The 70828-nt window shown below is 47.9% G+C and overlaps 2 protein-coding genes across 4 annotated transcripts in view; one reads left to right on the top strand and one right to left on the bottom strand.

Annotated features, from left to right (window-relative positions):
• Positions 1 to 16729: 16729 nt before the first annotated feature.
• SLC2A1 (solute carrier family 2 member 1) lies at positions 16730 to 46028 on the top strand. 2 transcript variants are annotated; one of them, XM_054572080.1, is made up of 10 exons: positions 16730 to 16898; positions 29224 to 29319; positions 40974 to 41134; positions 41287 to 41527; positions 42151 to 42313; positions 42404 to 42591; positions 42763 to 42867; positions 43283 to 43384; positions 44388 to 44591; positions 44954 to 46028. In XM_054572080.1, the coding sequence occupies exons 1-10, from the start codon at positions 16881 to 16883 to the stop codon at positions 45152 to 45154; spliced, it is 1479 nt and encodes a 492-aa protein (XP_054428055.1). In that variant the 5' UTR covers positions 16730 to 16880; the 3' UTR covers positions 45155 to 46028. The 2 variants fall into 2 exon arrangements, with proteins under 2 accessions (XP_054428055.1, XP_054428054.1); XM_054572079.1 differs by lacking the exon at positions 16730 to 16898 and adding an exon at positions 27268 to 27379.
• Positions 46029 to 69406: 23378 nt separating this feature from the next.
• ZNF691 (zinc finger protein 691) overlaps positions 69407 to 70828 on the bottom strand; it is a 6017-nt gene continuing 4595 nt past the window's right edge. For both annotated transcript variants that reach the window (XM_054571599.1, XM_054571600.1), the window contains exon 2: positions 69407 to 70828. This exon is cut by the window's right edge and continues 223 nt beyond it. In XM_054571599.1, coding sequence (XP_054427574.1) covers positions 70188 to 70828 — 641 coding nt within the window. In that variant the 3' untranslated portion in view covers positions 69407 to 70187.

Below are 70828 nucleotides of genomic sequence, written 5' to 3'. Positions count from 1 at the left end.
CTTGTGGGAACTCTTCCCCAGGGCTGGACCTTGCCCTGACTCTTATGTTGGGCTAGAGTCCTTCTGTGGACCTCCTGTCTCTAGACGCAACCCAGCTGCATCTGCTGACTTCGAGTCTGATCAAGCCCAAAACCCAAGAGTTCTTGAGTTGAAGTTTCTGCTTGCCACAGCCTCTGTTTGACATGGAAGTGCCCAGCTGCCCCGAGTGGGGCCAGCTCTGTAGCCCATCTGCCCCATACCCACCTTTGTTCTTATGCCCAGAGAGCTCATACCTGCTTGGTGACCTGACCCTGCCCTAGATTAGGCTTGGTTTCCCTACTGGACAATGTCTTGTCCTCTTACTGATCTCTGCTCAACTTCTCCAGTCCCTTCCCCCAAAGCAACTCCTATATATCATTCTAAGATGCACATCTGACTGTGACCCTTCCCTGTTCACAATCCTCTAATAGCTCCCCATTGCCTACAGCAGAAAGTTCTAGTTCCTTAGCCAGCATTCAAAGCCCTTCATGGACTGCTGTTCTGGCCTCCACTCCCGCTCTCTTTTGAACATTCCCTGCAGTCCAGCCATTGCAAACTATCTTTTTATTCCTCCTTTAAACTTGTTGTCCTCACTGCTTGGCATGCTCTCCTCAGGATCCTACCACTTAATCAAGAATCAGCTTTCCCTTGGTTCCTCCCTGGGTTTGTAACACCCTATGCACAACACCATGGTGACAATAGTCACATTGTATTAGTGTTGTCTCTTTGGATTTTTTCCCCCGCCCATCTGGGAGTTCCACGTGAAGCCATATTCTGCCCATAGCTTCATCATCAGTGTCTAGCACATCGTACCTAAGTGTTGAATGAATGAGTGAATGAAGAAATGAATGAATAGCTATGAAGGAGTGCAACAATGAAATCCACAGCACCCACGCTGATGTGAGTGGTGTTGGAGCAGGCAACAGGTCACAATAAAACAAGAGACCAGGAGCATGAAGACACAAGGAGATGGCTCCAAGAACAAGGCCAGGAAGTTGCTGCAAAAGGTCCCAACCCCATCTCTGCATGTGGCTCCGTCCTGTACCAGAGCCATGTACTCTGAAATCCCTGGAATTCCTGTAATCCCTGTCATTTCCTCATGTTTGTTATTTCTTCTACCCCTGTGAGGAAATGCTCCTTGACCCTCCCCTTGGGAAGAGCTGCTCAGGCCTTAACCAAGGTTGTTGACTTCTTTGGGCATGGGGGTGGAGAGAGTAGTTGCACAGTTCATGCCTACCCTGGGCACAGGACCCTCCTGGCAGAGGACACCCCAAAGAGTGCCTGGAAGCCACAGGGCCTGGAGGTAGGACCAGTGGGCCCTGCTGCTACCGCTGTCTAAGGCCCCTGGGTGGGTTCACTGTCCTAGCTTCCTTGTACTGCGCCATATTCCTGATGACAAAGCACTCCCCGCTCAGCCAGCTGAGAGAGCCAGGACTGATGGAAAGCTTTGCGAGGGGCGTGGAGTGTCTGCTTTATTCATCACTGTACCTCCAGGATTCAACCTCATGCTGGACACATGATAGGGGAGCTCGGAAACTGTTTGTCAGGTGAATACAAAGATGGAGGGATGAATGGATAGATGGATGGACAGATGGATAGTGGACAGACAGATGGCTGGATGGCTGGATAAGTGGCTGAACAGATCGATGGATGGTAGGAAGGCGGCCCTTCCTTGGGTCAGAGTTATAGAGACGTAGCATTTCTAGGGGTCAGCCCTGGTGGCAAACGTGACCATCAGAGTGTGGGACTCACTTGGAGAGGTGTGAGAGGCTGGGGTTCAGATTCAGGGGGCTCTTCACCCCATCCCCACCTTCTCAGGCTCTTGCCCAAATCTTAGAGATCCAGGGTTTCTATTTCATTGGGGCCTATCCCTGCTAGGAGACACCCTTTCCTCAAGGCAGGGGTTCCCATACCTAGGTGGGCATCAGGATTTCTTGGGAAGCTTTAAACAATATAGATTTCCTGGGTCCCACCTGAGACCTCCTTCACAGAATATTGCTGGGTGGGGCCACAGAATCTGTGTTTTTACAAGCCCCTTGGGTCATTCTGCCATGTAGATGAGCATAGAAACTCCCCACCTACTGGAGCCATGTAACCCCCAGGCAAAGCGCTCTGAGCCCTCTGCCACCTGGGCCCAGAGCCCCAGCGCAGCCTCACGCCTCGCGCAGCCCCTCACCCCAAACATGCAGCCTCATGAAACTGCTCCATCCTCCCCTGACACGCTCACGCTCTCTCACTCAAGTTCATCTCCCTACCTTCCCCTTCCCCTACCAGGGGAACTTCTACACATCCTTCCAGGCCCAGAAAAAGCCACCTCCCTCAGGAAGCCTTCCATACCCTCCCTCCACTCAGCCAGGCAGAACCCGAGTCTCTTTCCTGTGAGCCTCACTGCTCCTCCCACTGCCTGTATCAGGGCACCTGTCACTCTGCCCGGCCATTATCCAATAACACCCGTGCCAGACAGTTGGCGCCAGTGTCCGGTGAAGGCCTCCCCACAATCCTCTGAGGTGGATGAACATGGTGACGGTAGCAAAGACTGACTAGGCGCAACGCCCGCAAGAAACGCCCGCATGCGCGGCTGGGCCCTTAAACCCTCACAACAGCCTGGGTACTGTCCTTACCAGGCCCGCCTGACAGATGAGGAAACTGAGGCCCCGAGAGGCAAGTCCCCTTGCCCCAGTCACACTGAAAGTGGCAGAGCTGGGATTAACCAGACAGGGCTCCAGACACCGTGGGCTTCCCGCCTGCGCTTTGGGCCTTAGACAGAGGAAGACACTGACGTGCAGGGAGCTATCTGCCCACACTCCGCATTCTCCTAAGTAGCTGTGTCATCATTGGTAGGGAGGAGCCTCTGATCCCCCAGCTCCACCCTCCACACGGCCCCTCTTTAAACCTCTATCTAAATAATCCCCAGGCCAAGCTCCTTTCCTGGCCAGTTCTAGGCTCCTTTCCTTTTCCCACAAGCCCCCCACCCCCACCCCCACCCCGTCCCCCGAGACCTGCCTTCCCATCTTCCCGACCTGGCCTGCCCTCTGACCTCACTCCCACCCATTCTGCCCCACCTTCAGTTCTCTGGAAGAACACTCATCCCTTCCTCGGCCAAAACTCAGCCGGGAGTCCAAAGTCCAGCACCAATGGCACGCTTTTCTCCTTCCTGTCCCCATCCGGCATTCCTGACTGAACAAGCTGCCGCGGTGGAAGGAGCAAGGCTCCTCCTCTCCCTGAGCCCTAGCTCTCCCATCTGCAAGGCAGAGAGTGGCTCTACCCTGGCTGCCTTCCAGGGCTGAGAGGAGTCTCTGATGGTCACCGGGTTAGGAGCTTTATAAACACTTGTGGTCTGGCCCTGAGCACCTTACTCCTAGGCCCTGAGTAGGACAGTGGGACCCCAAGTCATCCTGGAACCGAGCTCTGCCATCTGGCAGCTCACCGAACCTGCCAGGGCCCCAACAGCTCATCTAAAGAACAGGACCCCTACAGTGCCTTTCATATAGAATCATTGTGAGAACTGACTGCAACAAAGCGCAGGTGCATATAAAAAGAACCTAGCACCCTCTATCACTGTAAATAAGTGGGAGCATTAGTGGAGGCCCCCTGTGGAGAGAGCAGACTAAAGCAGACTCATAGCTGTGAAATCAGGCACCTTCTTGGAGGACTCCAGTGGCAAATTTGGCTCTCCAAGGTGAGCCCCAGCCAGCCGTCCTCAGCACTAAGAATAGCTCTCATTAGCCATCCAGCTGGGTGATAGCAGGTTTTATACATTGTTCTGTCATTGCAGACATTCTTTAACTCATAAGAAGTTGCAGGGCTTTTTAACATGTCCTTTTCTCATCCAACCCTTTACAAAGTCTGCGAAGGAGTTTGTGTGGGCTTTGGTTCAAGACTGGCCTGAGTTCATTTCCAAGTCTGCTACTCATTTGCTGCATTATCTTGGACAAGTTATTTTCCTTCTTGGGACCTCATTTAGCCTCATCTGTAAAGTGGGCAGGATGCCCACTTGGAGGGGTCCTGTGAGGATCATAAGAGTCAGACATAGAGGAAGTAAACAATAATCCTAAAAGCTCTACCACCCCCATATTCTAGGTGAAGAAACTGAGGCTCAGAAAGGCTTCATTGCTTCCTCCACAGCTAGTAAGAAGCAGAGCTGACTCTGAGTCCAGGACTCCCACTTTCAGACACGAAGGTGTTCCCCATTCAAGAGTTTTTGAGGCTATAAGGAATAGCTCCGGCTGCTCAAAGCCAAGGACTGATCTCAGGGTCTCACTTTGTATACCTTTCCTTACAACTCTCCTGTCAGAGCCGGCGAGGTCCAGACCTCAGCACCAGTGGATCAGAGGGGACAGGACCAGAGTCAAGGTAAGTATAGTGAGTGTGGGAGGCAAGGACCTGTGCTCTGTTCCCACTGGAAAACCCTCCGACACAGGACAGGAACAGAGGGCTTGTCCCAATAAATTGCACTGAGACGACACAGTGACCTCATCTCCACAGCCATATTCAGCATTCAGTGTAATGGGTATGGAATGCAACTCAGAACAGGGTGTAGGTTTCGAAGCCCCCAGTAATACAGAAAAAGAAAAACAAAAACAAACCCAAAGCCTCCACAGCCAGGGCTAGCAGAGGGAGAAGCAGAGAAGAGCCATTGAGAGTTCCTTTGCGTATCAGTAATAGCTGGTCAGCGTTATAGTTAATCTTAAATAGCTGTGTTGCTAGGGAGATGGGTGTGCCTTTGACTTGTGATGTAGCCATGATGTAGCCAGAGGGGCTTTCTATACCTGCTCTAGAGGTTTGAAGGCTCCTCAGACTAACAATGATGGCCAGAGAAAGTCAGAAGGTACCAGAGGACTTGCAGATGTAGCTGATTGTGGGAGGAGTCAGAAATGGGGTTATGGAGAAGACACAAGGATTTAAACTAGGCATGGCAGCCATTCTCATGTTGTGCTTGACCATGCTGGGAGTAGTAGCGAGGGAAGAGACATGCTGTCTGTAGTAAGGGATTTTTGCTATGCAGTTTGTAAGAGAGCAGTGAGAAGGGAGAAGTAAACAAGCAGCTATGTAGTTCATAGTGAGAAAGGAGGCCATGTGGCCTGGACTAATAAGAAAGGAAATGCTGCTGCTGTGATCGCGCCTGATATAGCTGACTCCAGAGCTGCAAAGGACTTTTTTTGCAAGATCTTGTCCTGCTACACTTGGATTTTACCTGGACTATTAAGACCTGTGCCTTTCTTGAGTTTCACCATGGTCCAAAGTAACAAAGCACATGTTTTTCTGGACTATTTTACAGAGACTGATGCCAATGTATTCCAGATCCTGCACAGATAAGGACATGGGAAAATCTGGGGAATGTTTTTGGCTAGTAGCCTGATGGGGAGCATGGGAAATGCTGGGTTTTATGGGAAAATAAGGTTCAGATCATGAGGTGCTCTGAGGCCCCCTAAGGTTGGAATGTTGTAAATAAAGATCTGCTCCTTCCAGCATTAATTGTTGGGTCATTCACCAAGGCACCATGTGGATGGACCCCAGTCTGCTCAGTAACAGTTTTGGCAACCCAGATGGGACTAAAGGAACCTGTACTCAGATTCCAGCCATATGGGGCAGACTGACCCCTGGGACCATGTCTGTGGGGACTTTCCAGCCTCAGGGAACTGCCCTGTACCCCAGCTCAAGGTGCCAGTTACCAGAAATGCCAGAATGGTATAAAGGAACTGGTTTGGGGAGGAAGGAAACCCCAGGCTCTATGAGCCGAGCCCACATGCATGTTGGAGCTCAGACAGTAAACTATGATGAGTCACGTAAGTGCTCCGCCACGGAGGCTCGGTCATGCTGCCATCTTGCGTGTGGTATGTGACTGTTCTGTCATCTTGGAAGTGGCGCAGGGCTGTTTCACCATCTTCGATAACGGGCCATACAAGAGTGCCATCATCTTGGAAATGTGCAAGATGGTGGACTAAGTGCACTCTTCAGGTTATGTGCTGTGTGTTGCAGCTGTGTGGGCACTGAGCCAGTCAGGTTCTCTGTGCAGCTGGTTCTGATAGGGATGGTTCTGGTTCTGAAGGCCATGAACTGGAGTCCAAGAGTGAGCATCTGAGTTATCGGGTGTTTGCAAGGTCTAAGCTTCAGAAAGCTGCAGGATGTCCCTGCAAATCTAGGGACTTTTAGTGGAAGATACATGTGCCTATAAAGCTAAGGACTCTTAGCTGCCAGATACTGAGTTTGAGTATAGCCTTTTCCAGTGTGGAACATCAGGGATGTTCTCTCTTTTTACAGCCTGAAGTCAGTGGGCAGAGAGACATTGTACCACACTGCCCTTGTCCCTGCTGATTTCTTTAGGGCTGCTTCTGAGGAAAAACAAGAACTCTTCTTAAGCATTTGTCTCTGGGCAACTTACTTTTAATATTCTTCCTTTTGAAGACAATGACAAGATACTATTTTTCACTTATGCAATTCACAAAGACTAAAAAAGATAAACATGCCTAGTATTGGCCAGAGGATTGGGAAAAGGGTGGGTTTTTTTTTACAGCTGATAGAACTGCAATATGTACTATGGTTTTGAAGAATGATTTGGCAAAGTCTTAAAAATGCCCCATCCTTTAATCCTTTTGTCCTTCTCCTCCAAGGACGCGTACTGAGTTCTTGGTACAAAGTCAGTCTTCATGGAGTTGTTCGTAACTGCCCCTAAATGAAAGCTACCTAAATATTCATTGATAGCAAATTGGTTAAATCAATAAAGGACTATTGGCCAGCATTAAAATTCAGGCTGGGAAGAATGTTTACTCACAGAGAAAATGCTCATTATAGATTAAGAGACAAAGCAAGTAGTGGCCAGAATGATGTACAGTGATACAAGCAGGCTTGTTCAGTTTTTCCACATCAGGGCTTTTCCTCTGGGGTGCAGCTGCCACGGTGTATAGAAGTCCAGGCCATCCTGCTGAGACAGAGGAAGATGAGACACCATATGGAGAGAATGGCCCCAGCCAAGGATCCCGCTGATGCAACTGCATCAGTACATACCTCAGCAGTGCCGTCGGGAGGAAAACTGCCCGAAATCATAAGAAATAATATGTTGTTGCTGTTTAAAGCCACTGTTTTGGAGTAAGTTATTCTTCAGCAATAGATGGCTGAAACACCCCGCTGTTTTCATTTCCCAGGTTTTCAGAATGTACAGAGAACAGCAGAGCAAGAAGTACCTATTTAAGCAGACAGGCTTGTTTTGTACTTTTGAAAGGTAGAGCCTGGGTGACCCCAATTATTGAGTCTTTGTCAATGGCCAGTCATCGTGCAGCTTTTACAAACTGTCCCATACTAGGTGTTTAATAAGTAGTCACTGAATAAGTGAATAAATGTCCTCGTTAACACACTGCAGCTTTGTGTGGTAAGAGTTATTGTTTTATTATAACTCAATTGATATTCATTAGAGAAAAGTCAGAAAAATGTAGATACTACAAAAGAAGAAAATAAAAGTTATCCCCAATTCCATCACCCATAATTTCAATGATCATTTAGCATATGTATATGTATAAAAATTTAATTATATTACATCTGCATATTTACTTTTAAAAATGTGATAAACATACTATTGGTAACTTTTTTTAAAGGTTTTATTTATTTATTTAGAGAGAGGGGAATGGAGGGAGAAAGAATGGGAGAGAAACATCAATGCACAAGAGATACACCGATCAGTTGCCTCTCACATGCCCCAACCTGGGGGCCTGGCCTGCAATCCAGCCATGTGCCCTGACCAGGAATTGAACCAGTGACCTTTTGGTTCACAGGCTGGCACTCAGTCCACTGAGCCAATCCAGCCAGGGCGAACTTGTTTTTTTTAATTCAAAATAGTCTTGACTTTCTTTTCATGTCAATGTGCATATATTTCTATTCAACATTTTTAATGGATGCACATTTTTTTTTGCCTGTGTGACTCATACCCCTCCCTCCGGTCCACACTCACATAGAGGTGAGCTCTGCCCGCCTCATTGTTGTTCTATGATGACGCCTCAATGGCTCTGACTGTGGACAAAAAGGGGCCACATACTAAATCTGACAAGCTCAGGGAAGGCTTGTCTGGCAGCTTTATAAACCAAGACTTTAAGTACCACATAGGTAACCACATAGGATGGTCTGAAATTAAAACTTTCTAATTAAAAATAGTTTATGGCGGGTAGTCCTGCCTAGGCTATACTCTTCCCTGACAAAAGTCAATCTTTATCTTAACTGAGACTGCCTATTGTCTTTTTGCATCTGTGAAAACATACCTTTGGAATGTCCAGGTCACTTCCCTTTTTCCGGACTCCTCAGGGCACCACAACCACACTGGAGCAGAACTGACAAATCCCTATGTTGTTATTGTTATGTTAATCATTGGCTGTTAACTATCCTGTACTCACCTGTGTAAAAGAAATATGTGTCTGTCATTTTACTTTTTATTGAATCTCAGAGGTGGCCCCCCTAACCCACACCCCACCTTGCTTTCCCCCCCATCCCTAATCTATCACCAATGGATTTCCTGTAACCTTCTTATGCCTCCTATTTTGGTTGTAATGTATAAAAACAAGATGCAAAACAGGGCATTTTCCAGAGCATTTTCTCAACTCATGGAGGTTTTGCTTCCCAGCAACTGTTGTCAGTGTGGCTCAAATACACTCATGAAAATTCTCTACAGTTTTAAACTTTTCTTAGGGTGTCATGACCATAGCCAATCGGACCCACGGCAAACATCTCAGAATCGGGACCAGGAGACAGTTGAGTTGGCCTTGAGGGTTGGTGAGACAGTCCCACAAGAATATGGCATTCTGCAGTTGTCGTATTCTGCCACACGGAGCAGAACACACCTGTCTATGAAGAGAGGAATAAAGCCAGGGTGAGGGATGCGGCCATCTTTCTGGTAGCCTCCTTGCAGAGTCCAGACCTCTGTCAGCCCCTGACTGCATCCCTGCTGTTAGAATGTACTGGGACATGGAGGACCTAAGCCACCGCCTATGCTGGAACAAAGAAAGTATGCCTCCTTGGCTACATACCTCACCAGGGGATTCGCCGTTATCAGAAGCAACTGAGGCATAGCCGAGGGCATCCTGCTGGAAACCGGCTGGAAACCGGCTGAACCCTCACTGCCCCTCCCCGCTCCCTCTAGCCCTTCCCAGAGGCAAGGCCCATGGACTTCCTGGACTTTCTGTGGCTGAATCGGCCATCCCTGATCAGAGGGCATTGTCTTGCAAACAACTTTACCCAGGGCAGCGGGGACAGACCAGCGGGGTGACCCACTCTGCCTGTGGGTTGCTACACACCCTTAAAAACCCTTCTACCCTTTCCCTTGCTGCTGCAGTCTGCTCAGGCTCAGCCCGCCTGATCGCAGTGTCTCACCTGAAATAAAAGCCCTTACGGGGTGTTTTTGGAGCCCAGTCCTTCCTTAGCCACATTGGCTGCCACTGGTTTGGGAGATACCTCTGGATCCTTGAATAAATTCTCCTTTTTTTTTTTTTTGCTGAAGTTGGCTTAAATATATTGATACTTACAACTGAAAAATCCTAACATCCTTACTCCAAGGAAAGAAGGAAGATGGGCCTCTCAGTCACAAGGGCTGGCCTCTGGGAACCAGTAAAAAGAACAATCAAGATAGAACATTGCCCCCAGCACCTTCTATAAGCAGAGGCTGTACCAGCCACTTTACAATTCTGAGTACACAGGCTGGAACACAAGTAGTCAAGGTCTATCTTCTATGCTGTGGCCTCCACCTTCCGACCTCAGTGTCAAACATCTGTTAGGCACCTACCATACTCAAGGCGTCATGCTCAGGGCACATATGAGAACGGACGTATCAAGTTTCATGACTTTGGACAAGTCATCACCACCTCTCTAGGTCTTGGTCTTCTGATCTGGAAATGGGTGGGTTGAAATGTACAATTCTAAATTTTTTCCAGCTCTCACACCTACAAATTCAAGGCAGGGTCCAAGTCCCAGCCCTCCAGGAAGGAGGTATATGTAACAAGCTCTAGAGGGGCACTTTCCCAGCACCTTCATCTGCCTCCTGTCCTGCAATTCTTTCCAGAGCTTCACAGGGCAAAAGGCATATTGGGCCTGGGGGCACACAGCTGCTGAATGGAAGAACTGGAACTCAAATCCAAGTCAGAGCCAACTGCCCCACTAGAAGGATCAAATGACTCTTGACTGTTACTATCACACTTTTTAAAACGAGGAAAGTTTACGTGAGGTAGCTGTAGCAGTCCACTTCACAGGACAGAAAGTAGAATAGTGGCTGCCAAGGGCTGGCGGGAGGACAGAATGGGAAGGGGATTTCTGTTTTTCAGTGGGGTATGGAATTCCTGCTGGGGAAGATGAAAAGGTGCTGGTTGCACAACAGTGTGAGTGTGCTTAATGCCATTGAGCGGGGCGCTTAAAAATGGCTACAGTGGTAAATTCTATGTTATGTGTATCTTACCACAATTGTTTCTGAGGAAAAAGATCGAGCAGGATAAAGGAAGTACAGACGGGTTTACGAGAGTTCCGGGAACAGACTGGGCTCCGTCCTCGCTCACATCTACCACCTTCCCCTTGCTTGACCTGGGACGAATTACTCTGAACCTGTGCCTCGGTTTCCTTCTTTGAGAGATGGGATAAAACAGCATGTCTAGGATTTGTTACAAGAATTGGAGATAATTACATACCACTTGCTTAGCCCTGCATGGGTCATGTATTCTAACTGCCAGTACACATGACATGATAATGCTGCTGAATCCAGAGCAAGAGGGTAACTTTGGAAGTCACCTGTTGCAACACCTTCATTACAAAAATGGAGAGACTGAGGCTTAGAAAGGAACAGTGGCTTGCCTGAAGTCACCCAGGAAACCTGTAACCAAGCGAGAGTGGAACTGAACGACCCCTCTCTGAGTGCAGAGGTCTCTGCCTCTAACCAGCCCACAGTGCTTCCCCTTTCTAAACTGCCACGGATTCGGGGCATTAATTTCAAGCCTCAGGAAGGGAGGACTCCACTGGCTCCCGGCTGGTTCTCTCTCCATGTTTTCTGAAATGCATCAGTTCCGCTATAAAGGGATGAATCAGCCAGCAACTCAGTGATGAAGTGACTGACTGCCAGGTGGGGCATGAATGGCCCAGTGCCAGCTGGGTTGTAACTGCTTGTCTGAGGAAGGGGTTGGGGTGTGGCGGAGAAGAGGGGACTGGGGAAGTGGGGGAGGGGGAGGAGTGGACTGTTGCTTTCTTTTGGACACAAATAGGTGCGTGGTAGTATCTAGAAATTAAGAGGTCTAGGTTTCATACTTTTAATTTGCTATTAGTTTCCTCAGATAAAGCAAGTGGCTTTAACCTTGGTGTACCCCAACCTCAGCTGCCCAGAGTGAGTATGACTAAACTCACTCTTCCCCTCAGCACAAGGTATGAGGAGGAGCCAAGGAATGCTGCATGGGAATGGGAAGGTTTTGCACACTGAGGAAGTTTTGCATAGTCACAAAGTTGCAACTGCGTAAAAGGGTATTGTTATTTCACTTTTCAGGAGAAATAAGGCCCTAAGAACAAAACAGAGCCCAGACAGGCTGTTTGTATGTTTTCCCCATCAGTCCTGGGACTTCCCAGGGTCTCCGAGACCCTCTGTCTTCAGGATCTTCTCCCCACCTCAGAGTGCAGGTCAGTTCCTCAGACCTACTGTGTGCTAGGCCTGGGGACCTGCTATTGAACCCTCCCCCGAGCTCCCCAAGATTAGGCTCATTCTGAGCCTCATCTTACAGAGAGAAAATAGAGGCTCACAGAGAGGAAGTAACTCATCCAAGGTGGCACCCCTGGCAGTGAGGAGCTGGGCCATGAAGCCAGGTGTCCGGGCTATTGCGGCACTTGCCCTCTCTAGGCGCTTGAGGAAGAAAGCTCCTGTGGGCTGCCTCAGGTCCCCTCCTTCCTGCTCCAGGGACCCCCAGAAAACAATACGTGGGAATTGAAAAAGGTAGATCCTTGCCACCCTGACATAAAAAAGCTTTGAGAATGTAAAACACTAGAAATAATAATAGTTACAATTTTTTAGGTATCTATTATGTGCCAGTCACCACCCGACAGTCATTTTCTCCTTCATATTCCCAATAAATCTTTGAGGGAAGTACTGATATTTCCATTTTACAGTTGGGGAAACAGACTCAGGAAGGCTAAGTACTATGTCCAAAGACACACAGCTGGCAGATCTGTCTCCAAAACCTGTGTTCTACCTATCACATTTCACTGTTGGCCTCATTCATCCGTTCTTTGCTTCGTTCACTTATTAAACGTATAGCCTCTTCCTTGTGCTAAGTATTGGGTCAGCCAAAAAGTTTGCTTTATTCAGTAAAATGGCTCTACTAGGGCTTAGTTCTCTTTAACTTCATTTGAAACAATTGTGTTATAGATTGTATTGTGACAGCTGTCATATCAGCACACATTTAAAAAATATATATATATGTTTTTATATATATATATTTCTCCCTCTTCAACTCTCTATAAAAACAAATAAAATCTTTTAAAAAACCCATTAAAATTGGTGTATTTTTCTGTAGCCATTTTAGTATTGAAGATGGAAGAAAATAAGCCATATTTTCGGCATATTATACTTCATTATTTCAAGAAAGGTAAAAACACAACTGAAATGCAAAAAGAGATCTGTGCAGTGTATGAAGAAGGTGGTGCGACTGATCGAACGTGACAAAAGTGGTTTGCAAAGTTTCGTGCTGGAAAGTTCTCACTGAACAATGCTCCATGGTCAGGTAGACCAGTTGAAGTTGATAGCGATCGAATCGAGACGCCATTTGAGAACAATCAATGTTATACCATGCAGGCGATAGCCAACATACTCAAAATATCTAAATCAATAAAGTTACTGGTTAAAATGACAAATGTGTCTTTTATTTTACAGAAAAACTATATGAACTTTCTGGCCAACTCCTAACTAGCTGGAAGAGGGAAGTCAGAAATGCCTGAGTCTAGGCCCCAAGGAAACCACTATCCAGAGAAAGATACAGCTCAAATAACTGTAAAAAAATTTTTGTAAGATTTTTATTTATTTATTTTTTCAGGGAGGGGGAAGGGAGAAAGAGGAGAGAAACATCAATGTGTCCATCTGTTGTCTTGCAGGCCCCCAACCAGGGACCTGGCCTGCAACCCAGATACATCGACCAGTGACCTTTCTGCTTGCAGGATGACACCCAACCCACTGAGCCGCATCAGTCAGGGTTTTGTTTATTTTTTTAATGGAGGTGCTGGAACTCAAACCTAGCACCTGTGTGATCTTGGGAAAATTACTTCACTTCTCTGAATCTCAGCGCTCCCTTACAGAAAAAGGAGAGAAAAATACTCAAAGTTTTTGTGGGGATTAAATTAAATAATATTGTATTCATTCAACACATAAGTACTGAGTACCAAAGTGTGCCAGACGCTGTTTTCTGGAGCTGGGGATGCTAGCTGGCAGAAGCGGACGGCAGACATTCATTCCCTTGGACTTACAGAGAGATTTATTTTTAAGTAAAAAATATTTTTTTTAAATTGAAGCATAATGTGTACACAGAAGGATACAAAAATTGGAAGTGTACAGCTCAATGAATTTTGACAAATTGAACACCTGTGCGACCAGCACCCTGATTACAGAAACGTTACCAGTAGGGTCAGGATTAGGGTGTGGCAAGTGAGGCACTCACCTCCAGTAAGATTGAAAGGTCAGTCATCAAGATAAATAATGGTTTTCATCAATGTTTTCTAAGATTCAAAATTAATGCAAAAAGGAAAACCCATGATGACAAAATACCAAAATGTTAAATAATGGTCAGTAACCCTGTTGAGTCATGTTAACACGGGGGTGGGAGGAGGAAAAAATCAGTAATTTGGTGGATAGAGCAGCCATCGCTGGGGAGGGGACTAGAAGGGATGGTGGAAGGTGATGTGTTAAGATGTACACGTAGGGAGTGCCAGGTCCCTGTGGGACATGCAGAGGGCTGTCCTGGAGACAGCAGGACAGACAAGCCTGGTGCTCAGGACAGAGGAGAGGAGCGGTATGTTCCTTCACTTGCCCCAGTGTCAGCAAGCAAGCGGCATCCCTGATGAGAGAGCTTGCAGAAGGGGACGCAAAAGGATAAAGAAGGAAAGCCAGGAAACTCTCTGGGGGCAGGTGATTTGAATGGGTGTACACATGAGAACGAAAGTATTAAACACGTGCACGCACACAAACTGTTCCGCTTGGCCCATCCAACACCGTGTTTACCTGTAGGCTGGGAAGATTTGAGTTGCAAAACATCCTGTAGATTTGGGACTCCCTAGACCCAACCCCTGCCTGTCTCCCGCCTTCCACCCTCGCCCGCACCCCCCCCACCCCGCCCCCAACACCGCCGCCCCCGCACCACGCCTTTGCATCAGCTGCAGTTGACTCAGCAAGCCTCTCCTGACTGCCAGGGACGCTTGCCTTTAAAGGCTAAAATAAAATTTAAAGGTTTTCCCTGGCGGCTTACTCACTGATGACTTGGGAGCCGCAGGAGGGAGCCGCCAGGACCTTGCTCAGTGCCGCCGCCGGCGGAGCCCACATGCGTGCTCTCAGGCACGCACTAGCCAGCATCGGCCTGGCCACCTGGAACAGCTCTGCCAGTCTCTAAAAGCTCCAAGTGGCTAGAGCTGGAATTGCCTGAAATTAGACCAGAAAAGACACAAATTACTTTCTGGGCTAAGGGGAGTCTTTGGAAACAAAGCTGCCAGTGTGAGCGCTCCCTTAGAAGGGCCACTTGGTCCTTCAAAGCTCAGCGCTAGGGCTCCCCCGCCCTCTTCATACCTCTTTAAATCTGCCCCCTCCTTGAGGGGCGGCTGAGATTTCCTCAGATCCTTCCTCTGCTCAAAAGTCCTCCATGGCCCTCCATTGCCCACTGACTCCCATACCTGGCATCTGGGGTCCTTTGTGACCCCACTTCTTCAGTTCCTTCTCTCACTCAAATTTCCCCTATCTTCATCTCTTCTCTCTCCCAAACCTCAACACTCCAGCCACAAGGCAACTTAGTTTGGCTTTCTCTGGTTTAAGCTGCACCTTCATGACCCACTTCCAGGGTCATGAATTTACTTGCTCATGTTCTCCCCTCCCTCATTCCACCTCAACCTTCCAGGCTCAGATGCTGCTCCCTTAGGTATTCTCTCTGGTTGGAGTTAAATCCTATTTCACAGGTCTCAGCCACCCTCAAAATAGACCAGCCCACCGGAGAATCTAATCTCTGATCCAGGATCAATAGCTTCTGATGAACGTACCTCTATAAACAGTAGCCTCCAGGGATCATAAAACTTTTACAGTGAGAACTCCTAGAAATAGAATTTCAGCTAGGTCATGGGGGTCTGTTTGGGCAGGTGTAGTGTGGCAGGGCAAAGGTAAAGCTGTCTGGGCCCTCTGCTTTGTCTTCAAGGGCCACTGAGACTATAGGAAGGGGATTAGACTGGATTTTCTGACACCACGAATTAGTACCATTTCTTTGGACGAACTTTAATCGTACAGACCCATTTTTCCTCAGGCCGACCCAGGAGGGGATTATTATACACATTTTACAAATGTGAGTCTTTTTTTTTTAAAGACGTTATTTATTTTTAGAGAGGAGGAAAGGGAGGGAGAAAGAGAGGGAGAGAAGGAAAGGGAGAAAGAGAGGGAAAGACACATTGTCTGGTTGCCTCTCACACGCCCCCAGCTGGGGACCTGGCCTGCAACCCAGGCATGTGCCCTGGCCGGGCATGGACCTGGCAAACTTTTGGTTCGCGGGATGACACCTAACCCCTGGAGCCACACCAGTCACAGCACAGATGTGGGTCTTGAGGCTCAGAGAGAGAAGGGATTTGTTCAGGGATGTTTGGCACGTAAATAGCAGAGCTGGGATTCAGTAGTCTGAATCCAGGCCTCCACCATCAGTCTCTAAGTGGTGTCTAGATAGTCTTCCTTCCCTTAGCAATTACTTTTTGCCTGTCTTGTCTGTGCACATGTTACTCCCTCTGCCAAGAATGGCCTTCACTCTGATCCACCTGGTGAACTCAATATTCAGCCTTCTAAACCCTGCTGAAAATACCGCCCCCCTTCCCTGAAGCTCTTTACTCCCTTGTGATACAAATTCTGCTCCTGTGCACATTTTTATTCCTCAACTCGGTGTTTTTGTGCATCTCCCCTTTTGCATCGTCTCCACTAGCATCAGGCTCATATGTCTCTGTCTCTAGGGAAATAGCCAGCACAGGGCCAGCCTGGAGAAGGAAAGGATGCCTGATGGTGAGTGAGACCCATGGGCTGAGAGGGGCATCCCCACAGCTGGGAAGAGACATAGACAGTAGACGAGAGACTGTGAGAAGGAAGGTGGCGAAACCCAAAAGGCAGTCAAGGAAAGGCTAGAAGAGCTGGCTGGGGCCCTGGCCAAGTAGCTCGGTTGGTTAGACCGTCCTCCCCATAAGCCAAGGGGGTTGAATCACTGATGAGGGCACATACAAGAAGCAACCAACAAGTGGAACAACAAATCAATGTTTCTCTTTCTCGTTTCCTCTGTCTAAAATCAATTTTTAAAACAAAAAGTATTTTTTTAAAAAATAAGATCTGGCAGGAAACAGACTAACTGTTCATTCATTGCTGTCTTCCTTCACTCGTACATCCACGTTATCTCAGCTGCAGAGCTGCCCCTCACCCCGGCCCCTTCCCGCGCAGCCCCGCCTCTGACGTGTCAAGCCACGCCCTGGCTCTGCGCCCCCCCACCGACACACACAGTAGTAGCGCCAGCCAATGGCTGGGGTCCTATAAACCGTAGAGGTAGCCTGGTGGAGCTAGAAGACTCTCACTCGCAGTCGGAGTTTGGGGACCTGAGCCGCCCGCCCGCGCACCCGTTGAAGCCAGAGCCTCCGGCGCAGAAAGGACAGTCATGGATCCCAGCAGCAAGGTAAATACCGGAGCTGGGAAACTGCGGCGGCCCAGCCTCGCTGTTCACCGGGGCGGGAGACGCGCGTCTCTGAGCTTTTATGGACGCCGGCCTAGAGCGCAGGAGTGGGGAACAGAGGGGTGGCAGAGGGGTGGCAAGGGTTCGGGATTTGGCGGTACGAAGAAGCTGAGTTGGCGCGAGCGCTCTGCGGCTTCCGGGGCTCCAGCTACTCGGCGCCGAGCGCACGTCTCTCACGAGTACTAGAACGCGGACTCCTCCTGGGTTCATCCATTGGCTGAGGCGGCCGAGCCCCCAGCCCGGCCCGGCCCGGCCCCAGCTGCGCGCGGAGGAGGCGGGACCCTCTGCCAGCCACGCGTCCCCGCTCTTCTTTCCGGGGTGCCGAACCACGCGCGGCCTCGTGTTTGCCTTTAATGCGGCGAGTGCTTTATTAAGGCCGGGAATCCAACTCCAGAGTGCCTGCCTGGAGAGAAGATAGCCTGTGAGGGCCTTCTTTTCCGGTAGCGCAGGCCTCAAAGCTTTTGCCAAGTCCTGGGGAGCTGGGGAAGATGTGCTCGGAGGTGGCACGTGTCCCTCTGGGCGGGGGATTGTGAGAGAGCACCTCAGGGGCCGCTGCCGCGAGCCCCGTGAGACTGGGTACCGGGAAGGGACCTCAGGCTGGAGTGGAGCGGGGGGGAGGGGAACTGGGGACCAGAGACTTCGTACTCAGAATAGATAAGGACTCTTCTCCGGGGGCCAGCAACTGCCCAAGCAGGATCTCTCTCTCTCTCTCTCTTTTTTTTTTCATCTGTAAACGGGTTTGTCCTGCAGTGGATCTGGTCTTTCCCAGAATATATACTGAGCCCCTCCTGTGTGCAAAACATTGTTTCCTTCCTCCCATCTTCCCCCTTGTACAGAATATTTTCAAGTCACTTTTTTTCTTTGAAACCCTCCCTCTTATCCTCTTAAATGTCCCCGTCTCCTTGGCTGGGAAGGCGCAAGGATGCCCATTTGTTTACCTGGAATGCTGGGGTGGGTCTGCACTGCCCCTTCCTGTGGGCTGTGGAGGTGCGCGGGTCTAAGCAGGGTCTTGGCTGAGCGGAGGGGTGCCTAACGTTCACCCTCCGGGGGAAAAGGCGCCTTTCTGCTCGCTGAATCCTGACTACTTGCTTTACGCCGCTCTGGGAACACATTCCCTAGCAGTCATAGGTTAGCCATTATGCTGGGATATAACAAAATAAAAATCAAATGAGAAGTGCTGGGGGTAAGGGCTTGAGACTCCTAAGTCCAAATACTTGCTGTGTTATCTCAGTGCTCTGGCAGTGCTCAGTTATCTTACCCTCTCTGGGCCTCAGTTTCTCCAAGCGTAAGACAGAGATAACTTTCTTACCTCCTCAAGGGTAAGAACTACCTGTTCAGCATGTGATGTAAGATTTGGGTGTTTATTTGTTGAGCGAGTAAGTAAATATTCTGTGTGGAGATAGAATAGGCCCTTGGCTAAAATGCCTTTTGCTATCACTGCTAGTTCATGGGCCCGGAGCTCAGAGAAGGGAAGAAATTTTCCTGAAGTCCCACAGCTAGTATAGTAAGTGGCTGAGATGGATTTGAACCCAAACCAATCAGAAAGGCTTCCAATGACACCTTTTCATCAAACCTTTTCTTTCTTTCTTTCTTCTTTTTAATATTTTATTTATTTGTTTAGAGATGGGGAAGGGAGGGAGAAAGAGGGAGAAAAACATCCAAGGTTGTCCCTCGCATACTCCCAACCTGGGGATCTGGCCAGCAACCCAGGCATGTGCCCCAACCAGTGACCCCCCCTGCCCGCCCCCCCCCCCCCCCCGCCCTGGTTTGCAGGACAATGCCCAGCCCACTGAGCCACACCATTCAAGGCCTTTCTTGAAGTTTGGACTGGTGGAGGAGTTTGCATAAATTCAAGGGCTGCCCTTGTACCAGCTGGTTCTAAATGCTGTTGCTGGTGGCTGTTTTTCATGCAATAACCTTCAAACTTTTGACTGCTCCATCAGTACCTAATTTTGGAGCGCCCCCTTTCAGGTGGCTTATCTGTATTTACAAATTCATGTACATGCTCTGTGACACTCATAGATTTTATGCCTACATAAAAGAAATTTCAAAAAACAAACCGACAGTAGTTATAGTAAAAAGTTTATTTTTCTTTTTTGCTAAACCTTCTGTAGATCATCCTGTATACTCTCTGGGAAAAATCCCCTCCCGTTGGGGCCCACTGTGTTGATCAGCAAGCACAGCTCTTTTATGTAGTATGAGACCTGGAGAGATTGTATTACTTGCCCAAGCTCTTCAGACCAGGTGCCTCTAGCTCAGAAGTTCCTTCTGCAATGTTTCCTCTTCATCTCCTAGGAACTGGGGATTGTTGACTGCTGTGCCTTCCGTGTGTGTTCTGTTGTGCTCCTCCGCAGCTCACTGGGATGAGTTTCACTGAGCAGGAAGCAGGAAAGGGACAGGGCAAGAGTGAGCCCTGCTCCAGGATGTCTCATCTAGCCCTTGGAGAAGAACTCTCAGCTAGTGGAACCCCAGGGCCTCTGCCATTTCTGCCCTCCAGACAAAGAAGAAATCGGAAATCCTCAGGGTCCCTTAGCCCCTCAGCAGTGTAAGGAACATAGGCTTCCGAAGTCTGGCAGATGTGGTTTTGAATTCCAGCTTAGCTCAGTTACCTTAGCTACATAATGATGTTGTTTTCATCATTACAGTATCTAAAAGAATTCAGAAAAAAATGTTTGTCCCCATCAACATTCTGTAAATCTTCCTTGCCTCTTTGCATTCTTATGATGCATTGCTGTTACCTGGACCTCAGGGGACCTGTACCTGGGCTCTGTCCAGAAGTCTGGCATTCTGGTAGTGTGATGGGGCTTTGGGGGAGCCCCAGGGTGTGTGGGCTGAGTAACACTTGATCAAGGAAATCATTAAAGCTCCAGTTCTTCTCCAGGAGGGGCTTGTCAGGTTGTTGGTTTACAGAGGTAGGCCATGGGTGAGAGGTGGTAGCCCGTGAGTGGGAGAGCAATCAACTAATATGGCTGCCCTGCCTCCCCTGTGAGGGAGACACGAATCACAATCCAATGAAGAATGACCTTCCCGACGTCACACACTGAGCCCCCTACCTCAGAACACGCTGCCAGCCTGTCTAGAATGACAGGGATAACGGAGAGTCAGAGGAGGAAGGAGGCCTTTCCAGCCCATGGCCCAGCCCTCATTTGGCAGATGAGAAAACGGAGGCCAGAGAAGCAAAATGTGTTCAAGATAAGGCAGTCACAAAATAGCTGAGATGTTCGACAGTGGGGAAAAAGGTGCTTTCTTCCCTATAGCCCCGTCTTCTGTGCGCCGCCCCACCCCCATTCACCCAAATCAGCAGGGATTCCCAGACTTCTGGGATTTTCCAAGCTCTTTTTGGGTGCAGAAGGCATCTCAAAGTTGGATTAGGCATAACCTGACAACTGAAACCCTTCTGTGAATAGAAACAAAACATGTCCTCACAAAACTATGACCTTGGGGAAGTGGCTTGTCTCAGAGCCTTGGTTTCTTCCCTGTAAAATGGAGGTTTGCTACCCTGTGGTGGATGTGGTGAGATGGGCCAGGGGCCCTAAATAGCCTCCAGGGTGGTGGCTATTTTAAGTGGAAAGACCCTTTGTACGGCCAGGTGGGGTGTGCAAGCAGTGTAAACATCTCCGAGGTGATCCTTGTCGTGCTGAGCCCTTCAGGGAGTTGACCCTACTTGCCCCAGAGCTGGGTCAGCCCCAAATCCCCCATAATCAGCTTGTAACTTCAGGGAGCTCAGCTTTACTGGTGCCTCCTGGTCCCAGGGTGTCGGGGCCTAGAGCTCTGCTCAGGCTCCAAGGGTACAGGCAATCCAGTTCCCCCTCCCCCAGGCTGGCAGAGCTGAGAAGGCCTGGAACAAAGGGGAAAGTGTGTGCAGCATTGGCTTGGGACCTGCAACCTCATCCCTCCCCCATGTCACTCCTGGGCAAAGAGGTGATAAAGTCATTCCCTTCGGTAACCGGCATCCCCAAGATAGTAGAGCCTGAGAAGTCTCCTTGGTTGGACTTAAAGGCTCAGGGAGGCTGTGTCCAGGTCTGCAGGCCCAGCCTGGCCACCAAAACAAACCTCCATTGTTACCTCCCTCCGTGGGAGGGGCGGAGCGGGGCCTGAGACTCTGCCATCCAGCCACCAGGCCAGGAAGCAGTAGCTAATGCAAGAATGCTGGGGTTTTACAGCAAGTGAGCAGGGCTCCCAGATCTTGAACTTGGGCAGAATGAGGGCGGTATTCATCCTCTTCAAGACCACCACCTTGCTAGCTTTTGCCTCCCCAGGGGCTTGGCACCCTGGAAGTGGGGGAGGAGAAAGCTCTTGCTGGATCCCAGCTTATGGAGCCTTTGGCTACTGAGGCCTCTGCTGGACGGGACATCTCCCCACACCCACTAGCCCAAAGCTGTCTCCCCCACACTTGGCATTTGGGAATGGGGAAGAAAGGGCTCCATCAGAAACAACTCTTCCATTCCACCTCAGGCCAGCCATGCCTCCTGTTGGAACTTCCTCATCTGTAGTAGGAATAATAGTATACAACTCTGGGGACAGGTTGTGGGGGTTTTTTTGTTTTTGTTTTTTAATTATAGAAGTAATGGAGCCAACTGTGTGGAGAAGTATACAAAGTAAAAGAGTATATGTCTTCTCCCAGTTGCAGTGGTTTGGTATTTACCCTAACAGACCTCGTTTTGTGCACGTGTATATATGTGCCAATAAATATACTTTTTAGGTAATTAGATCACACTTTCTACCAAGTTCTGTGCAGCCCTGCGTAGCCCATCCTGTTCAACCACCTACCCTTAGAAGTAAATATTTAAGTGTTTCTCTGCCAGTACAAGCTCCTACCGTTGTACAAGTTCATTATCTTCCCCTCCCTCACACAAAATGTACATTTTATGCATTGTTTTATACCTTGCTTTTTTTCTCTGAACAAGCTACCCTGAGGCTCTTTTCAGATCAAGTACATACAGATGTGTTGCATTCTTTCCAACAGCTGCATAGTGTTCCATTACAGGCATGTCCCATGATCACAAAATAGCACCCCCATCGCTTTTTCTTCATACCACTCGCCACCTGATATATTTTAGGTATTTATTTTCTATCTCCACCCTCAACAAAAATATCAAGTTCAGGGAACGCAGGAATTTGCTTTATATTGCTGAATCCCGATTGACTAGAATTAGTGCGTTCAAGCATTATCTTTCCTTAGTAATATAATTTATTTTTCTTAGAAAACCTCTCTTTGAGAACTGGAGGTGTTAGAGGAAGGGGCAGGGAACCTGGGACTTCACAGAGTCCTCGTTTGCCACGAGTGTTTGAGCCTTTGCATATATTCCCATGATTTTATCAAATTCATTTCACCAGAGCTGAACCGGTGCCCACCTTACCCCTGAACGCATACCTCCTCGGGGGTGACATCTCCAGATGTCCGGGTCCTGACGCAGGGCCCACACACACAGCGCAGGGAGCTAACTCTTTGCATTTAACATCCCATTTTAGAAGAGACACCTTTTTATTTACTTTGAATGATTTGGCTCTGTCTGGAAGACTTTGAAACTCCTGTGCAGTTTGCGTATTGGGTTTGTTTGCACATAGTAGTAGTTCAGGGGAGCTGGGGCTTAAAGCAGAGATGGGGAAACTTTTTCTATAAAGAGCCAGATAGTAAGTAAATTATCGTCAGCTTTGTGGGCCACACCATTCTCATCGACCACAAGCACTCAGCTCTGTCACTGTAGCACGAAAGCAGCCCTAAACAATATGTAAACCAACACCTGTGCCTCTGTTCCAACCAAACTATATTAGTGTTCACTGGAATTTTAATGTTATATAATTTTTTAAAGATTTTATTTATTTTCAGAGAGAGGGGAAGGGAAGGAGAAAGAGAGGGAGAGAAACATCAAATTGACTGCCTCTCCCATGCCCCCAACCAGGGACCCAGCCTGCAACCTAGGCATGTGCCCCGATGGTACTAAACCAGCAACCTTTCGGTTCAGAGGCCAAGAGGCTGCCGCTCAATCCTCTGAGTCACACCAGGCAGAGCTGAATTTAATATAATTTTTTAAAGGATTTTATTTATTTAAGAGAGAGAGAGAGAGAAACTTTAATGTATGGTTGCCTCTTGCACGCCCACCACTGGGGTCCTGGCCCACAACCCAGGCTTGTGCCCTGATTGGGAATCGAACCAGCGACCCTTTGGTTTGCAGGCCGGCATTCCGTCCACTGAGCCACACCAGCCAGGGCTGAATTTAATATAATTTTTATTTATTAGAAAATATTAGTCTTCTTTTTTCAGCTAGTTAAAAAAAAAAAAGTAAAACCCATTCTTAGCTGGCAGGCTGGATTTTGTCCATGGGCCATAGTTTGCCTGCCTTGGCTTAGAGCAAAATCCACCCAAGTAGCCAGAAGTTTGGGCCTGGGTTGTCCTGGCTCAGGCTGGGCAAGGCCCAGAAACTTGACCTACATAGAAAGCACCAGGTAGAAACCTTGTTTCTTTCAGGGTCCAGTACCCGGAAGCCAAGGGGGGAGGACCTAAGCAGAAAGGGCACAGAGTTTGGCATCCAGGACCCCCAGCTTGCAATTTCACAGAAGCCGAGGGACTTGCCGGTACCCACTTTTCCCTCTCTGAGCCTCCCGTTTTTCCATCTGTGAAAGTGGGAGCGATCTCTCCCAGAGTGTGTTCGTAGTGCTTAAGTTGGGATGTGTAAGAAGCCCCTGGCATGGTGCCTAACCCCTTGCAGGTGCTGCTGGTGCCGCTGGTGCCGCTGGTGCTGCTGGTGCCGCTAAATTCAGCAGCTCCCTCCTCTCCGCTTTAAAGATTAATGAGTCTCCTCCTCCCACACAGACACACACAAAGATTGATGAGCCCCTTCTGCCTCCAGGGGCACCATGGGGCACAGGGAGGCTCAGCCAGGCCAAAGTCCCGAGTCCTGACATCACTGGAAGGCGTGAGGTCCTCTGAAGGTCAGGCATCAGAGCGATAACCCCATTCCTCTTTCTTTTTGAAAGATGAGGTCAGAGGGGGTGGGGGGTAAAATGCCAACATAGGAATCCAAAGAACTTCAGTCCTAGCCCTGGCCTTTGTTTGCTGAGTGTCCTGGGGCCCCTGCCTCTGACCTTCCAGCTCCCATCTATCACAGGAGGGTATTAAAGCAATTCTGCAATTTCTTGGGCTTCTTTTTCAATACCCAGAATTCTGTTCTGCATGAAATCTTAGAAATGTACACGGAATAAATAAAAAGGGAGCTATCCTGGATCTAATAAGCCCCTGCCCACCTCCCCTTAGAACAGGGGGCCGAGCAGTTACAAAGGCTGTGTCCTCTGCTCTGGTGCACCTGGCGAAGCCATGTGGGGAACGAGGATGGGAGCAATTTCTGGACCCCCCTCCTACAGGGAATGTCCTGCCTCCGAATGGCAGCAGCCACGGGCCCTCCCTCCACCAGTATTGACCTAGGGCCTGCTGGAGACCGAGCCCAGGGCTGACGGGCTGTGCTGAGGAAGGGCACGTGGCGAGTCAAAAGGCAGCGGTGCTAGCAGTGCCACTGGCCATGATCATCCCGGTGTGTGGGAGGAGAGGTCCCAGAAGCTGAAACCTCGTTGCCGGCTTCCTGGGGGAGGGAGAGCTCTCAGTGAGGCTCTGCACCCTCAGCATTAGCATAGAGGTGACGAGGGGTGGGGGGCATGGGGTCATTTTCTGTGCTGGACTCTGAGCCTGGGCATTTGTGGAACTGAGGGGCCAGGATATCAACTAGTTGGGGGTCTTTCCTCTCCAGCCGTGGGGGTTGGGGTGCGGGATTTACTGTTACTCTGTTTCGGCCTGTCAGAGCAGAGGTTCCAGTATTCATCAGAGGGCTGATAAATGGCCAAGTGAAAGTCTGTTAGGATGGGCACCATTCTGGCAGAACAGATACATGCAGGGCCAGTTTTGCCCAAAAGCTAAATTCAGAAGTGGTGAGTCTTCTTTTGCAAAGGTTCTATGGTGTGTCCTACCCCAGGCACTCTAGGTCCCATGCGTAAGGAGTTCCCAGGCTGGCGGGTGAATAGCAGATCTGTATTCCCAACTACGTGTAGCAAAAGCTGTAGACTATAGAGGACACAGCAAGAGCAAAGAGTGTGGATGTTCTATCTTCTAGCCCCAGATAAGCCCCTGCCCCCCGCCCCTTAGAACTGGGGGCCAAGCAGTTACAAAGGCTGTGTCCTCTGCTCTGGTGCACCTGGGGAAGCCATGTGGGGAACAAGGATGGGAGCGATTTCTGGACCCCCCTCCTACAGGGAATGTCCTGCCTCCGATAGGGGGTCTCAGGATCTAGGCTCCACATTGCTGCTCCACTCCTAAAAGCTTCAAGAGAAAGCCACAGGATGTGAGGTTTCTGCCCCTTCTCTAAGGCATTACTACCTTGCCCATCAGCCTGGCACCAAAATAAATACATGTTGAATGAATGGACTTCATCGCTATGTTTTAGTTCCAGGCACAGGGCTGGTGGGAGCACATGGTACCATGGTGGCCCAGTCAGGGGCAGCTTCCCATCCTTCCCCGACTCAAAAAACACTTGTCCAATGAGCCCTGCACGCTCCATGATGGGCACTGATAAAGACCTTGACAGCAACCCCGAAGGGAAGGAACTCTTATCCCCATCTCCTATGTGAGGAAACCGAGGCCCAGAGCCAGGGCCACCACCTATCCCAGCCCCAGGGTGGAGGGGAGCGGCTCACTGTGCTTCAGCCTGGGTCTCCTGACTCCAAGCCCAGCAGTGATCAAGCAGGGTTTGGTGGGTGCAGTGGGGGTGGGAGTTGGAAGTGTGGATGTGTGGCTGGTCACAACGTCACATGCCTACCAAGGAGCAGAGGCCACGGTCTGCCCCCTGCACCAGCACGCAGTCACGCTGAGCACCCCCTGTTAATCTGGCCCTATGGGGCCCGTTCTTCTTCCCCTTGCATGAATGGTTCTGTCTCCCTGGAATGCAGTCTTGCCACCGACTCCCCACTAAGCAGACTCCTTTGCGTGTCCTTCACGGTCCAACTCCAGTGTCACCTCCTGAGGACCCATCTTTGATTGTCCCCAGGCAAAATTACAAGTCTCTCCAGGACTCCCACAGTGCCTTTCCCCACGGGCTGGCTGAAGCTCAGACCACACTGGCCTCTGTGCTGGACCAGAAGCCACTTTCTTGCCATCAGGACTGGGGCCTGAGCATGGGTCACTGAGCATTTGAGGTCCCGATGCAGCAGCCTGCCCGGGTGGTTGTGGCTATTACTGAGGACACGGGTAGACAGGTTTTCTAAAGCAGAGTTGACCTTGACCTGCCAAATGGCGAAGTCCAGCGGAAGGGATTGTCCTTGGCTTCTACCAGCCCCCGCCGCCAGAGGCTGCACTGCTCCGCAGGGTCCCAAGGGTGATGCCAGGGCCAGAGGAACCCCTAGAACATCATAGCCAGAGTGAAAACAGGACCTGTAATAATAAACAGCACTACTTCTCCAAAGCCTGGCTGCAGTGTCCCTCATTCACGCGCTGCCGGTATTTTACCAGAGCACAAATCATCTCTATTATTTGTCACTTACATTTTCAATTAAATTGCTTTGTTCTGAGTAATATATGAAACCACAGGGCTTGTAAACATTTTTCTTTTGCATAGATAATGACATTCGCATGATTCAAAATTCCAAAAGTGCAAAAGGGTGTAAAAGGAGGGGTCTCCCTTCCACCCTGCGCCTGCAACTCTGATCCCTCAAAGTACCTTTGTTGTGCGCTCTTTTAAATAAGTTGCTATTTATACAGTGGTACCTCTGTACGTGTGATTCATTCATTCCAAAGAGTGGCAAGCAAGCCACAATTGATGAAGCATTTTCTCTTGTGGGGGTGGCATCGTGACTCCTACAAGTTACAGCAAGTGCAACAAGTGGCTAGCAAGCACTGAGTGCTGAAATGTTTTTTTCTCATCAAAATGCAGTGAGTAGGAGTACCAGGTTTGACGAGTTCTGAAGCCAAGTACTGAGGACCGCTGTATTTCCACCCCCTACCCCCATAGCCTTTTTTATTTATTTTTTACACAAGATAAATACACAAAAAGAGTGCGTACAATACACAGTCTTCTGAAGCTTGCTTTTTTTTTTTTAACTGAATATATCTTGGTGTATATCCCAAATCAATACCTAAAGAACTTTCTTTTTTATATTGTATCCTATAGTTATGCCATATTTTATTAAGTCGTAGGTTTACATTGCTAGTTTTATCTTTATTCTGTTGTGCACTAGGAAAACGCATCTTGCGCACCATTTTCATCGCACTCTGGACAACCACTGGACAGCCCCAGGCTGACGCCCGTGGAGACCGCTCTCACGTGGCAGGGCCCAGCCGCCGCTGTTTAGCCCTCCCTCTGTCAATGCTCAGTGCCTGTCCACTTTCTCTTACCAATCCCAGTGGTCACCCTGTGAACTGGGCTTGGCCAGGGGTCTGCCAGGTACTCACCGCCCCGCCCCACTAGAACTGACAGCTCTAGCTCTGATGGCTGTCCGGGGAGTTGGGAGAAGGGGGCTCCGTGGGGCACCGCGGCATGCTGTGTACGTGGGCGGTGGGGAGGGGGTGGAGCTGGGCTGTGAAGGGCAGGATTTAAAGGGAGTGCAGCCCACCAGGGAGAAAGCCCCAGCATCTAGGATGCATGTCCGAGCTTGGCCAGGAAGGGGCCAGGTGTGCTGGCGGGAAGAGGACCCAGCGCTCACCTGACAAAGAATAGCCTCGGAGCTGTGCACTCGGGCTAGCCAAAGCCACCTTCCTCTTCCTCAGCCTCTGTTGTGAAAACCTTGGCTTTCTCAATCGTTGGCCTGACGGCTCCAAGAGAATGAAAAGACCATACTAGGAACATGTCTGATTAACCGCTAAACCTAGTGCTATTTGTGAGGATCTGGAAGTCAGGGCTGCTTCTGGGCTCTGTGGGAAAACCGAGGCCCATGGCAGACGTGGCTGAGCTGAGCGTCTCGCCTCCACACACAGGTGTGGCTCAGTGTGTGAGCCCCCCAACCCTCTCTTCCAGCCCCAGCCCAGTGCAGTGCCCACAGTTGTCCTTTGGTGCCCCTCTCCTGGCTCCATTCTCTCATGACCAGTTAAGGGCCTGCCTACTGTCACATTTCTTGGCTTCCTTCTTTTAAGAATGAAGCCAGGCACCTGTCACCCAGGGCCCACCTACCTGCTGCTCTCAGGCCCTCAGCTTCCTGAGGACAGAAACCCGCCGTCCTTTTGCTCCCTTAGCCCATTGCCCATTGTAAACACCCTGGCCCCACACTCTTACTTGCCTCGTGTCACTTTTCCAAAGCACATTCCTGGCTGGTATGTCATCTGTGTCCAGAAAACCCTGAGAGGCTCAAGGTCTGCAGATGGCTGCTATCAGGGACACTAGGTAGGGAATTGGGGAACCCCGAGCTCTAGCCTGGCTCTCTGCAGACCCCTGAGCAAGCTGGGACACTTTTCTTCCTCATCTCTCTCTCTGCCTCATCTCTGCCTCGTGGGGCTCAGTTTCCTACCCTGTGAATGGAGGGGAGGGGAGAGCGGGACCACACCTCCAAGGCTGATCTGCACAAAACAGTTAACATTTTGCAGATCAGCAGAGGGTCTGGGACCAGTGGGAAGACTCACTTAACCTGCTGTAATTTACAGAGCAAGTAGGCAGGTTGGGCAGGAATCAGAAGCCAGAAACTTTGGGTCCAAATGCAGGGCACTCTCCGCCTCTAGGCTGCTTCTCCCATGTAATTTGTGGGCCCTTCCCGCCCCCTGCATAGGGTCACTGGTCCCAGGCCTCCCAATCAGAGTCTGGAGCCACCTGGACCCCAGGCCTGGCTCCCATCAAGGAAATGAGACCCTAGAAAATGCCAAGGCCTGTTCATCTCTAGCCAAGACCTAGCTTCAGAGAGAGGAAAAAAAAAACCCCAGGAATGAGTCTGGCCAGCTCAGTGCCTATGGAGGGTGCGCCCTGTGGGCCACATGCGGCCCAACACAAAATTGTAAATTTACTTAAAACATGAGATTTTTTTCGTGATTGCGTGTCACAGTGTATTTAATGTGTGGCCCAAAACAGCTCTTATTCTAGTGTGGCCCAGAGACTCCAAAAGTTTGGACACCCCTGGCTCTAGAAGTTAGCAGGGCTGGTTGGGGGACCCGAAGTCAAAAAGTGGCCAAGTTTCCTGGAGAAAGACCGGTATAGTTCTGAGAGTCAGGCAAGGTAATGGGAACAGGGAGCCTGCCAGCCCAGGCCCTGCTCTGCAGTAACCTGGGCACAGACCTGCCTGTAACAGTGTGTTTTCTCCTCTGCAGAAGCTGACGGGCCGCCTCATGCTGGCCGTGGGAGGGGCAGTGCTTGGCTCCCTGCAGTTTGGCTACAACACTGGAGTCATCAATGCCCCACAGAAGGTGAGTGCTATGCTTTCCTTGGCTTATCAACATTCTTACTGCCCCTTGCGGGTCAGTCATTTACTTATATAAACTCATCATCTGCTTCATTAGCTGATTTTCTGGTGCTTACCAGGCCAGAGAGTCTTGTCATTGGCCTTAAAATTTTGGGACTGCAGCCCTGGCTGGGTGCACAGTTGGTTGGAGTGTCGTTCCATACACCAAAATGTAGGTTTGATCCCTGGTTGGGGTGCCTACAGGAGGCAGCCAGTTGATGTTTCTCACATCTCTCTACACCTTTCTCTCTCGTGAAAATCAATGAACATATATTCGGGAGAGGATTTAAAATAAAAATCTTGGAGCTGCAGAATTCTACAAGATCAGGGCCCATAGAAACATGGGGTCTTTATTTTTTTAATCTTGTTTTTTTTAATTTTTAAAAAAGATTTTATTTATTTTTAGAGAGAGAAAGGAGAGAGAAAGAGGAGAGAAATATCAATGTGTGGTTGCCTCTTGTGAGCCCCCTATGGGGACCTGGCCTGCAACCCAGGCATGTGCCCTGACTGGGAGTTGAACTGGCAACCCTTTTGTTTGCAGGCCGGCACTCAATCCACTGAGCCATGCCAGCCAGGAAAAAACACAGGGCCTTAATTGAGCGGCCTCCCACACAACACGGACACTTGTAATAATCCTGGTATAATTAATGATGCTGCATTTATGTGGCACCCTGGGGCTATAGAGGGATCTCGTGGTATTTCTCTCGCTTGCTGCTCACCTGCAGCCCTACAAGGCAGGCGGGCAGCCTCCATCATGCCCACCCTGCAGGTGGAGAGAGAAGCCAGAGAAGAAACCTGCCTGGCATCACCCAGCTAGTCAGGGATGGAGCTGGTATCCAACACCAGTCTTCCTTGGAGCCCTCCGGCCAGGTGTTCCCCAAGCCTGCACTCACACCCACCCACTCACAGCACATTCCTTTGAAGGCATCTTGTTTTAGGCTGGTAGTTACCTCCTCTCCCTGAAGGCCCTATGCCAGTCACAACAAAAATGGCCTCTTGCCCTATAGAGCCGCAGGGGGTGAAGTTCTATGCTTACTTGCTTCTCCCCGTGTTGCATCCCAGATCTGTCCTCACTTGTTTACTTGACTGTCAAGACTAGGAGGGACCCTGCTGACCACCTCCAGCCCAGCCCGCTTGCTTTAGAGAAGAAAGAAGAGGAAAGGGGACAGGAAAGGAAACTGTACTGAGTCACTGCTCTACACCAGGCCTTTTGCATATGTTCCTGAGGTTGAGTAGTGATTTCCATTTTATAGACCTGAAAACTGAGGCCCTGGGCAGATGAGGGTGGATGAAATGACCTATGGGCTCAAGGTCACATAGCTAGGGACAGTGGAGTCAGAAGCAAACCCCTGTTTACACTACACGACCTCTTTCTGACCAACGTCTTACAAGTTTAAAATGCTGTGCCTTCCTGGGGCTGATGAAATGAGAGTGGACAGCCATCCCGTCAAGAGCACATCCCTCGTCCAGACTGAAAAGTGAGTGTAGCAAGCTCCCCAGGCTCCCTGGCCTGTTTGGGGGAACTGGGCAGTGTTGGTAGTCTGAGCTGGGCCTGACCCAAACAGGCACTTAGCTTTGCCCAGTGCTAAGGGGCAGGTCACCAGGAAGGCGTGGCCTGCTGAGTCATGCTCAGCTGTAGTGGACGTGATGGGACTTTTCCAAGGCCGTCTGAAATGTCTGAAATGGCGACTGTGGTCCCATGCTTCGAACAGCCTCAAGCCCTGCTTTGCTAAATGCTCTCAATGACTCTTGCCAAGGTGTGTGCCTCGGAGCTGGCTCCCTGTGGGAGTCCTTCAGACAGAAAGTCTGTACCATTGCAGAGAGAGGTTGAGAGCACGTTAGGGTCCCCCAGACACTCCCAGATTCAGATCTAAGTGGTTTGGGCTTTTGTTTTTTAAATTTTTAGAGATAGGAGAAGGGAGGGAGAAAGAGGGAGAGAAACATGGATATGTGAGAGATACATCAATTGGTTGCCTCTCACACGCCCTCAACTGGGACCTGGCCTGCAACCCAGGCATGCATCCTGACCCGGAATCAAACCTGCGACCTTTCAGTTCACAGGCCACCACTCAGTCCACTGAGCCACACCAGCCAGGGCAGGCATCAAATTTTTAAAGCTCTCCCACTGATTCTAACGTGCAGCCAAAGTAGAGAACTACAGGATTAAGTGATGTCCTGACCGTGATCACATAGTGAGTTACTGACACAACTGTGACTCCAAGATTGGGATACAGGTGGTGTTTCAAGAAACAAGACTGGATGGGGTGAACAGGGGGCCTGGGTCGGGGTGGGGGGGGAATAAAATGCCCACAGGAGAGGGAGTCTGGTGTGTGACCTGGGTGAATGGGAGGACAGCGGTCAGGAGGGCCACAGGTGAGCCAGAGCCGGCCACCAAGGGCCTTGTGGGTCAGTTTCATCTATAAAATATCCAGTCATTGGAATGGCATGGGATAGCCAGAATGGACATGTGGCAACACCGTCTAAGGGCGAGCTAGGGAGTGTGGGCTTCAGAATGAGGACAGTGGGGACCCATTAAAGAGGACAGGTAATGATCAGATTTGCATTTTAGGAAATGATCCCAGTGTCCGAGGTAGTAGGATGGATCTGGGCATGCGAGGCTAGAAACAGGGAAACTGGTGAGAAAGCTGCTCCCGCAACTGGAGTAGAAAAACAAACACTGAGCAAGAAGGATGAGCAGGGTTTGGTCCTCAGATCAGTGTGAGGATGAGAGAGTGGGGTTTAAAAATTGCTTTTATGTCCTGGCTTGGAGGAGGTTTCTGGACTGGAGGAGGACCAGGTATGGGAGGCGCTGATAGGGCCCATGGGACACGCAGGAATTGAGGTTTGGTGTGATACTGCTGGAGGTGTACAGGAAGCACTTGGACGTGGGGCCTGTTTCTTAGGTGCACAGTCAGCTGCAGAAAAGTTGCGAGTTGGTCACTGGTATCCAAATAGCAAGACAGGAAGATGTTCTAGAGAGACTGGAATAAAGAGAGAAGTAAGGGCCAAGGCTCATTGATAGGAGAGGAGGGTCCTTGGCAGGAAGAGAGCTGGCCCCTCCAAGCCAGGAGATAAGAACCTCACAGGACAGAGGAAGAATAGAAGCACCTGAGGGCAAAGGTGTTGGGTTTGTTCATGCCTGACCTAGAGCGGTGCCTGTCCTCATTAGAGGCACTTGAGAAATGGTGGGTGGAGGAACGGAGTGACAGTACGCTGTCGGGGGTGGGGCAGAGGGTGACCTGGACGAATTAGCTCCATATTTCCGAATGTGGAAGACCCGGTGGAGATCCTGCCGTTGGCAAAGGCTGGCCGGGGGGAGCCATGTGAGTAGAAACCACCCTGCAGGGGTTTGAAGAGAGAGGGAACTAGGAAGGAGTCCAGATGGCCCTTCCAGGAGAGTTGGTGGAGAAGGGAGAAAAGAGGGGTGGTTGTTAGAGGGGCTGCCTGGCTAAGATTTTGTTGTTGTTGTTGTTGTTGTTGTTTAAATATAAAGTCTTCATTTTTAAACAGATAAGGAGTCAGCAGAGGAGGAAAGGGTAAGGAGTGGTGGGGAGGGGCTCCTCCAGGAGGAAGACGGTGGAGCAGGGCAAAGGGACAGCATCTGGCTGGAGGGACTAGAATACTTCAGCGGCTGCGGATGTAGACAGACCCAGGATGACGTCCTTCAGTTCCTGGGCCCACCCATCTAATCAGAAATAGGCGGGAGGTGATAACTGCGGTGGAAGGCAGGCGGGGCCGCTGGCCAGGGCATCGAGAAGCACAGGTGGGCCGAGAAGGCCAGGTGGGCCGCACCGAGGGCCCAGCTGATCCTGTAAACAGTGCATTCCTGGGCATCTGTCCAAATGTCGCTTTAGAAACCAGTCTCTGAGAACCAAAGTTAGAGACCCGAGTGGCTGGAATCGATAACACACACAGTGAAACCTAGTGGCATTTCCTGGGGCACGCACCCAGGCCCTCCATCTGTTTACTTTTGCACTCCACAAGCATTTCTCAGAGCCTGGCCATAGTCCTTCCCACCAGGAGCAGATTAGAAGGGATAAATGAACATGTGAGAAGGGGAGAGGACAGCGGAAGACTGAGAAATCAAAGAACAGCCCAGAGCTGTCTGGGCACAGGGATTCAGTTCTCCCAACTTTATTCAACGAATTTATTCAACAAGTTCATTCGATGAGGATCTGTGCCAGGTAGTGTCCTAAACATTGGAAGGGACCAAGCTGTGAGCACAACAGGCACATCCTGGTCCTCGAGCAGCCACCTAACACGTGGTCTCTCCTGGGCCCTGTCACTGCCTTCCAAAGATTCGACCACCCAGAGGGGTGGGAAGACCCCTTGGGAAAAGCCAGAGTATAATTAATGGAGGGCTTCAAGGTGCTATGGGAGCAAAGAGGAAGGAATGACCGATGCTGAGGTGGGGGGATGGGAGAGACAGGAAGCATTTCTAAAGGACTTGGCAGCTGCTCTAGACCTTACAGGGTGAGTCAGCCCCATGAGGAAGGAGAGCAGGTGTCCCGGGCAACGGGAACAGCTTGTGCAGAGATGCGGTGGCATGAAGTGCGCCACTAACGCGGAATTGCTAACCGCCTTCACCGATCGTGCCGACTGCCCTTGTCTGTTTCGAACTTTCTCTTAGGAAACTGAGCAGGGCTGACGGTGTTGGCCTGCTTTCCAGAAAAGACTTTGCTGTACTAGTAATAGGGATACCAGTGCCGGTCTTAATTACCAGCAGCTTGGTCTCCTCCATAAAAGAGGCCCCACAGGGTTTCTTCCTGGAAGTGGTTAATTAATCATAATATCATCTTAAATGTTTACAAAGCAACTCCCCATAAATTGCCTCCTCACAGGAGATTCACAAGGTGGGTGGGGCTGATTACAAAAAAGGAAACGAGGCTAGGTGAGGTCACCTGGACAGGGGGAGAGTCTGAGCCCAGGAGGCACGCCTCCTTGACCACCCTCTTGCCAACCCACATTGTGTGGGCGATGGCAACAGGCGTGCGACTCTTCCAGCCAGGCCTCGTGTCTCCCTGGAGGAGGCGGGAGGAGGAGGAGCTGAGCCCAGCCACTGGGAGAGAGTAAATGAACAAGGGCATCATGCTGGGTGGAGAAAACCGCCTCTCCCCTTTGCATGTGGCTGAGTTGCCAAGAGAAATGACTAGACCATTTAGAAATCACGAGTTCCTGGCCAAGGGGCAGCATCAGGCATGTCTGAGAATGAGGCATCCTCAGAAAGAACGTAGCTGGGGCTGGCCCTCTTTGTTTGACAAAGGAGGAACTTGAGCTGGAGAGCCGGCGAGGTCTGCCTCGCCCAGGATGACCAGCTGATTAGTGAAAGCACAGGAGGAGAGACTGACTCCCAGCCCAAGCCTTCTGCCTCCTCTCGCAGAGTGCTCTGGGCCGCTTCTCTTTAGCTCTGCCTAGAGCCAGTGATTTCTGGGCCCTGCCACCCCCACCCTGTCCCCTCTCCCCATCTCCATTTAATGCAGACCCTACAGCTTGCTACGTGTCAGGCATTGTTCTCAGTGCTTTAGAAATCCTAATTCAGTTGTTCCTTATAATCCATTAGGTAGCACTGTAATCCCTGTTTTATAAGAAGCTGGGGCACAGAGATGTTAGGCAATTAAACCAAGGACACACAGCTAGTAAGTGGCAGATCTACGATTTGAATCCAGGGAGTCTGGCTCCAGTCTGCACCCTTGACCACTGTAGAAGCACTGGCAGTTACACTGTAGGTGGATGAGCACCAAAACACCCTTTCACACACCTACAACTGCTACCCAGCCGGGTCCCTCCTGCTCTGACTTCCAAGCCGAGTCAAGCTCAGTCCTGTGCAGACATCTCTACAGTTTGCCACACAGTTACACAACCTCTTCACACCATTGCACCCTGTCACAGTTCCACCGCCCCTTAATCCCCTCAGATTCATGGCTTGGTTATTAGTGACGACTCTCAACTGCCAGCCTCTGCTGGGCCCCAGAGACAGATGAATCAGACTGTCCCTTTGTTGAAATGTAGTCTAGAAAGAGCACATAGTACCTCGTAGTGACTTTCCAAGGGCAGTAGTGGAAATGTGGACAGGCCAGTGGGAGCAGAGAAGGGGGAAGGGAGGAGGTGCCTGGCCCATAGAACAGAGTTTTCTCAGTGCTAGATGTTGGGGGCCAGATAATGCCCCGGTGTTGGTGGGGTCTGCCCCACGCATTCTAGGATGTCTGGCAGCATCCCTGGCCTGTGCCCACTAGATGCCAGTGACACCTTGCCAGTGTGACAACCAGAAATGGCTCCGGACATTGCCAGGTGCCCTCTGGGGGCCACGGTGCCCCTGTTTGAGAACTGCTGCAATGGAGGAGGAGGGGCGGTTATCAGGAAGGCTTTCCAGAGCAGTGTTTGTGCATTTTCTGAAAGATGATTGGCAGCTCACCAGCGAGGAGACAGAGCAGCCGCACAAAGAAAAATGCAGAGGTGTGGGGTGTCCGAGTAGTATGGGGGAGTCATGTGGGTGGGGCAGACCCTTCATCGTGAGGGTGGTGCGGGGCTGAGAAAGGCAAGGAAATAAAGATCCTCCTGTCTGCAGGGGAGACCCTGGAGGCCTGGCACCAGTGAGGAGGTCAGAGCTGTGGCCTGGCCTGGGTTTGGAGAGAAGCCATGTCTGGGCTCTTCCTGAGGAGCAGCCTGGGTGGTCCAGTCCTCTGCTGTGGGGTTGGGGCTCAGCTTTTAGCTCTGTCTGTGGTGCGGGGCCCAGGGGACCCAGCGGGCAGGGTTCTCTGTCCGGCCCCACCTGTAGTATCTTGCTCTAAACTACCAACTGACCCGGGGTGTGGCTAAGAGTTGCTATGGAGACAGAAGCTCTGGGCTGAGAGTTGGGGGCAGACCCTCCCAGGGGGTGAGGGGGAGGAGGCAGGGAACAGGAAATAGGGGTCAAGTTCAGGCTGAGGGAATAAACTAGACAAGCTTGGCCCTTGCCTTCTTCTAACCGGAGCTCAAAGCTTGACTGGCTGTTTAACCCCTTCATGCCCACAGTAATCTCTATGATAGAGAAGAGAGGGTTCAAAGGGAGCTCTGATTCTGTCTCAGGATGACCTAGAAGACCCAGGTCTCCTGGGCTAGAGGAATGTCTACAAGGATGGATGGTGGGACCAGCCAGATATTCCAAAACACGTATCTCTCCTATTGGTGGTAGTCTAAAATTTTAGATCAGAGGTTGGCAAGCAGGCCACATCTAGCTAGTGGGCTGTTTTTGTATGGCCTGTGAGCTAAGAATGTTTTTAGTTTACATTTTTAAAGAGTTGGAGGGAAAAAAGGAGAAAAGTTAGCAACAGAGGCTATATGTGGTCTGCAGACCCTAGTATTTTCTATCTAGCCTTTTACATAAAATGTTTACCAATCCTTGCTCTACACTGTGACTTGTATGCTCCCTGCTGTTAGGGAACTCACTACCTGTAAGGTGAGTAATCTTGTCCTCTGAACCCAAGAAAGCTGTCCTTTCCCCCAGCTGAAGTATATGCCCCGGAGCTCTGTACACCAAGTAGAACCTGATAGAGCTTTCCTCCAGATTCTTTTCTACAGTATAAATTCCTTAGGGTAACGCTTTGGCTTCCTGCAGTTTGCAAATGGAAAAACCCTGTCCTTAATGCCCCTCTAACAGTTGCGGGTTCTCAGAACAATGGTGACGTGAGTAACAGCTTATTCTGTATGCCGGGCAGCGTGCTCTGCCTTGTGCCAGGGCCTCACTGCGGATAATGCCTAGACACAGAGGAAGTGAGGGCTTCCTCTGCAGACAGGCAGACACGCGGTCCTTCACCCACAGTTGCCTGGGCGGCAGAGCGGACGGGAGGAGGTGATTCCCAAGGAGTCAAGCCTTCCCAACCCCCACATTCACTGCCAAGAGAACTGCTGGGGTGAGGAATAGCTTTTTACTGGAAACCATTTGGGAAACCAAGGGATCTCAACTGCCCAGAGCTGACCTGCTCCTCCCTGTTTGCACCTGTGGCGTCACCGAGTGCCACTGCCCTCTAGCTCAATGAGAGAACAACTGGACAGAGACCGCTAATGGCCCCCAACTCCTGACAGTCCCCCCTCAAACCAACAGGACCCTCCCTTTCTCCCCAGAATACACACACAGACCCTTGGCAGGGTGGAGAGGTTGGGAATGACCTGTAGAGGGAGTGGCAGCAAGGAGGGACAGGTGAGCCTGTGCGTTTGATGGTCAGGGCTCCAACTGACATGCTGGGGAGTCCATAATTGTGAAAAGAGGAATCTGGCTTTCGGTGGATGGGAGGAGTCAGCAGCAGAATCCAGGAGAGACCCAGGGCAGGTGTTGTGTGACTAGGGAGTAGGACAAATCAGGAGGCAGAATTGCCAGGACCTGGTGACTGACTGAATGGCGGGCATGGCAGGACCCAGGGTATCTGCCAGGCTTGTGATGAGCACGTGGGAAGGGAGCATGTGAGGTTGGGAGGCTTCAGAATAAGGCTGTGCCAGGCCTCTCTGCAAACGTCAGCCAGGCCAAGGAGGTGCCAGTAACCTTGCTGTGGAGATTGGGTATGTGGGATCCTCTTAGGGGGGTAGTAAGTAGGTTCTTCCCTTAGGGGCACCCAGCCACTGCTAGTATGGACTGCAGTAACTGGGTGGAAGCAGTGACCACGTGTAAGGATCCCCCTGCCTTTCCTGGGCCAGGGCCAGCTTTGAGCCCCACATGGGACATGGACCCCCAGGGGCAAGAGAACACAGAGCTCCCACACCAGCAGCAGGATTGGAAAACTGGGCACAGCTTCTTCCCAGAAATCTCAAATGTCAGATCAAGAGGCAGGAATCTACTGCATAGCCTCTGCTTGGCCAGGAAGTGCTGCTGGGGTGGGTAGAGAGGATGAGCCTGGGGCCGAGGCGGAGGGGCCTGGCTGCGCACCTCTCCCAGCGCCTCTCCCAGCCCCGTGAGGTGGCCTGAGTAGCAGAGGAGCTCATGAGCCATAGAGGAGGCAACCCTGCACCGGGTTCGGTCCCTTTGTCTTGTCACCACCAGGAAGAGACTTTTAACTAGGGGGGCTCAAGTAACACCTCACTTACACACGTGGTCCTCAGCACCTCCAGCCAACTCCAAGAAGAGGTTTAAAGACCTGAGCTGCCAATAGAGAAACCTCAGCCTATGCCCTTTGGCTCATGTTAGGTAGCAAGCTCTTACTCAGCACTTACCTATTGAATCTTTCTTTGCACACAATTCAAACAAGTTCCATTGACTGACTTCGTGGCAAAATTTTAAACAATAATGTAGAGAGTTCTGTGGACAAGCATTTGAATCACAGGAAGACTCTCAGAACAGCAGAATGCAACACTTATTAAAAGCCCTCTGGGGCAAACACCTCTTCTTGCTCCTGTAAAGAACCCCAAGGATCTCAGGACCGCAGAGCCCTGCTTGGGGTCTAATTGCTAAGGGCAGCAAAGTGAGAGTGACAGGAGGGAGAAAGATGCCCGCCCAGATGACAGGTCAGGAAAGTTGGGGGCCTCAGCGGGGTGAGCGCCATTTATCTGGACAGTTCCCTTATCCAGGACAGCTTGTTCTCTTCAGCCTGATACATGGAGCATTACTGTTCCCAACCAGTCCTCCTCTGGAGTCAGATTCGACCCTTGGAGAAGGAACACCAGCACTTTGTGTTTTGTTTTGTTTTGTTTTGTTTTGTTTGTTGAAATCCGCCTTCCAGGAGAGCCTAAGGCCCTTTCTTACTGACTCCTCCCTTTACTCACGAGGCATCCCTGGCACGAGCTCTGGGACAGGCCCTGGTGTGAATCCACTGAGGGCCCTGTCCTGTGAGAGGATAGGCTCCAGGGTCCCTTTGAACTGGATCGCAAAAGGGGCTGGTGTGGTAAGGCAGGCTGGGCCCTCCAGGCAGAGCCGGCACAGAGGGCGGGACAATGCTGTGCAGGCGGAGGTGGAGGCAGTGGGAGGTGGGAGGCTGGACTGATGTCTGGCAGGAACATTGATTTTGAACTACAGAATGCAGGCCTGGTTAGACTTCTTCAGTGGTCTGAACTCCCTTCGGGTCAGTGCTGGGACGTGGGTGGGGGTCCCTTGACTCGGCGATGGTGCCAGGCACCATGTAAGCAACATAAGGATGTTTCATTAATTCCCTGAAGCACTACAAAGTGATATTTTTAATGTCCTTTGAAATGAGATCATTAGCCCTTGATCACACTAGAGATAAGTGGTAGAGCTGGGATCTGAACTTGGTTGTGTATAGGGACAGAACCCTTGCAGTGTCTGGCTCCCCTGGGACAAATAAGTAGATCATTAGGTCTGCCTCTCCTCTACGCACCTCCCCATGTCCCCCTTATCCTAACTTCCTAGAGCCCAGCCTCTGTCAAGAGTCCCCAGACCTGGGGCAGATAATGGCAGCAGGGCAGGAAAACGTTGGTTAGTGGTCAAGGACCCACTGGAACAGGCCCAGCATACTCAGTGGGCATTCCTGAGACTCAGTTTCCCTTTTGGCAGTTGTGCCTACCCACAGCTTCTTCTTCTGCTAGACCCCTGGGGCTTGGGAGGGTTAGGGAGGGCCAAGAGCAGGGCCAGTGGAGGGTGTATAAAAGATGCATGCGTCTCCGTGTACATGAACTTGCAGCACGATTGTGGGGAGGGATGCTGGGATGGGCGCGGGGCTGCGTTTGAGCTGCAGGTTGTGAGAAGAGGAAGAGCATTGCAGGTTTGTCACTGGCTGAAGCCAGGAGTGTTCAGGTGATGTGAGCACGAATGTGCGTGTGTGATGGTTATGCATGCACAGGAAGCGGGTGGGTCTGGCCTGTCCCATGGTGCTGGGTGTGTGTCTGCCAGGAGAACCGGTACCTCCTGCCTGTCACATTCCTGGGATCCGGCCAGGACCTCCCCTAGGGAGAGGCAGGGCTGGCAGGCAGGCCCGTGCCAGGACAGATGGCTCCAGTTCCTAGAACTGCTTCCTCGTCCTAGACTTTCCTCATTCCCAGCTGGGCACCAGGAGAGGGGAGGAGGCTGTACCTAGGTCCTTCAAGGTGGGGTGGCCAGGCCAGCCACAAGGAGCTGAGCCTGGGAGACAGGAGTGGCAGTGTAAGTCTCATGAGCATGGCTTGTGTGCAGGTTGGTCGGTCACACGAGGCCTTGAGTGCAGGGTCAGTGAGCCTGCTCTTCCCTTTCTCCCAGGAATTGCATTGAATGGCAGAACCTGTCTGCCCAGTTGTACTTTCTCCCCAGCACGGGTTGGAAGAAGGCCTGAGGCCTTAGGTACATTGAGGAGGAAAGTGGCAAGTGGGAACGAGCGATTCTCTCAGGCTCTCTGCCCTCTGCCAGAGCATCCACCACTGGTCATTTGCCATCGTCCCCGGCAAGTCCTGTTGAGCATGTAAAACCACACAGGGCACTAGAAACCATGCGAGGGGGGGAGTCTGAGAGCTGGAGGCGAGGCCCAGTCCCTTGTTTCTCACCCGGGGCAACCGAGCCCCACAAAAGGGGAGGGAGGTGACTCAAGAACATGCAATGAATTTGGGGCCTGGCTGGGCACTGGGCCCCCTCCAGCACCTGTGGTAAAATGGCCCCCTTGAGGGGCAAGCACCAGGAGGAAAGAACCCTGGGTCCTGGCCTCGTCCACCAGGCTGCTTCCCCCCCTGCAGGTGATTGAGGAGTTCTACAATCAGACGTGGATCCGCCGCTATGGGGAGAACATCTTGGGTACCACACTCACCACGCTCTGGTCCCTCTCTGTGGCCATCTTCTCCGTAGGGGGCATGATTGGCTCCTTCTCAGTGGGCCTTTTTGTAAACCGCTTTGGCCGGTGAGTAGAGGGGTCCTGGCCCCACCCAGGGAGTCCAGATGGGAATGAGGGTTGGGGGAGACATCCCGTTCTAGGGTATTCCCTATGCTCCAGTCCCTGGGGATCCTTGGGGGGGATCGAAGAACCCACCTGACCTGTGACCCCATCCGCAGGCGCAACTCAATGCTGATGATAAATCTGCTGGCTTTCCTGTCCGCTGTGCTCATGGGCTTCTCGAAACTGGCCAAGTCCTTTGAGATGCTGATCCTGGGCCGCTTCATCATCGGTGTATACTGCGGCCTGACCACAGGCTTCGTGCCCATGTACGTGGGGGAGGTGTCCCCGACGGCCCTGCGAGGGGCTCTGGGCACCCTGCACCAGCTGGGCATCGTTGTTGGCATCCTCATCGCCCAGGTGAGTGGGGCAGGCTCTGCTCCCCGAGTACAGCCCCCACCCAACAGGTTCCATGGCTTTTGGGGGTGTGGCCGGACGGCGCCTGACTAGACCTCTCACGCAGCCTTCCACAGCCCTGCCTCATGGGGCACAGCCTAGCAGATGTCCCAGAGAACACACTGCCGTTCACAGTTCCCCTGTGAACTCCGTGGCAGGAGAGCAAGGCCGTCCCAGCCCGTGCCGCCTTTCTTCTCACCTGGGGCGCAGCCACCGGCATGCCCACTGGCTCCTCACCGAGCTGGGCGCTCTGATGCCTCGAGGCCTTCGTGTCTTCACATACACTACCCTCTCTCCAGAGGACTTCCCTTTTCCCATCCTTAAAGCATCCTGTGGCAGAGCGGCAGACCCCGTGTCCTGTGCCGTTTGTCCACCCAGCAATGCCAGGAAGTGGGCCCTACTTTCCCCATCTTCCACGTGAGGGAGCTGAGGTCAGAGAAGTTACAGCCTCACAGTAGTTCCAGAGCCTCAGAACAGGAGCCCTTTTCCTAAAGCAGCAGTGGACATAAAGCCAGCCAAGGCCACTGGGCGCCCGGGGGTGAAGGCCGGGCGCTCACAGCTGCTTCCTCCCACCCTGCTTCCCCCAGGTGTTTGGCCTGGACTCCATCATGGGCAACAAGGAGCTGTGGCCCCTGCTGCTGAGCATCATCTTCATCCCCGCCGTGCTGCAGTGCGCCCTGCTGCCCTTCTGCCCCGAGAGCCCCCGCTTCCTGCTCATCAACCGCAACGAGGAGAACCGGGCCAAGAGCGGTACGGGCAGGGCCCTGCCCGCCTCCCCACCCCCAGCCCTGGCCTTCTTCCCGCTCTGAGCCACCCCCACCTTTCTTCCGGTCCCCCCAGTGCTGAAGAAGCTTCGAGGGACGGCGGATGTGACCCGCGACCTGCAGGAGATGAAGGAGGAGAGTCGGCAGATGATGCGGGAGAAGAAGGTCACCATCCTGGAGCTGTTCCGCTCGCCCGCCTACCGCCAGCCCATCCTCATCGCCGTGGTGCTGCAGCTGTCCCAGCAGCTGTCGGGCATCAACGCTGTGAGTGCCCTCACCCACCCTTCCTGTGGCCCCAGCCAAACCTGTGGTCAAGTATGGGCTGTGAATATTGCCCAAACTTAACAAACAAGCCCCCACCAAAGGAGAAGCTTTACTTCTGAACCAAACTGCTGCAGCGTCCCCTTCATTCTGTACTCACCCTGTGTCCCGTAGGTGTTCTATTACTCCACAAGCATCTTCCAGAAGGCGGAGGTGCAGCAGCCTGTGTATGCCACCATCGGCTCCGGCATTGTCAACACAGCCTTCACGGTCGTGTCGGTGAGTCTCTGCGCCCTTGCCCACCACCGGTCAGCGGTCGGGATCCAGCTTAGGGCTTCAGGGCCTCATGATTGAATGGCGGCATTTGCTGTGAGCCAGGCATGTGTCATGCGCTCCCCCTCAACTTGCCAGGCTCATTACTCCTATCACACAGCTGATGACACTCGTGCTCAGAGAAGTGTGATGGTTTGCCCGAGGTCACAGTCAGGATGCTCAGCTGTCTGGCTCTCTAGGGCCAACTCCCTTTCCCCCACTCCCTGTGTGGCCCCCAAGCCGAGACTCAGGGAGGAGGTGATACCATCTTCCCCGGGTCTCTGCAGTGCTCTGTGGCTTTCCCACTCTTGGGGGCGAGCCTCTGGGTTGGGGGGTCAGGGGCACCAGGTGGGGGTGGCACTGACATTCTCTCTGCCCACAGCTGTTTGTGGTGGAACGAGCCGGCCGGCGGACGCTGCACCTCATTGGCCTGGCTGGCATGGCGGTCTGTGCCGTGCTCATGACCATCGCGCTGGCTTTGCTGGTGAGCTGCCACGCTGTGGGGTCGAGGTGACGGGGTGGGTATCAAAGCTCACATGGGCTGCAGATCCCAAAGTGCCTGTCTCAGCCCCAGCCTGGCCATCAGCACCAGTGGCCGGGGCTGCTGCTCCCCCTCGCTCTGCACAGTACCCAACCATATCCTGCCTTGACCTGGCTCCTCCCGGCACGGTGCTTCCTCAGCACAGCACCTCCCGCCTCAGACCCCACATTCCCTCTCCCCAGGAGTTGCTTTGCCCAACACTAATCCTTTCAAACCTTCATCTGTAGCTTCAATTCATCTTTAGAACACACTAGAAGATATGGCCCTCCTCACCATACATGTATAGAAACATGCCTACTCTTACTCAGTTCTCATAACTCAGTGTAGTTTAGTTAGTAGTCCCATTTTACAGGTGAGGACACCTAGTCCCATGAGGTAGGTTAGTAATGCAGCACTGACTTCAGGTCTCCTGACCCCAAACCTGTGACTATAACCTTTGATAACCCTGTGCCAGGCACCTCACACATGGGAACATTATGAAGAAAGCATCAGTACACTAATTTTACAGCTGAACCAAGGCTTAAAACGCCCCCTGATTGCTGAGAGGTCCAGCACACAGTGAGTGATGAGTGGCAGATCTGGGATCTGAGGCCAGTGCTGCGCCGGCTCTGAGCTGGGTGCCTTACAAGGCTTCTGGCAACATTCTTCCACATCCTCCTGCTGCAGGCAGACTGGTTCGCACCACAGGGACCTCATCTTAGCACCTTCTGCACGCGCACATGACCATTCCCAGACGGTAGGCCAGAGCTCACAACCACCATACAGGGTGTATATCATTTTGTTAAGATGAGAAAACTAAGACCTAAGGCAGGATACCCAGGCCACACTGCAAATCCAGGCCTCCTGTTGTCCAGCCCAGAGCTCTTAGCCCTGCCTGGTGCCATTGCAATTTCTGTTTTCTCTTAGGCTCCAATCTAACTCCCTCTCTCTCTCTCGTCCTGAACAGAACCAGGTGCCCAAGTTATCCTATCTGAGCATCGTGGCCATCTTTGGCTTTGTGGCTTTCTTTGAAATTGGTCCTGGCCCCATCCCATGGTTCATCGTGGCTGAACTCTTCAGCCAGGGTCCTCGCCCGGCTGCCATTGCTGTTGCTGGCTTCTCCAACTGGACCTCAAATTTCATTGTGGGCATGTGCTTCCAGTATGTGGAGGTGAGAACCCCTGTTGTCTCTATATGCACCATTTCATGCCTGCAAAGTGCTCTTCCAGCTGTTCGCATTGGAATGAGGCTCAGAAGTCCAGGTCACACAGCTAAGAACTCTGACCTCAACCCCAGGGTTCTTTCCTTGGTTTTGAATTGTCTTCATTCTGCTCTGTAATGAATGGGATCCTGTTCCCTGGAGCTTATTATCTTACAGGTGCAGGCAGGCAGACTCTCATTTAATCATCTCTGCACTATGTTATATAGGTGGGTGTTCTCTTAGGTCAGAGGCACAAAAGCAAAGTACCATCCAAGGTCCACAGCCGGAATGCAGGGTCAGGACTCCAACAAGTGTGTCTGTGTGTCTTTCAGCAACTGTGTGGTCCCTACGTCTTCATCATCTTCACCGTGCTCCTGATTCTGTTCTTCATCTTCACATACTTCAAAGTTCCTGAGACGAAAGGCCGGACCTTCGATGAGATTGCTTCTGGATTCCGGCAGGGAGGAGCCAGCCAAAGTGACAAGACACCTGAGGAGCTGTTCCACCCCCTAGGGGCTGATTCCCAAGTGTGAGGCATCCCACACTACCAGCCCGGTTGTTCCCAGCAGCCTCAAGGATCTCTCAGCACAGGCAGCTGGGTGCTAACTTCCAAACTGACAGATCTCAGAGGAGCTGGGCCTGGGGCTCCTTTCTTCAGCCAGCAATGATGTCCAGAAGAATATTCAGGACTCTAACGCCGCCAGGATTTTAACAGAAGCAAGACTGTTGCTCAGATCTATTCAGACAAGCAACAGATTTTATAATTTTTTTTATTACTGATTTTATTATTATTTTTGTATCAGCCAGTCTCCTGTACCCACACTCTGGGCTTCACCCTGAATGGCTCAGTGCCTGAGGGTGGGGACCAAATGCTGCCTAGACATACTTGCCTTCTTCACCAAGCTTATCTGTAGGGTTGGACCTATGACCAAGGACACATTACCTGAACTGCGAACTATGAGGCTTCTACCCCTAGAGGTGGCTGTGGCCACTCACTTCTGCGGTCCTGAATCTCCCCACCCTAGGGGTCAGGCTCCATTAGGGTTTGCCCTTTCCCATCTCTTCCTACCCAACCACTCAAATTAATCTTTCCTTGCCTGAGACCAGTTGAGAGCACTGGAGTGGAGGGAGGAGAGGGGAAGGGCCAGACTGGGCTGCCAGGTTCTAGTCTTCTTTGCACTGAAGGCCAGACGATCACCATGAGGAGGGCCTTGGGAAGCTGAGGACTCACTGCTCACATGGATGCTCCTGCCCTGCTGTGTATAGATGGAAGATATTTATATTTTTTTGGTTGTCAATATTAAATACAGACACTAAGTTATAGTATATCTGGACAAACCAACTTGTAAATACACCACCATACTCCCTCTGTACTTACCTAAACAGATATAAATGGCTGGTTTTTAGAAACATGGTTTTGAATAGTTGTGGATTGATTAATGGTCGGTAAATTTGGGTGGTAGTGGGAAAGAAGCAGTCACAACTGACAGTTTCTTTAGATTATTTTACTCTGTCAAGTCCCTTCCATGTACCTCCTGTGATCAACACCCACTGTATTCAAGACTGTATGATCCCTCTTGCCCAGAGAAAATTTAAATATCTTGGCATTCAAGGCATTCCCATTTTCCTTCACCTATGATGGCTGGTATTCAAAAACACGATAGCAATGTGAGAATCTTGATATTCAGGACTTGATAAACATCTTAAATGTGGTATACATATTATATCTGCATTTGAGAGGCTCAAAGAGGTTATGCCTGAACCCAAGGTGAATATGCTAAAACCCCTTTTAGCAGTTAACCCTACCCCATTCCTAACCCCCACCCTACCTTCTACCCTCACACACACAACAAAATGAACCATGTTCACTGCATGGGCCCATAAGCTGTCAAGCTATCGTCTCCCCTCAAGTTCATTTGGAAATGGCCCCTCTGGTTCCAGCTTTTATGTCTTTTCTGAAGACTTGATTCCTCATGCCCTCCCCACCCCCCGACCCCGCCAATTTTGACATCCTCTGGTCCTTTCCTACAATGCCATACAGTTCCACTGTTTATCACAAACCCTAATTTTTTTCCCAGCAGTCTCAATTTAACAGGAAGAAGTCTTTGTGGTTCATGGGTCAACAGTACTAAATTCAAGGTTTGGCACACAGCAAGCACTCAGGAATAGCTGATGAAATAAAGCACCAAGGAAATTTGTTCCTAGAGGGTCACCTGACAAAGTCTTGGGGAAAATTGCCTGTTGAAGCCTTCACGACTGCACACAGGCAAAACTACAAAATCTTTGCATGAAGAGGGGTTATAAGGAGGGGGTGAAGAAAAAGCAGGTCCAAAGCAATTGGAAGTGCCTAAGAGCTGTGCACTAGTAGGTAGAGAGAATGCACTCAGGCTGTGCCTTGCCTGAGCCTTGGGGGCAGAGCAATTAACTGATAAAGGGCTGGAGCCAGGATAGAGCTTAAGTAGGACCGAGGAAGGCAGCCTTGTCGCTTGTCCCAGAAAAGCTTCTGTTGAAAGGAGTTATCTCCGTCAGCTTCACTGGGGGGCCCCCAAGTCGTAAGGTCCTAAAGCAGCACTTGGGCAGCTGTTGCCAAAGGATGGAAAGAAAACTGACCTCGAGTGGGAAAGGAGCGATAGAGGTCTGGGCTTGCGGATGCAAAGCAAATGGCGTCAGCGCCCGTGCCGCACCTTGGTGTCTACGCTTCCCAGCCCTAGAAGTTGGGCAGAGCCCGGCAGCACCCTCGCCCCGGCCCTGGGCCCCAAACCCGGGTCTGAAAAGGCCCAAGAAACCACTCCCAGTTTCCCTCCCCGCAGTGGGTTTGCACCAACGCGCCGATCGCCGGCCATTGTCCAAGATGCGAAGTGCGCGCAGGCGCCGGGGACCCGGGACCCCTCACCCTGCGGTGGCCCACAATGCCCCGGGGGGCACAGCTTCCGGTCCCTTGCTGCCTTTTCCCTAGGGACCGCAGTCTACCGCAGGTGTAAATTGAGAGCACACCCTCGACTATAACAGACACGCTCAGTCCCCACTTGGCTGTCGCAGACCCTACACCGTTAGTTTCCTTTTGTAGCCCTGTACGAGGGGCGGGGCTATGGGGTGTCTCCACCAATCACAGCCTGGCTGCTCTGATGGCGATCCAGGAGCCTCTCCGGGATACTTGCTCTTCGGGCCTTTGGGAGTTCCGTTTGCTCCGGGAGGGAGCGATGGTGACTAGTTTAGAGCCGGCATCCTGGGGAAAGTAGCTCATTGGGATACCTGTCACGCATTAGGTGATGTCCAGGCCCCTTACGTTTCCAGTGCGTAGTTAAGTTCTTTGACAGTTTCGTGAGAACCTTTTGTGATGTTCTGGCCTGAAGAGTCCTTTCTCCCTGGAAAACTTCTGAATCGAGTTTCCCCGCTGGACCCCATGGAGTCCTGCATTTACCCCATCAAAGCGCCTTCCTCACTGTACAGGAGTTAACTGTCCTTCCACCAGAATGGGGAGGCAAGTGCTAATTCATTCCTTTGTCCCCAGTTCCCACCACAGACCGGTCAGGACTGTCGAGTGAATGAATGAACTAGAATTTGGATTCAGTAAAGTTCCACAATCTGAGTTTTTCCAGTGCGGTTTTCGGCAGAAAATCCAACAATTGAGAATGTGTATTTAACAGCAGGGAAAGAATATTAATTTTCTTCTGTCATCGCATTTTTAAGGCCTCCTTTCTCATTCTATGATTTTTGTTTCTTATGTCTCCCAGAAATCTTACCCCTTCTATTCATTTCAATTATCGGCCCTAGTGCGGACCACTCATCATCTCTTCCAGAATCACCGAAGCACTTCCTCCCTGTTCTGCTTCCTGCCTATTCCCCAGATTCTCCATACTACAATCTTGATGATCTTTCTAAAATGAGAATGTAGTCGTGCCTCTCTCCTTCTTAAAACTTTCCCTGGGTCCCCAGTTCCCTCAGGATAATATCCAGATTCCTTAACCTGGAAATTCGAGGTCATTCATGATCAATTTCTAGCTCTCAGATGCAACCTCATCTCTCACCACTGCTCCCCAACACACCCCACCCATCCTCCAGGCATTGATTACTCTGTCCTTTGACCTCCACATACCCTTTCCCGATGGGCCTTTGGGGTTCCTTCCACGCAGACTGCCCTCCCACCTACTCATGTTGTCTACCAGATATCTTCTCAAAGCCCCAGGAGTTGGGTGGGTGGAGCTCTGGCTCAGCGGTTTCTTGAGACATTGCTGCCGGCTAGTGGCTGTTATGTGAACGTTTAGGTCAGGGCTGATTGGACCTCAACCTCTCAGGGATTCAGAGAGAAAGAGATTGCTTTGGAGATAACCCTTCACTGCAACTTTTACAATAAATCAATTTGGTAACCCTGAACCCCAGAATGACTCTTCTAAATCAAAGCCTGACCGTATTATTCTACCACCTAATGCTCCCCACTGTCTTATGGTGAAGCCCAAATTCTTTAATCTAGCAGACAAGATCTTTCACATTCTGACCCTTGGAGACCTTATCTCCTAATACACTCCTTCAGCACCCTAAGATCCAGCCAAGCTGATGTACTCAGTGTTCCCTGGACAGCTCCTAAACATCTAATCCTAAAACTCTTTGTTCACGCTCCTTTTTTCTGCTGTCTTTGGTTTCTCAAAAGAACCAAATTAACTGTCATGTTCTCAATGAAATGTTTGTTCATTCTTTCAACTGTTACAGTATAACCAAACATACATTCTTTGTCAACCTTTCTCTTCTACTACATGGTATCTTGGAAAAACATGGTTTGTAGAGTCAGGTAGAGCTGATTTCAGATTCCTGCTCTGCTACTTGTGATATTAAGATGAAATAAGATGAGGTATTAGTAATGCATGTGCCAGCTGGAGTAACTCCATTCCCTCCCTCCTTTCAGAAAGTCTGGTCATTACCGCCAAGATTTCTGTGAATTCCAAGGGATCTCTTCCATTTTGTTTCTTCTTCTTTTTTTCTGCAAAAATAAAAAGGTTATTAATTCAACAAATTATCTTTGACATCTTTCCAGGTGGACTTGTTTAGATTAAATGAGTATAAAGCTCCAACTTGCTCATCTAGAAAATGGAAATCTTATCTATTGTGCCTGCTTATATAATAAACTGGTTTATTATGTAGAAAAATAATAGTCCAGACAGAATAGCTATTAGCTCTCTCAATATCTGCTATTCCTTGTTTATGCACTTATATTTTGCATAAAATAAGTATGAGTTGTATTCCCTGAAAGGGATCTATCCAAACCTACCTGAATCATTGCATCTTGTCTTCTCTTTGCCCTACTATATGTAAATGAAAGTACATAAAAGTTATTGTGTATTTGTTGCAAAATTACCCTTCAGCTCTCTTGTGCTGAAAGAGATATCAAAAGGTTTTAATTCTATAGGAGGCAGATGCAAGTCAAATACCTAAGGCCCCAGGCTGAAAAGTTTTGAGATTGCCCAACTCATCCATTGTCATGTTTCCTAGAGTCATATGTATTATTAATCGACTAGGTTTCATTTATTTATTTATTTATTTATTTATTTATTTATAGGGAGAGACAGAGACATCGATTTGCTATTCCATTTATTTATGCATTCATTGTTTGATTTGCATATATTCCCTGACCAGAACTTATGCCAAATCTACAACTTCGGAGTGTTGGGACAACACTTTAACCAACTGAGCTACCTGGCCGGGGCTCCTAGAGCCATATTTTCAAAGTACTTTATAAGATTTTTTTGGGGGGGGGGAGTTGCCAAAATAATAAAGTAAAACTATACCAAGAATCATGTATGCCCTCTCTTAAAATTTAGTTAGATTTCTAAGATAGAAATAGAAATAGGTGGATTTCCAAAAAGAAATCTCTCTGCATTGCTACCTACCTAGGCTCTTTTTTTTCCTTTAATTTAGGTCTTCTTTTTGTATGTTTTGCTTTTCCTCCTGTCTTGCCTTGACTCTGGCTAATAAATAATTACCAGGCAGAAGGCGAGAAGGAACCTTCCACTTTCAAAGTCATCTCTGGCTCTGATACTTGATGTCTCCTAAACCACCTGGTGCAGGTTTCCCAGTGCAAGCTTTTCCTGCCATGGAACTCTGACCTTTTCATTGCTGAGGATACAGCAGTCAACAAAGATTTGCCTTCAGGGAGTTCACACTCTGCTGAGGAAAACCCAGTAAGCAATCAACAAATGTATAATAAAGTATCAGATAAGTGATTTGTGTTATGGGGAAAAAAGGGACAAACTAAAGGACAGAGGATGATGGTTTGGAAGGGCAGAGGTGGGTGGGTGGGTGGGTGAGTTTTAGATGAGATCATTTGAAGGCCTTCCTAAGAGAGTGATATTTGAACACAGACTTGAACAAAGTAAGGGAGCAAATCCTACACATATCTGGGGGAAATGCATTGCTAACCAAAGGAACCAACAAGTTCAAAAGTACAAAGAAAGGACCATGTTTGGTGTTTTGGAGAACCAGCAAGGAGGCCAGGGCAGCTGGACCAGGGGACAGGTAGATGAGGTCAGAGAGGTGGGGCCTTCAAGATCATATGAAGACTCTGGTTTTTATTTTTTAGTGTAAGAAGAAACTTCACAGTTTTGATATTTAATTGTGTTAATTACAAGTATCATAAGTGGTCATGCTCGGCAGGTTAGTTATCATAGGGTTAATGAGCAAATTCAACATCCCACGGCCTCTTTTACAACTTTGATGGGACCAACACAATTCCCACCTTGCAGCACATACAGTTTTCTATAATAAAACTACAACTGTAAGGTTACAACAACCCACAGAAGAAAATAATGAAAATAAACTTCTGACACTTAGAGGAATTTTGTTGTCTTTCCTGAATGTAAAGGACTCAGAAATTCAATTGCTCTCTAAGCTGGAAATGAGAAGACTGTAAAGAATAAGTATAGATTTAACCTAAACTTTGTAAAAATTGGTAGGTAAATATTCTCTTGCCTTTTTTCTTTCTAATCAGTGGGTACAAGATTTCCTGGTGTTTTGCATTTTCGAAAGCACTTGTGCCAACAGATTTTACTCAGTTTTTCAACAAGAACCATGGATACTTGTGGCCTAGGATTACTCATTTTAGATCCTGCATCTTTTCTAATATATGCATTTGATACTATAATTTTCCCTCAAAACATCTCACATATTTTGATTAGTTGTATTTTCATTTTCATTTACTCCAAAATATCTTAAAATTTCTCTTGAGATTTTCTTGACCCACGTGTTGTTTAGGAGTTTTGCGTTATTTAAGTTTCTTTTAATACTTTCATCTGCATGTATTTTGTAATTCTCCAGCTATCTTTCTGATACTGATTTCTAGTTTAATTCCATGTGGTCTAAGAACATGCGATGTATGATTTCTATTCTACTCCTGAGTGCACCAAGCTGCACCAACTTGGGAGAATGGCTGTTGTGGGTGAAATGAAATGGCTGCTCTTAACGTTTCAGTGCAGCTGTCCTGGGCTTTTAGCTTGCCTGAGTGACTTCTCGGCTAGTTTCTGGAATTCTCATAAAGGATTGTGGACTGTATATTATAGTTAAGTCAGTGTCTCTGTGGGGGAAGAGAGTCTCGGGCTTCCAGTTCCACTGTCTTGCTGACATCACGCCTCTCAGGCAAATTAATTTTTGTACAGAGTACATGTGGAAGCTGAGGATCTTTACATTGACTCCCTTTAAGCTAACTCTGCTCACATACCCCTTGGAAAGTGCTTGTGAACCCCCAGGAGCAGGCATGCCCGGTGTAAAGACTGCCTTTCTGGAGAGTCCAGATTAGTATCCCTCTGGCTCCCCATGAAGTTTTGGTTTCTGACTCTGCCCCTCATCTGCTGTCAAGGTGCCAGCCAGTCCCCTGCACTGGGTCTCTTCCAGTCCCAATGAATGGCTCTTCTGCAGTTCTGCTTCTATTTTCTTTGGCTTCTGAACGGCCACAGTCAGGTTCTCAGAATGGGTGCAGTTTGCTAAAGATGTCCTTCTGTGTGCTGCAGAAGTGAAAAGTGTGAGCAATTCTACTTCACAGAGTCTTGAGCCCAGGCTCCCCACACAAGTTCCCTATGGAGCTGAGCAGTATCCCTTCCACGTCCGCAGACACGATGTCTCTGGGACAATACTCCCTTTCATTGGGTGTCTGGCAGCATAGGTGTCTGCTTTGTCCTGGTCTTCCCCCTATGTCTGTGGCTTGGTAGGTCTCTGGGTCTATTTATGGCTAGGTTCTTTACACTTTTGAAAGCGTATGGGTCTAACCATCAGCCAGGACCTGGACTTATTCTGAGAGCCTTCCAACCTGCCTATGCCCATGCTCCAGGCCTTGGCTATCAGGAACACGACGGGGTGTTCGATAAATAACAACTAAAAACCTTAAGCACAACCACCATTACATATGACAACCCAAACCCTCTCCAGGATGCAATTCATTACCAAGAACTCTACGGTGGCCTATTCTAACCTTGATCTGAGCTGGAACCAATACCTTCCACCCATCTCTTCTTCTAGACTGGTTGCTCCCTGAAGGCCACTGGAACACGGTCCCCAACGGGTATCGTTGGCCTAGCAAGGAAGTTATCAGTATGTGTTTGGTGAATTTGGCTTTCTCTCCTTACACAACAAAGCTACCATGCACAATACCATAAAAACAGTTTTTCATCTTCATTTTCCTTTATTTCTCTTCTGGGGTAACAAACCCAGGCTCCTGTAATCTGGGTTTCATTTATTCAAACAAGTCCCTGAACAGCTTTTATGTCAATCACTGAAGAAAAGCAAGGCAGATACCGCTGCCCTCAAAATGAAATATTGAGAATAACAAAAGCTACACAAATAAGTTACAGTGTATTGTGATTTTTGGCCAAAGGAGAAGAATATGTCAGCAATAAACATGAATGATATAGTGAGGTACTCCCAAGGACTTCAATCAGGAGAGGAAAGTTTGCTCGCAGTAGTGGACACCTGTTTTTGCTGTCCGTCACCCAGTCGATCTTCTCAAGGAGGACTGCTCCTTCCCTACTCTCGGCCCCCATGTTTGTGGTGGAGTTGATTTCACCTTGAACTCTAGAGGCCAGCCTGGGGTCCTAGGCACGGCCAGCTAAAACATCACATTCCTCTAGTCACAGTGGTCGGTTCCAGAATAGACCCACGAGTTAATCAGATCGATGAGAGGCAGTGATTTTTGTGGGGACAGCTGGAGAGACGCAGCCACATTTTTTAGCTGCCCTTGAGCCTAGAGAGAGAGCTGCAGTCACCTTGTACCACAAGGGAAAAGACAGCCTGTCTGAGCGGGACCAACACGGACAGGCAGGCAGAGAGAAGCAGGGTCGGAGCTCAGCATCCCTGCCTGCAGCCAGACTTCTTCATTTGATGAACCGCTGGAGTCTCTTTCCTTGAGCTGAAATGGACTCCTTAGCTATAAATCAATTTATAGTACATATTGGCTTCCAGTGAGTAAGTCACTTTAAAGCATTTTGTTGGATTGTTTTGAAGTCACCTGACTATTCAGGGGGTTGATCCTGCGGGGAGGCCACACGCATACCAGCTAAGCTGAGCACAGGCTTTAGAGCCAGACACTTGGAGTTGATTGCTGGTTTTTTAACCTTCCTGAGCTTCAGTTTACTCACCCATTAAATGCAAACATTAACAGTGTCCATGGGATTGTTTTCTTACCTGGGAGCAGATTTTGTAAGCACAAAAGACTATTTACAGCATCTTGGATTTTAAATTAATATTAAATCTTTCATCTACACACTCAAAACCTTGGATTTATTCAAGTCTTAGAAGTTCAATCTCAAGTATACTATTCTATTTCTGAATTGCTTACATTTACATGAAAATAATAATTAGGCTTGAGAGGATCTTTTATTTATTTATCTATTTTTGTTTTGAGGTTTGTTTTTTTCTATTTTTTATTTTTATTTTTTTAAATTTATAAATCATGTTTATTCTATTTGTCTCGATTTTTCCCCCTTTACCCTCCCACCCATCCCACCCCCACGCCCCCCGTTCCCACAGTCGATTCCCACTCTGTTGTCCTTGTCCATGGGCCATTCATACGTGTTCTTTGTCTAGTCCCTTCCCCTTCTTTCCACCACTGTAAGAGGATCTTTTATTATTATTCAGGTAGTAATGCAGGTAGGGTAATCTAAGCTCTATTAAACAATTAACCTCATTTTTAAATTTAGAAAATGTAATTCTATTAAGTATTTGCAAATTTCATATATTCTTTTTATTTTATACCCGTCATATGCCTGATCAATAATAAACTTTCATCCCAAATGAACAAATCCTTCCCAGGTACTTAACCGAAATGTGTCATAGATACAAAACACATAAATCTAGCAGATCTAGTTGTCAAATATGTCAGTACTGTTTACAGACTGAATTAAATTTTCTCACACCTCACAGGTCTAACCTATCACATTAGGCTAATCTACCAAATTCTTCAATAATCATGTTCTTTCAAAATTGCACTTTAAGTGCCATACACACACTTATTTTAAACCCAAAAGTTTGATTTCTTTATCATGTCTATATTTAATTCTAAGCCTTTTTAGGGTTGAAAGCCACTTACTGAGAAAGAAGTTCTAGCATCTCCAGGCAGTTCGGATTACTGGGTCAGCAATTCACAACCACGATAGAATTACCATCTAGGGTGGCTGCGTTGAGGTGACTGGCTTAACAATTCGTGGCTGTGATATATAGTTACCTGCTCAGGAAGCCTGAGGTTGACAATTTTTAAAAAGTGGAGGCTCTTGGGTTGACAATTTATTAACAAATAAGATCATTGTCCATCAGAGATTTGACACTGGGGAGCAGAACCTGAACTTGCAGGCTTCCAGCCTGATTCCGCCTGAGCCACATGTGGATACAGTGAGCCCCTATTATAGTCACCATAACAACTGGGGACTGCTAGTCCCTATCCTTCTCCTGGGTTCAAATTGCACCCTTCTGCAATTCATCTGATCAAAGTGTGCCAGCACCAAGGGTGCAAGAAAGCAAATTTCTATCACAAAATTTGAGTGGATTCTTAAGCTCTCTTAAGCTCTCACAGTTACATATTTTAATATAATGGTTCTTTTAAAACTACTGAGAGCTTTTCACCCTTCTCCCAAGATTCTGATGTAACTGGTGTAGGTGCAGCCTGGGCATCAGGATGCTTCAAAGCTCCCCGAGTGATTCTGATATGTAGCCAAGGCTGGGAACCACTGTTACGCCTTCTTCTCTAGTTCTAAAGACATTAATTGCCTTCCTTTTAGTTTGTTCTTTTTTGACCAAACTAAGAAATATTTTCTCCCTATCTTACAGTCACAAAGATAATCTTCCCTATTGTCTTTACTAATAACTTTCTATTTATATTAAGGTCTTTACTATTCTAGCAATAGACTGTTATATTGTAAGGTAAGGATCCAATTTTGTTTTCTCCCTAGTAGATCATCTATTGTCCAAATACCAGTTATTTTAGAAAGTCTGTGTCTTTTTAATTTTTTATTTTGAAATAACTTTCGATTCATGGGCAGTTGCAAAGATGGTATGCAGGCCCCGTATACCCTTCACCCAGTTTCCCCCAATGGCTACTGAATTAGAAAATCTTAGTTTTCCTTCTGTGTTTCCTCTTTACTCTCAGACCACTACCACACTCAACACTTCTGACACCAGATATGTGTGGCTCTTCCCCCACTATAAGCAATGCCCTGCAACACCAGCTGGGTGTTCTACAATTTAGCTCAATTCTGATATAACCTACCTGGAGATAGCACCAGATCCCACAGGTGAAGGGCTCAGTCCCACAAAACTATGCACCACTGTCCCTTCAGGTGCCAGTCACAAGCGGTAGTTTCCCAGGTTAGCTATAACTTCTAACTTGGCTACAAATCAGATGTTCCCATGACTTTCTCACCCTTGAATTCAATCATTTGCTAGAGTGGCTCCCAGAACTCAGGGAGACGTGTACTTACATTACCAGTTTACGAAAGAATGTAATCAAGGATACAGATGAGCCGCCAGATGAAGAGATGCATAGAATCTACGGCCAAACCACACTGAACGCGCCTGATCTTGTCTGAGCTGGAAAGAGATGCATAGGACCAGGTCTGGGGGGGGTCCTGAGCACAGGAGCTTCTGTCCCCTGGAGTTGGGGCGCATCACCCTCCTGGTATGCGGACATGTTTGTGGATGTGTTCACCTGTCTGGAAGCTCCCTGAGCCCCAGACTATTAGGATTTGATGCAGGCTTCCTCATGTAGGGATGATCAATTATTAACTCCATTTCCCACCCCTCTCTCCTCTCTAGAAAGTGGGGGGGGGGGCTGAAAATTCCAGGCTTCTAATCATGGCTTGGTCTTTCTGGTGACCAGCCCCCATCCAGGACTCATCCAGGAGCCCACCCAGAGTCACCTCGTTAGAACAAAAGACATTTCTCTCACCCAGGAAATTCCAAGAGATTTAGTGCACTGTGTGAGGAACCAAGGTCAAAGACAAAATATTAGAATGAAAGATATTCCTGGTGCTCTTATCATTTAGGAAATTATAAGGGTTTTAGGAGCGCTGAGTCAGAAACCAGGGGAAGACACTAATATTTATTTTTCTATTATCTCACAGTTATATCTTACATAATCATGATATACTATCAAAACCAAGAATATGACATTGGTACAATGTATATGTATAGTTCTGTGTTATTTTATCACATTTGCATATTTGTGTAACCATCATCACCAAAATCAAGATATGAAACTATTCTGTCACTACTTCTTTTTTTTTAAGATTTTATTTATTTTCAGAGACAGGGGAAGGGAGGGAGAGAGGGAAACATCAATGTGTGGTTTCCTCTTGAGCGCCCCCTACTGGGACCTGGCCCACTACCCAGTCATGTGCCCTGACTGGGAATGGAGTCAGCGACCTTTTGTTCTGCAGGCCAGCACTCAATCTACTGAACCACACCAGCCAGGGCATCTTGCTATTTTTTTGCGTGTTTAATTTCTTTCAGCAATGTTTTGTTGTTTTCAGCATATGAGTCTTTTGACTCTTTGGTCTAGTTTTTCGTAAGTATTTCATTCTTTCTGATGTTATTGTAAATGGGGTTGTTTTCTTAATTTCTTTTTCAGTTAATTCACTGCATATTAGTATATAGAAATGCAACTGATTTTTGTATGTTGATTTTCTATTCTGCCACTTTACTGAATTGGCTTATTAGTTCTAACAGTTTTATGTGTGGAGTCTTCATGGTTTTCTACATGTTAAGATCAGACTATTTGTGAAAAGAGATCATTTTTCTTCCTCGTTTTGAATTTGGATGCTTCTATTATTCTATCTATTTATCTATCTATCTCATTTCTCTGGTTAAGATTTTAAGTACTATGTTAAATAAAAATGTTGAAAGGGGGCATCCTTTCCTTGTTCTTAATTTTAGAGTGAAAGCTTTCATTTTTTCACATGCATTTGATATTCCACAGGGGCTTTTTATATATGGCCTTTATTATGTTGTGGTATATTCCTTTAATACCTAGTTTGTTGAGTTTTTGTTTTTTTTATCATGATAAGGTGTTGAATTTTGTCAAATGCTTTTCCTGTATCAGTTGAGATACTCATAGGTTCTTGTCTTTTGTCTATTAGTGATTTATTAACACTTATGGATTTTCATATGTTGAACCATCATATATCCTGGGGATAAATCTCACATGCTATTGACTTTCTGTTGACTTCATTTGCTAGTACTTTGTTGAGGATTGTTGCATCATATTCTGCAGATTTCTTTTCTTGTAGTGTCTGTCTGGCTTTGGTATTAAGGTAATGCTGACCTCATAAAAAGAGTTTGGGCATGTTCCTTCCTTTTTAATTTATTTTTGAAAGAATTTGAGAAGTACTGATGTTTCTTCTTTAAATATTTGGTAGAATTCTCCTGTGAAGCCATCTGTTTTGGGATGTTTCTTTGTTGGAAGAATTTTGATTACTGATTCGATCTCCTTAGTAGTCACTAATTTCTTCAGTCCTGGTAAGTAGTATGTTTCCAAAAATGTATCCATTTCCTCTATGTGGAAATTATATCCACATTTATTGGCATATAATTATTTACAGCAGTAGCTTATGATCCCTCTTATTTATGTGCCATCAGTTGCAATGTCTCCTCTTCCATTTCTGATTTCTGTCATTTGAGGTTTTTTTGTCTTTTTTTGCACTTATTTAGTTAAGGGTTTGTCCATTTTATTGACCTATTCGGAAAACCAACTCTTGGTTTTGTTGATTTTTTCTATTGTCTTTCTAATCTCTATTTCATTTATTTTTACTCTAATCATTATTATTTCCTTTGGCACAAAAAGACCTTTGGCGCTTTTTTGTTCTTCTTTTTCTAGTTTAAAGTTAGCTGTTGATTTGAGATCTTTTTTCTTTTTAATGTAGCTATAAACTTCCTTCTTAGTACTTTTTGGCATTCCATAAATTTTGGTACGTTGTATTCTCATTTTCGTTGTCTTAAGATATTTTCTGATTTTACTTGTGATTTCTTCCTTGGTCTATTAGTTGTTAAGAATGTTTTGTTTAATTTTCACATATTTGTAAGTTTTCCAATTTTCCTTCTATTACTGATTTCTATTTTCATTCCACTGTAGTCAGAAAAGAAATGGTACAATTTTAATTTTCTTAAACTTTTAGGAAGACTTGTTTTGTGACCTAACATGTGATCTACTCTGGGGGATGTTCCATGTGTACTTGAGAATATGTATTCTTCAAATATATGATGACAGAAGAAGAGCTGACTTTCAGTAGTAAACATACAATGCAATATGCAGGTGATATATTATAAAATTGTACACTTGAAACCTATGTAATTTTATTAACCAATGTCACTCCAATAAAGTTAATTTTAAAAAGGATATGTATTCTGCTGATGTTTGGGGAGTATACTGTATATTTTATATCAATTTGTTTATGTGTTGTCAAGGTCCCCTGTTTCCTTACTGATCTTCTGTCTGGTTGTTCTATTCATTATTGAGAGTGGAGTATTGATATATCCTATTATTTTGCATTATTTTCTATTTTTCTCTTCAGCTCTGACAATATTTGGTTCATACATTTCAGTGCTATAAGGAGAAGTGCTTATACGCGGTCTGTCCAGAAAGTATCAAGCCATGTACTATGAAAAATAGGTATTTATTGATGAAGATACATTATCCTACATTGTACATAGGGCAATGACGCCTCAGTCCCCTTCAAAGCAGGCATCTTGGGACCTCACCCAGTTCTCCCAGCATCTCTTCCACTATTCAAAACACTCTGCAAAATTCTTTGTTGAAATCGCCATCAGCTGCCCCATCACATTCTGAAATCTCTTCCCTTTCAAAGGTGATTTTAGTTTTGGGAAAAGCCAGAAGTTGCAGGGCACCAAATCTGGGCTGTAATGGGGCTGAGTCACCTGGGTGATTTGACGTTTTGCTAAAAAACTCCACAGGAGACACGATGCGTGAGTGGATGCATTGTCGTGATGAAGCTGGTGATTACCAGTTGCCCATAGTGGCAGCCTTTTTTGTCATATTGCATCTCTCAAGTGACAAAGAACATTGAGGTAGTACTCTGTATTAATCATTTGGCCTGAAGGGGTGTACAAGTGATGGACACCTGCCCAATCAAAAAACACAGTTAACATGTTGTGACTTTGCTGTGCCTTCTATGGGCAGGGAGAGCCAGGCAACTTCCTTTGGGACAACTGGGCCTCCATTTCCAGATCATGGTTGTAAACACATGATTCATCTCCAGTTATGATCTTCTCAAGGAAATCTGGTTCATTGGTAGCAGTTTGAAGCAAGTCATTAGCAACTGTAGCACGATGTTCCTTCTGCTCTGGCATCAGATGCCATTGAACGAATTTTGCCACAACACATTTCATGCCAAGATCCTGCATCAAAATCTCAGAAACAGTAGTTTTTGGAGTCCCCAGATCACCTTCCAGTCCTTGCACTGTCAGTCACTTGGTAGGTTACAGCCTGTTCATGTTCAACATTCTCAGGTGTTCTGCTTATTTCAGGCCTTCCAGAACGTGGATCACTTTCAACAGATTTTCGACCATCTTTAAAGCATTTGTGCCACACTTTTATTTGTGCTGCACTCATTGCATCATCCCAAAAAGCCTTCTGAATCATCCGAGTAGTTTCCACAGAGGAATGTTCAAGCTTAACACAAAATTTGATGCACATTTGTTCCTCTACTCACTCAGTCATTTTGAATGCGACAGACACACAGTACACATGCTCACTCAACAGCGTCTACTGCCCCAAATAACTAATACAGTGAAGTTGTCATTGTTCACACATGCACATTTCAGTCCACTCTTCTTGGCTGCCAGGTTACATTGATGTTGCACAAACCATTCTTGTTATATTAACAATGGCTAGACTTTTTCCAGACAGACCTCGTATATTTATAATTGTTACATCTTCCTGGTGAACTGACCCTTTTATCATTACATAATGTGCTTCTTTGTCCCTTATGAAAGTTTTTTACTATTTTGTCTGATTAAATATGGCCACTTCAGCTCTCTTTTGGTTACTATTTGCATGGAATCTTTTCCCTTCTTTTCACTTTCAGCCTATGTGTGTTTTTACATAGAAGGTGAATCTCTTGTAGACAGCATATGATTGGGTATGTGTTTTTTAATCCATTCAGCGACTCTAAGTCTTTTGATTGAGTAGTTTATCCATTTACATTTATAGTAATTATTAAAAGGGGAGGACTTACTATTGCCATTTTGTTCATTGTTTTCTGTCTGTCTTATAGCTACTTTGTCCTCTTTTCCTCTCTGTTTTTTTTGGGGGGTGGGCATGCTGTTGATTTTTTTTTTTCTTGTATTGACATGCTTTGATTCCTTTCTCATTTTCTCCTGTGTATCTTCTGCAGGTATTTTTCCCTCTGTAGTTATCAAAGGGCTTACACAAAACATCTTATAGTTATAATCACCTACCTTAAGCCAATAACAATTTAATGTCAATTCTATACAAAAACCCTACTCTTTTGCATCTCCCCACCCCACTTGATGTAATTGATACCACAAATTACATCTTTATATAAATTGTATCTATTAAAAGTTTAATAGTTATATTTATTTTTGTGCTTTTATCTTTTAAGTTCTATACTAAAATTAAAAGTGTTTTTTGCTATACCATTACAGTATTACATACTACATCACAATGTTGTGGTCAACAATGACCACATATACAATGATGGTCCCATCAGATTATAATGGGGCTAGAAAATCCCTATCACTTAGTGATGTCATAGCCATCATAGTATCATAGCACAAATCATTACTAATGTGTTTGTGGTGATGCTGGTGCACTGCCAGTCACATCAAAATACAGCACATACAATTGTCACGTACACAATACTTGATAATATATTTAAAAACTACGTTACTGGTTTCTGCATTTGCTATATTACACTTCTTAATCATTATTTTAGAATGTACTTTCTCTACTTATTAAAAAATGTTTGCTGTAAAACAGTATGTCATGTTACACTGGCAGCAACCTCATACATCTCATGTTTACCAAATCTCTTGATCATATCATTTCCTCTGTGCTTGGTTTAATCTCGTGTTGTTTTGTACGGTAACATGAACAGGCTCGTAGCCTAGGAGCAATATGCTATGTCATATAGCCTAGGTGTGTAATAGGCTATACCATCTAGATTTGTGTATTTTATGTTTGTACAATGATAAAATCATGTAATGCTGCATTTCTCAAAACACAGCCCTACCATTAAGCAGTACATGTCTATAGCCTCTGTTTGTATTTTTACCTTTACCAACAAGTTGTATATTTTTATATGCTTTCATGTTTTTGTCTAGCCTTTGTTTGTTCCAAATTCAGTACTCCCTCTAGCATGTCTTGTAAGTCAGGTCTAGTGGTAATGAATTGCCTCAGCTTTTGTTTATCTGGAAAAGTATTTCTCCTTCATTTTGAACAGAGGTTTTTCTAGTATTATTGGTTGGCAATTTTCTTTTTTCTTTCAGCACCTTGAAAATATTGCCTCACTTGCTCTGGCCTGTGAGATTTCTTCCGAGAATACATTGCTAATATGGATTCTCCCTTGTATATAGCAAGATTCTGTCTTTGACTTTCGACAGTTTGATTAGAATATGCCTTGGTGTGACCCCTGAGGAGTCACTATACTTGGAGCCATTGAATGTATTGAATATGGATGTCCATTTCCTTCCTTGGTTTTGGGAGTGTTTGGCCATTATTTCTTCAAATAAGCTGTTTCCCTGTCTTGCTTTTGTTTTTCTTCTAGAGCTCCCATAATGGATATACAGGCATACCTTGTTTTATTGTACTTTGTTTCACTGCATTTCACAGATGTTGCATTTATTACAAATTAAAGGCAAGACAGTCCACGAGAGAAAAAGACTGACTCACTTTATTGAGATACTCACTTTATTGCGGTGGTCTGGAGCTAAATCTACAATATCTCCAAGGTATGCCTGTACTGGTCTGTTGTATGGTATACCATAAGCCCCTAGGCTTTCTTCACTTCTCTTAATTCTTTTTTGTTTTTTGTTCCTCTGACCCAGTAACATCAAATGATCTGTCTTTGAGTTCACAGATTCTGTTCAATAAAATGTGCTGTTGAACCCCCCCAATGAATTTTTCAATTCATTTACTGTATTCTTCAGCTCTAGGATTTCTGTTTGGTTCTTTTTTTTATAGCTTCTGTTCCTTTGTTGACATCCTCACTTTGTTCATGCATCATTTTTCTGATTTTTTAATACACTGGCTTCAGGAAGGGGAAGGCCTTTAATAATCAGCCTGGCTAGAGATTCTGGGAAACTCCCAACACGTTTTTGGTGCGTGTGACTTCTCCCGGGTTGTGATGCTACTTTGCCAAATAGAGGGGTTGCTGCTTTCTTTTTTGGATCTCTTGCTCCTTCTGGTGTCTGTTTATGGTACTGCAGATTTTCTGGTGTTCCAGCCTCAAACAGTCCCATCCAGCAGCATCCAAAAGTAGGTTGTACTTAGTGGCATCCAGAGTATTTTGGCTCCCCATCAGTACCCCAAATCAGGTGAGACAGAAACCAATCTCTCAAGCAGCCCTCTGAAAAGCCAGAACATTGGACACGGGTTCCATTCTTCTCCACCCCCACCCCTGCTTCTGCCACCAGCCCAAGAACAACCTGAGCTGAGCTGTGCTGGCTTGCAGATTTGTGGAATACTCATAAAAGGTATTTTGGTCCATATGTTGTTGATAAGTCAATGTTTCTCTCAGAGCCTGAAGGCTGGGGTTTCCTATTCTGCTGTCTTGTTGAGATCACTGCCTTATCTTGTAATGTGGTATTTCATTGTCTAAAACAGCACAATCATCCTGTCTGGTGTGGCTCAGTGGGTTGGGCATCATTCCATGACACAAAGTGTTGCTGGTTCAATTCCTGGTCAGGGCACATACCTGAGTTGCAGGTTCTGTCCACAGGAAGGGTGCCTATGAGAGGCAACCAATTAATGTTTCTCACTCATATTGATGTTTCACTCCCTCAAATAAATAAATAAATAAAATCTTAATTTAAAAAAAAAAAACAAACCCTGGCTGGTGTGGCTCAGTGGACTGAGTGCTGGCCTGAGAACCAAAGGGTCACTGGTTCGTTCCTGGGCAGGGCACATGCCTGGGTTGCAGGCCAGGCCCCCGATTGGGGTATGTAAGCAGCAACCAGTCGATGTATCTCTCACACATCAATGTTTCTCTCCATCTCTTTCTCCCTCCTTTTCCAGCTCTCTAAAAATAAATAAATAAAATCTTTAAAAAATAAAAAATATAACAGCATCAATTATTGAACACTTCCCAGTTTGGTGTATGTTAAAATGTGGGGGAAAATGACCGATGGCAATAGTAAGGCACCATATATAGTAAGATGTGCCACAGTCTTATTATGACAGAAACTCACTTCTAAGTATTAGTTAGGGTGAAGGGTTAGGGTGCTGTAAAAAAGAGACCCAACAAATCAGTGGCTTGGAATACAAAAAGAAGTGTATTTCTCTCTCACTAACAGGTGTGAGGTGAGCATTCAAGTAAGTGGGGTAGAGTTGCTACATGCTAAATTCAGAAACCCAGTTCCTTTTATCCTGCTGCTCTGCCAACACTAAGCTGCAATATCCATGACATACCTACACTAAAAATGATTCCTTGTTTACCTGAAACTCAAATTTAACTGGGTGTCTTGTGTTTTATCTGGTACGTCTACAGTAGGATATTGTATAGTCTGCAACCATCAAAGCTCGATTCCTACCGGTTATAGCAGGTGAAAGGGGAAAGAAAATGGGGTGAAGGCATACCTGCTCCCTGAGGTCGAGGTCCAGAAATATCACATACCATTTCTGCTCATTTCCCATTGGCAAGAATTTAAATCATATGATTAGACCTAACTGCAACAAAGACTGGGAAATGTTGGTTAGTTAAGTGCTCCTTCAAAAAAAAAATAAGTGAACAGATTTTAGAGGACAACCAGCAGTCTTCATCATAAGAACCTCCTGGATTAATCTTCTTTTATTTTTTCTTTCACATCTTTATGTTTTTGCTCTACATTTTGGAACTTTTATCTTTGAGGTGATCTCTTGAACATCTTATTTTATCTTACGTTTAATTTCCAAAAGATATTTCTTATTTTCTAATTGTTCCTTTCCACTAGCAACCTTTCATGTTTTATGGAAATAGTATCTTCTCAGATCTTTCTGACGATATGATTAGAACTTCTAAAGATTATACTGAACCATTATAACTTTCTGTTTTCTACAGTCACTTATTCTGTTTAATCTTCTCTCTCTCTCTCTCTCTCATGCTTCTAGCTGTCTTAATAATCCTAGTGCTCCTGGTTGCCTGTTTATAAAATAACAGACCAGCCCTGGTCATGTGGCTCAGCTGGTTGGAGCACCATTGCTTATACCAGAAGTTTGCAAGTTCGATCCTTGGTCGGGGTGCACATATGGGGGTAAACCAATCAATGTTTCTCTCTCATGTCAGTGTTTGTTTCTCTCTCTCTCTCAAGTCAATATACATATTCTTGGGTGAAGATTAAAAAAAAAACAGACCAAGTTTATTAATTCCAGTAATTGAACTGGTTTTCTCTATCTGTTTCCCTGATACAGTTACCCTCTTGAACAGGAAGTCATGATGAGTAAGGTTTGCTGGCAGGCTTGACTGTAGCGTCAGTGGCTGGGTGGCTGTTGGAGGGGTTGGGGGAGGGTTTGTAAATGGCAGAATGACAAGTCTTATCCTGGTGTGCCGACAGCACACTGAACACACTGGATTTCTCCCAGACACTTATTGGATTTCTATACAGTGAACCTTCTGCGGTTTTGCTACATATGCACATGCACACAAGCATGTGTGTACATGTGTTGCTCATCCGGAGGCAAGTGCCTGTCGCCCTCCACTCTGGAGATGAGGGGGTGTGAATGACTTGTGTGAGCTTGTGCATGGACAGACCTACAAACCCCTAGCTTTTAGGTCCACTTTCTAGCTGTCCTCAGTACTCGTTAATTATGAACTCAGTGCCTCTCCGGGATTTTGCCAGGAAGACTGGCTCGCACTTCCATTGCTTCTGTCTGGGCTATGGCTTTCTTCACTCAGTTAAGCCATCATTGTATGTCATCTACTTCTATAAATTTGTCTTTGCACCTGACACCCCTCTACCCTGCCATTCTCTTTGCTGTTATATGTTTATAACCTTTTCTGTTGTTGGGGGGGGGGGGGGTCTCAGAAGAAAGGTGAGACAATCACTTGTGCTCAGACTACTGTCTTAAACCTTTAATGTTACATGCTTTGCAAATCTCCAAGAACATTTGTCTATTTTGCAACTGCTTTATGGAGTGGAGGCACACTGTTAAATACGGAGGCCTTTGTTCCGCTGAGCTCCTTGATGTGTTTGTGTGTACAAAGTGGCATCAGGGGCTGGGGAAAGCTGAACAGCTTTTTATAATAGAGTAAAACACCCTGGAGTTTCCCGGGCAACCTGGGAGAAAGCAGGTAAGGGCAGTGATGGGAAGAAAGAGGAGAGCAAGCTAGTGATATGCCATGTGTAACCCCCTCCCCTAGATTCCCAATCTCTCAAAGGGATCCTAAGCTTACAAAATGCCTGGTGTGACAGAACTCCTCAGGGGAGCTGATGAAGGTTCTCAGTTCTGTGACAGGGCTAAGGGGGACAAAACAGAGAAGGCTCTGTAGACCACGGGAACCTTTGGCAAGAGGAGACCAGAGCATATATCCCAGGAACCTGCAGAAACGGTGTGTAGGGTTTGAACTTCCCCATTCTGTGGAACTGGAAAGGCTCTGAAACAAGAATACAGAGCTCTCGGTGGGTTAGGAGAGCCCCAACTGGCACTTGCTAACTTGACCTTTTTAAGTTCATTCCCCACACAAACCTGAGTGTTCTTCCTAAAGGGAGATGTGATCATGACGTTCCCCAGCTTTAAATTATTGTCCAAAGTCCTAAATTTATCCTGCCATCCAACACCCTTCATGATCCGGCCTCCATCTACCTTATCAGCTCTATCTGCTCCTCACGGGACACTCCTGACTACATCAAACCCTTGCCCATTCCCTAAAACACTAAGCCTTCCCATCCTCTTCTTTACCTAGTTAATACCTATTCATTCTTCAACACCAAATTCAATTATCTCAGCCTTCTCCCCTACAAAGAGCTGTTCCCACCTGTGTTTGCCAACACCTCGTTCAGAGGGACATTTCTCTTCTTCTGGGATCCTAGAAATGACTTATGTATTATTAACTTCGGAGCCAAAATGTCCAATATAGGCCAAGCTCAGGCCCTCCCCAGGGCTCCTACAGAGCCCTGAGAACTGTAATGACATCTATCATCCTGCATTGGAACTCTGGGTTTATGTGCCAATCTGCTGCACTCAGAGAAAACAGGAGCCATGTCTTCTTTGTTGTCAGTATTCCTAGTAGCTAGGAGAGGAGGGAGGGAGAGGAGGAGGAAGGGAGAGAAGAAAAAATGTAGGCAAAAGGGAGAAGGGGGAGAGGAAAAGAGAATGGAGAAAATAAAGGAAGCTAACAAAAAGGGAAGTCAAAGAGTGAATAAACTATTAAGACTCAAGTCTGGATAACACAGAAACCCTAGCCCCTGAACTTGGTCAAAAAAGGGTGAATAAGCCCTGGCTGGTGTGGCTCAGTGGGTTGAGTGTCAGCCTCCAAATCAAAAGGTCACAGGTTTGATTCCCAGTCAGGGCACATGCCTGGGTTGTGGGCCACCTCCTCAGTTGGAAGCGTGTGAGAGGCAACCAATTGATCTTTCGCACATCAATGTTTCTCTCCTTCTCTTTCTCCCTCCTTTTCCCTCTAAAAAAAAAAAAAACAGGGGGCAAATGAGATTGATCAGCAAGTACTGTCCCATGATCAAAGTAGGTGCCTTGTAGCAAAGTCTCTCAAAAAGTCACAGTAGTTGTCACTAAGGCTCTAGGTTTAAAGGGTAATGATAGCAAGTTCCCAGACTGAGAGGAGACAAGCAGGCCTAGCTTGGTCATGGGTCTAATGAAGAGCCTGGAATCACACATATCTGATTTGGATCCCAGCTAAGTCATTAGGTCAGGTCATTTAACCTCTCAGAATGTTTTAATCTTGAAAATGTGGACACTGCTCCATAGTTATGGAGATCAAAGGTAATAGGTGTTCAATAACTGGTGCTCAGCAAATGTCTGATAGATGGTGACTTTTATTATTCGGGATGGTAAGAATTCACACATGCCAGTTTGGTGGGTCTATGTTTAAAATACTTTGAATGGAGATTTTTAAGAAGCAGAAAATGTATGCAAAATAAACATGCTTTGTAAACTGTCAAGTGCCATACAATGTTAAGGATCATTTGAGAAGTCTTCTGTTATAGTTGGGAAAACATACAGGTTTTGGATTTGGGCAGAAGTAGGTTTAGTTCCTGACCTTGCCATTTACTTGCCCCGTAACCTTGGATAAGTCATTTTCTGTCAGCCCGTTTTTGCAACTGTCACATGTGCATAACGCTACCTTCACAGGGTTGTTGTTGAGAATTCAATAGGATGAAGTGTGTAAAGTTCCTGGGTGGGTAGCGGGGTCCCCTATAATAGGTCAGGTTATGGTGGATGTCAGTTCCAAGTCTGGTGCCACAGTCACCTTCTCCCAATTGGCTACATGTGAAGATGGCCCTTCACGCCAGAGGAGCAGGACCACAGAGTGGCAGGAAGTAGAGAGGGATCTTTTGTATTTATTGGAGGAAATCTGGGTGAACACTAAACTTCTACATAGAAGACACTAAAACTTGCACTGTGGGAACAGGCCTAAACCAGGGCAAGAAGCTGGGAATGACCCCTGCTAAGTTGCCCCAGACTTGGACACTAAATTATTGCTGCTAAGGGCAAAGACTCTCATTATGGGTTCATCTTATCTCACCCCTCACGCCCTACTCCCTCCAATTGTCATTTCTCCTAGATACAGAGTAAGTGCTCACTCAATAATTTAAAGTTGAAAAGGTTGGCACTAACTTCGTATAGAGCAAACAGTCCAGGGCCCCATAAAGAGGCCATACTAGCTCCCAGCCCCAGGCAATCTCTTGGTCCCAGGTAAGACCCCTAAGTGGCTGCTTCTTCAGAGCTGGCAAGGTGAATGTAGTGAAGAATATCTGTGAGTTCACCTTCCTTCACTTCTGTTTCCTCATCTTATTCCCTTGAGGGTCGCTGTGACAACTAAATGAAATTAAGAATATAAATGTGACCAGTAGAATCTATGGCATACAGAGGATGCTCAATTAATGTCACTTTCTTCCCTTTCTCCTTCCTCCTCAAAGGCCAGGGACTCAGCCTGCCTTCCATTGCTTTTCGGAGCAGCCACCATTGTTTCCTTCTTGAAATTCAACTTTCTTCCAGAGCAGCTGCAGAGAGACCACATCCCCAGCACCCCACTTCTTTGATGCCGCAAATAAGTACACAGGTCCTTTGCATTGAAGGATTTTACTGCTAATCACTCAAACAGATGCAGGGTTGGGGTGGGGATAACAAGTCACACACAGGTGGCAGTGTGAAGGTCCCTGGATCACAGCTCCCTGAGGGCTTCCCTTTCATTTCTAAGGCAGGGCCTCGGACCTCTTTTCCAGAGCAAGGAGGCCCCATCCTTTGGGAAGACTGCTCGTCCCAGCCCAGCTGGGGCACAGCAGATGGGAACTTAAGCAGGCCACCGCACTGTGCCCTAAGCAGTTCACACACGGTTTGGAGGATCTTCAGACAGTGATGCCCAGTGCATAGGTACTTCCTCAAAGGCCAGGAATCCTGGCCCTAATGAAATGAGCATGTACAAATCATATCCTATTTCTCTTTCACCCCAAGGAGATGAAGCCAAGACCAGACCTTCTGACTTTCCAAGGCAAGAAACTGTCTTGGAAAGCGGAAAGAACTTTTACTGAGTCTCTTCTCAGGGCATCCTGAAGATCCTGGCTTCAGAGGCAACAGGAAACCATTCTCTAAAGTGGGGTGAAGGGGTTGAGGTCAAGGAGGCAGCAGCAGATCCTAAAGATCTTTCTACACTCCCAGTGGGTCTCTCACTCTCTCTCCCTCACTCTCCTTCAGCTGGCATCTTTCCCAGCCTGCTCGCCCATGTGCGTTTTCTGGTGGCGGATAAGGTTGGAGCTCCGGGAGAAGTGTTTCCCACACAGAGTGCACCGGTAGGGCTTCTCCCCTCTGTGGGTCCTCTGGTGGGCTCCAAAGTTGGAGATATCGCTGAAGGTCCGCCCACACTCGGCGCACTCGTAAGGCCTCTCACCTGTGTGGGTGCGGTGGTGCACCCCAAAGCTGGAGCTGTTGCTGAAGCTCTTCCCACACTCACAGCAGATGTAGGGCGCGGGCTCAAGATGGGTCCGGTGATGCACGGCCAGCGTGGCACTCTGGCTGAAGCTCTTGCCACAGATGTCACAGCGGTATGGCCGCTTGCCCAGGTGATCTTGCTGGTGCGTGGTGAGATCTGAGCGCCGCCGAAAGCTCTCCTGACACTTGGGACATTTGTAGTGCTTCTCTTCCAGGTGGATCCGCTCGTGCCGGATGCGGTTGGAGCTTCTCGAGAAGCTCTTGCCACATTCAGAACATTTGTAAGGTTTCTCGCCTGTGTGGATCCGCTGGTGCGTTCTCAGGTTGGAGGTATTATTGAAGGTTTTGCCACACTGGGCACATACAAAGGGCTTCTCGTCAGCCTCAGGCCTTGGCTGAGCAA

Source organism: Pteronotus mesoamericanus, unplaced genomic scaffold (genome assembly GCF_021234165.1).
Source record: "Pteronotus mesoamericanus isolate MK-2021 breed Mesoamerican mustached bat unplaced genomic scaffold, CSHL_Meso_final contig_221, whole genome shotgun sequence".
Taxonomy (NCBI): domain Eukaryota; kingdom Metazoa; phylum Chordata; class Mammalia; order Chiroptera; family Mormoopidae; genus Pteronotus; species Pteronotus mesoamericanus.
The sequence above is the reverse complement of the archived record's forward strand: the minus strand, read 5'-3'. Positions and strand labels throughout refer to the sequence as shown.

What these genes read in the sequence shown, in the direction of transcription:
- SLC2A1 (XM_054572079.1), top strand. Translation starts at nt 27,302, where the DNA reads ATGCTCAGTGCCTGTCCACTTTCTCTTACCAATCCCAGTGGTCACCCT. An exon ending in CCATCGCGCTGGCTTTGCTG is followed by an intron (nt 43,385 to 44,387) that starts GTGAGCTGCCAC and finishes CGTCCTGAACAG; the next exon opens with AACCAGGTGCCCAAGTTATC. An exon ending in TGTGCTTCCAGTATGTGGAG is followed by an intron (nt 44,592 to 44,953) that starts GTGAGAACCCCT and finishes TGTGTCTTTCAG; the next exon opens with CAACTGTGTGGTCCCTACGT.